The sequence below is a fragment of the Microtus oregoni genome, unplaced genomic scaffold (assembly GCF_018167655.1).
Source record: "Microtus oregoni isolate MIOR12 unplaced genomic scaffold, Mior012 000053F_ref0000044, whole genome shotgun sequence".
NCBI classification, from domain to species: domain Eukaryota; kingdom Metazoa; phylum Chordata; class Mammalia; order Rodentia; family Cricetidae; genus Microtus; species Microtus oregoni.
Genome location: NW_024543829.1, coordinates 9,117,047 through 9,185,028, shown reverse-complemented (window position 1 = coordinate 9,185,028; position 67,982 = coordinate 9,117,047). Strand labels below are relative to the sequence as shown.

Below are 67,982 nucleotides of genomic sequence, written 5' to 3'. Positions count from 1 at the left end.
GACCTTGTTTTCTGGGATGCCACCAGAGGTTCAAGAAAAGGCCTCACAAGTGAGCCCGAGGCTTACCTTTCAACTGCCTCCAGAGCCATTCAAGTTGACAACCAAGATTAGCCGTGACAGTGAGAGACAGCTATCGAAAGGAGGTAAAGTGGAGAACAAAAGAAGACACTATTGTCTTCCTCTGGTTTCTGTACATATACACATAGACACACACCCCTACACTCATGTGCACACACAATACACAACACACTACCCACAGCACACAGTACACACACCTGCACACAGACACATACAACCCTACACTCGTACATACACAATACACAGCACGAGTATACATGCGTGCGTGCACACACACACACATTAAAAATACATGTATGCCAGGATGGGGGAGTAGCTCAGAGGTGGAGTGCTTGCCTCACAAGCTCAGGGCCCAGGGCTCTGTCTTTCTCGCTGAGATTAATCTCTCTGGAGAGTAAAATGTTCATCAACTTGTGTGGCAGCCTGGGCAGCGAGATCTCTAAAAGTCTCCCAGGTGATTCATGTGCGTAGCTTACAGTCAGGAGCCCTGGGTGTTCACAAGGCGCTCCAAGCCTTTCTTTCAAAGCCACCTTCAATTTCCAAGTTTGCGAATACAGAGAGTGACAGCAGACACACCTGGCTTTCGACTGAGGGCTGGAATGGCCCACTAACATAAATGCTGAGCAAAAACACTGAGCCGTTTCCAATGAATTACCTACTACTATCAATTTTAGCGTACCAAACTCTAGCCTCACCCCTTTGTCTTACCAAGTTTTCACTAAATGCTGATATATTCTAGTTCCTAAGTTGTAAACTTTTGAAAATGACTGAACAAATTTCACTCTATCCAGCTTATCCTGTGAGGTGTTACCCCTTTAACACGTGAGGACCTCAGCCCTTGCCAGAGCACCATTCCAGGATACTGGTAGGAATGAGTCGTCTTTCTATTTTCCTTGCTAGTGTAGTAACCCATCCACTTGTCTACCAGCCCACTAGCCAGACACGTGTACCAGAGACGCCAGCATCTGTGCTCCGCAATGGAGAGGAGGATGCTCTTTCACGCGTGGATTAAACTCACAAAGGAGGGCGTATGGGGAAGGGTCCTCAGTGCAGATCGGGGGAGATGCCTAAGACACCAAACACGAAGAGTTGCAAAGGCCAGAGAAGCTCTTCAGACCGGTCCTCAACATTGCTACAGTGAGCATTGTTGACATTACTGCCTTGCACAGTGCCTCAGGGAAGCCAGAGCCTGGCCTCAGGAGAACCAGCTACCTTTGCTGCTCCCCATCAGCCCTGGGGGGTAGGGGGACAAAACAATAAACAAGAGTTGAGTCTGGTAGGATGGTTCAGTGGATGGGGAAATTTGCCACTAAGTTACAACCTGAGTGAGATCCCTGACGCCAACACCAGTTCTCCCCGACATCCACATGTGTGCCGTGGCACGCATGCACACGAGCGCACACACACTAAATGAGCACTAAAAAGACAGTTTTCAAAGACCAGGGTTTGTTGACTGAGTACTTGCCCTGAGCTGAGGCACCGTGCCAGGAGCTACTGGTAATAGATGCCTTTCCGGGGATTTCTGTAGAGGGAGGCAAGACTAGTGCCCACAGTACAGTTTTAAATGCTTGACAGTGTGTTCAGCATGCACTGTCCGTGTACCTCTGTCTACCTCTGACATCAGAGAAGTGGGTGTGGGGTGAAGTCAGTGTGAGCCTCGCCCGGGGCCTCAGGAAAAGGCATGTAATAGGACCTTTTCCATGAACTAGTGGAGACCAGAGAGGAGGTGGATAATAGAGGGGGAAAAAAGCCTTTCCCATTTCCAAAGTCGTGTTTGGATGGTTTCATGGAACCCTGGATTTGGACAGCTCTTCCATAGCCTCGAATGCAGTTTTGCAGGTCAGAGTGCAATTCTTTTTGGTTGATTGATTGAGGCAGGGTTTTTCTGTGTAATAGACCTAACTGTCCTGGAACTAGCTCTTGTAGACCAGGTTGGCCTTGAACTCACAGAGATCCACCTGCCTCTGTCTCCCAGTGCTGGGATTAAAGACATGCGCCGCCACCACCCAGGCAAAGTGCAGTTTTAAAAACCCACTCCATGCAGTCCTGAAGGGAAGATGGGCACAAGGAAGAGTCTTGAAAAGACAGAGGAAGAAAGAAGTTTGGATGGTGTTACTTTCTCTGTGCTGTGATGAGATACTCTAATAGAAGTACCTTGTAGGGAAAGGGGAAAGGGTCCAGTTCATCACAGAAGGAAGGTGAAGGCAACAGGAGCTGAGAGCCTCTGGTCACATGACACCCGCAGTCAGGAAGCAGATGAAAGCCCGCTGCAGCTCAACTCCCTTTCTGCACTTGTACAGTCCAGGACCTGCCGGGGACCAGCCCAGACACAAACCATGTCTGTACCAGAGTGGAGGTGTGGGAATAACTGAGGCACAATTCACATGACTGTATCAGGAGGGAGTCTCAGGGTTCAAATCCAAACAGCTTTTATATCAAAACGTAAACTCAGGGGGAAGTTCAGTAGCATTCTGTCTCCTAGGTAGCGGGGAGAATGGCTTAGGTCACGTCCCTACCTGTGTCTGTTCTGTCACATAGACTGAAAAACACCTCTTCCCTAGGCAACCTCCTAATTACCATAGAAGGAGCAGAACAACATTAGCATATCCTGACCACTTGCTTAGGATGGCATCAGGTTGTCTAACTACCAAAGGCTAGGCGACCACCTTCTGTGTGGGAGGTGCAAACTGTGCCTTGCAGATCACTCAGAATTCTGACTCTCATACAGTGTAGGAATATGGGCCTGTATATCCGGCCCCTACAAGGATCCCAGCCAGGGAATGGGGCCGCCCACAGCAGGCGATCTTCCCACCTCAGTGAACACAATCCCCCGTAGGCATGCCCAGAGGCCCACTTCCAGGTGTTTCAAGAGCCTGTCAAGGTCACTACACTAAGGGACACAGAAAGAACTGAAGATGAGAGACTCTAGCTCACTGTCCATGTGTGTGCAATGAGTGATGTATAAACCAGGTAAATGTGCAGCCTTTGCACTTGGTCACCAAATATTGTCAAGGTTGGAGATGACGGTGCCCGAACGTCTTAGTGTTCATGCAATATATTATAGAGTCAAGGAGTTTTTTTTAAAACTGAATCACGAATAAGAACTTTCACAGGTGTATTACTGAAGGAAGTCTTTCCCCAGGACTGCTTGATTTCTTCCAAAACCTACGTAGTTTTATAAACTTTCTAATAAAGTGATATTAAAGGGGCCAGGGGGAGGGCTTGGTGGTAGAGCACTTGCTGTTCCCACAGAATACCGGGGTTCAGTTCCCAGCACCCACATGGCAGCTCACTGGGGTTCAGTTCCCAGCACCCACATGTAGCTCACAACTGCTGACTCCAGTTGCAGGGCATCCTGGTCTCCAAGAGCATAACACAAATGTTATGTACATACACACATGAGAAAAGGAAACTGGAGACAGGAGAGGATGTTACTAGGTGACCCAGATGGACTCTCGTGATTCTGCAGGGCCTGCAAGGGCTTGGGTGTCACATGACTTATGTTCATGAGAAGTGAGTACCTGAACCTTGAGAGAAATGCATCTCTCCAGTCTGGAAAGGTTTGGTGAATACAAATACCCAGCCTTTAAAGAGCTAAGGTAGCAAATTCAGGGTTCAAGATTAGCCTGAGCTAATTAGGAGACCCGTTCAACAAACAAAACAAGATATAACACTGTCTTAGTTAGGGTTTCTATCGCTGTGAGGAGCCACCATGATCACGGCAACTCTTGTAAAGAAAACATTTGATTGGGGTGGTTTCAGAGGTGCAGTCCATTTATCATCATGATGGGGAGCATGGTGGCATGCAGGCAGACGTGGTGCTGGAGCTGAGACTGCTACATCTTCAGCAACAAGTAGACTGTCACATTGAGGGAAGCTTGAGAAAAAGAAACCTCAAAGCCCGCCCCCACACTGACACACTTCCTCCAAAAAGACCACATCTCCTAATAGTGTCACTCTCTTTGGAGACCATTTTCTTTTAAACCACCACAAACACAAAACCAGAACTCATCCATCAGGTCGGTGTCTAGACAATACTCATAATTTAACTACTCTCTCTCTAAGCTACGTCAACGTCTTCCGGGTTAGGTGCACAAATGTCCACAAACCTGGCCCACATCCCACTACACACTGGAGGCTCGGAAGCCTGGGTGTCAGCAGCCGGGCAAGGCCTGTGATCAGCACCAGACCCGAGTGTGCTTCAGAGCATCTGGAGTCCTGGGGTCGGGAGGCCAGGAAGGGGGTTTGAAATCCATCTGTGCCTGTTCCCGAGGCATGTGACCCACTGGTGGCCCCTCCCCATCAGGTCACAACAGAGAGCAGCACACGTGACGGAACAGGTCCCACTCTTGGTGGACTGAGGACCCCCACGCTCTGAAGAGCCAGGGTTTCCAGCTAAGGTTCTGGGCCGTATCCTCTTTAACTCACACCCCAGTGGAAAGTGCATTTTCATACACCAGACTCAGCAAGGAGAGCCAGGCGGGGCTTCCCTCAGGCTGGTTGCTTTGTTTCTTGCTCCTTTATGGACTATTTAGGCCCCTAGGACCTTCTGCAGATGTTCCTCCTGTCTGGCATCTGTGAGCATCCAGGGTGTACCTGGCTTGTGGTTTTCCGTGAACAGTCTAAAGGTGGTACAAAAACCACACTTTATTATGTGTTAGGTAACTACTTTTTCTGGGTATGGGAGTTCCTGTCTGTCATCCTGACCTGAGGAAGGCCTGAAGCAGGAAAATTCAAGGCCAATCTGATCTACACAGTAAGTCCCTGTCTCAAAACAAAAGGAGAAAAAGAGGAGAGAGAAAGAGAAGAAAAAACATTTTTCTTTAAGATAGAATACAGAAAGAATCACAGCAAACACACAATAAAGCCATTTTCACCAACAATAGTTAATATCTCTTTAGAAGGAATATGGTTACCATGTTTGTGGAAACAATTCCAGCCAGACACACACAAACTTTGTACTTTAAAAAATAGGTTTATAGTTATTAAAACCATTTTCATTGTTTTTGTTTGTTTGTTTTTCAAGACAAGGTTTCTTTGTGTAGTTCTGGCTGTCCTGGAACTTGTTCTGTAGACCAGGCTGGCTTTGAACTCAGATCTCTCTACCTCTGCCTCCCAAGTGCTAGGATTAAAGGTGTATGTATACCACGCCTGGCCGAAATATTTCTGTAGGTACAATGAACATCCCAAATTTTCTGGAACAACCCAGATTTCAGCGCCATAGTGATTAGGGCCAAGAATATGTGGTCCCCATGTGTCCGAGGAAGATGGTCCCTTGTGAAGTCCTGAAGCAACAGGAGAAGGAAGGCAGGAAGGGACAAAAAAGACATTTGGACTAACTGGCAGCCTAAGGAAGACCACATAATAGTCGGAAAGTTTGAGACCAAAATCCTCAAACTACTTGATGATAGGTTAGGCTGTGTCTCGGGGGAGGTTTCCTTTGTTTGCCAGTCGGCATCAGTTACTTGTTGCTACAACAAAATCCCTGAGGAAAGCAAGTGAAGGGAGGGAGTGTTTCATTTCTCTCACAGTTCAAGGATACAGTCTGTCAGGGTGGGGAAGTCTGGTGGCAGGGTCCTGAGGCAGCTGACTACGCTGTGTCTGGTGGCAGGGTCCTGAGACAGCTGACCACAGTGTCCGTCACTGAAGCAGTCAGTGATGAACTCAGGTCATTTTCCCTTTTTTTCTTCAGCTCAGGTCTCCAGCCCATAGAGTGGGGTCACATACAGCTGGGAGGGGGGTTGTCTTTCCACCTTGATGAACCTAGTCTATGCACTCTCTCACAGGGTGCTCAGAGGTCACTCTCCTAGGTGAGTCTAAGTCCTCTCCGGTTGTCAATATTAACCAAAACCGTTTTATTTTTAAAGGGGAGGGGTCACTATATAGCTCAATGTAGCCTTTAACTCAGTGACCTCCTGCCTCAACCTCTCAAGTAACTGGGATTCTAAGTGTATACTGCCACACCCAGTGAAGACGCCTCCTTGAGCCTCCACCTTTCTGTGCCTGTGAGGAGGCTCTACCTCCTCATAAGGATGTGGGTTGGAGGAGGGCAGACTCCAACAACTCACTTGTTGGATAAGGTTTTGTTTCTTCAGGACCCCAAAATGGCAGTGCTTCGGACAGTGTCCTAAACAGAAGGGCCTTGACCAGGTAAACAGAAGCGGGCTGAGTTTCTGTTTGCCAGAAAGGCCATCCCTTCCCTTATCCACCCACAACAGTCACCTACGTTGGGCAAAGGGGGCGAGTTTCTGAACAGCCTGCTACAGACAGAAGCTCCCAAGCTACAGCCCAGGTCATTCTGGCCTGCAGTTCTGCTCGTGAGGTGACCTGTTCCCTTAAGGCTGACAAGACCTTCCCTGCCACCTGCTGTTCTCTGCCCTCTGAGACAAATAAACTTCTTTCTACCCGAGGAGTAGTCCAGGTGGGTGGGGTGGGGTTGCTGCACCTCGCTTGTGCCATGAGCATGAGCGATGACCATGTCCACGGAGAAGAGAGACAGGGTGCAGAAATGACCAAAGTGAAATACTTGCCGATGGGATGTTCCCAACCCAATAAGAATATGGACACGCAGCTGATGAGTGACCATTCTACTGTACTAAAGATTCCAAACACAGACAGATACTAACCACAGGGTCACAGGCGACATTACTGAGTCTTACCAAGTCTCCATGAACAAACTCTAATAATAAATGAGCTTGTTCCTTAGTCCGTTGGGGGTTTGAGTCCTTCTGGATTCCTTTCAGCATTTTTGAGAAGACCCTTACACTCCTTGGTTTTGTTTGCTTATTGCTATAGCTCCTCCCCATTTAGGGATCTGCCAGAGTTAGGGAGAAAGAGCTAGAGTACGATGACTTCTCGGAGGTGTGGGAAAGTTTACACGAGTGACAAAGGGTGTTGGCACAGCAATTACCCACAGACAAGGGCTGTTCTCACCCTTGATCTCAGAGACAGGCGGCAAAACGGTCAGATGCTGAGCAGATACCAGAGCCCTGGACAGGGGAGTCTTGACAAGAGCCAAGCTGTAGAGGAATGTTGAGCCCCCCCAAAGGACCACCCATTGGGAGAGGACAGAGAGAAACAGTCCCACCCCAGTTAGGATGCGAACCGCACACCAACGCCAGGACTGAGGGCTTATGCACAGGAACACAGGTGACTCCAACAGCCCCAACACCTGAAACCACTCAGCATGGGTTCGCTGGAGCCCCACCCAACCTGCAGACAGCTCCCCCAGAGTCTCCTCCTCGTCCTCAGCTCTGTAGGGTCCTGTTAGCTCCCTGTGAGTTTCATGGCTGCCCTTCCCTCCCGGAGGTGCACACTGAATGCTGAAGAAACAGCCACTAACAGGAAAAGTCTATCAAGACACGGCACTGAAGGCCATGATGGTAACCGGGTATGTTCAGTTATATTCCTATATTCCTATATATTGTGAAGCAAAACCCATAAAGTCAACAGAGAAATCTCAAATCAATAACAAAAGTAGCTTAAATTTCAGTCTATACCCTTAGTAGACACTGAAGAGAAAACCTGCAACAGCTCAACATGAACAAGAATGCCCATTGTGTCTTTAGTCTTAATTCTTTATGGCCTTCTGAAACCTCAGAGTCCACCCCCAGAGACAAACCTCCTCTAACGAGGCCACAGCCCCTAATCCTTTCTACACAGCGCACCAACTTGGAACCAGACAATCAAATATGAGCCGGGGGTGGGGGCGTTCTCATTCAAGCTCATGCCTGCAATCCCAGAGGGAAGAGGATCAGAAATTCAAGATCATCCTGGGATTTATGGAACTGTCTTTAAAACTAAAAACAAAAACAGAATGTCCATTAAAGAAATACACACACCCTCTTCTTGTAAGAGGCCTGAGGTGACCTAAGAAAAAGGTTCAACACTCTCCTGGTCCCAAAAGCCTACAAAACTATTCAAATCAAGAGGTTTAAATCTCCATGTCCACTCTGAGAACACAAGTGACATTGCCCAGGCTGTCAATGGTGATGTTTGCATAAAGGGTGGAGCCGGTAGGTGCACCCAGCCTACACAGTGGGCAGGACACAGGGGTTGGTGGCCCAGGCCTGAAAAGACTGCTGGGATTTGCTGCACATGCAGAGAGTAAAGCTGAGCTTAAGGATTCAAGGTACAGATTCTCCAGCCACTCAACACACCCGGGTGAATGAGGCCCCCAAGGTGAGCCTCTGCACTGAGAGCTGGGCTAACCCATGCATGAGCTCCCTACCACACAAGATGATCCTTACCAAGACGGAACAAATTGTTCCAAAGCCAGAGGAGGAAGCTTCAAAGAAGAAAAAGAGCCCAGAAACTGAAGAAACAAACCGTATGGCAGGGAATACACCAAGCATTGTCTTGGGGTTCCCACTGCTGCAATGAAACACCATGAACGCCACTTGGAGAGGAAGGGGTTCGGTCAGCTCATCCTTCCGTCCACAGCTCATCATGAAGTCAGGACAGGAACTCACACAGGACAGGAACCTGGAGGCAGGAGCTGACACAGAGGCCACAGGGGAGTGCTGCTTGCTCAGCCTGCTTTCTTAGAGCAGCCAGGACCATCAGCTCAAGGGAAATGCCCTACAGCCTGATCTCATGGAGGCATTTTCTTACTTGAGGTTTCCTCCTATCTGATTTCTTTAATGTGTCAAGTTGACATAAAACCAGCCAGCACAAGCATCCAATAAATGCAAATAAAAGTTAAAAAATAAACCCAAATACACCCAGATAAGATTATCCATGTGTAAGGATCCTTGAACATATTGGCACAGGGAACCACTTCCTAAATATAATCCCAGCAGCACAGACACTGAGAGAAACAATAAATGGGACCTCCTGAAACTGAAAAGCTTCTGTAAAGCAAAGGACACAGTCAACAAGACAAAACGACAGCCTACATAATGGGAAAAGATCTTCACTAACCCCACATCAGACAGAGGTCTGATCTCCAAAATACACAAAGAACTCAAGAAATTGGACACCAAAAGATCACATAATCCAATTAAAAAAAAATGGAGTACAGACCTAAACAGAGAACTCTCAAGAGAGGAATCTAAAATGGCTGAAAGACACTTAAGAAATGCTCAACATCCTTAGTCATCAGAGAAATGCAAATCAAAACAACTCTGAGATTCCATCTTACACCTGTAAGAATTACCAGGTTCAAAAACACTGATGACAACTTATGCTGGAGAGGTTGTAGGGAAAAGGGAACACTTCTGCATTGCTGGTGGGAATGCAAGCTGGTACAACCCCTTTGGATGTCAGTGTGGCGATTTCTCAGAAAATTAGGAAACAACCTTCCTCAAGACCTAGTAATACCACTTTTGGGTATATTCCCAAAGGATGCTCAATCGTGCCACAAGGACATGCGCTCAACTATGTTCATAGCAGCTTTGTTTGTCATAGCCAGAACCTGGAAACAACCTAAATGCCCCTTGACCGAAGAATGGATTAGAAAAATGTGGTACATTTATACAATGGAGTACTACACAGCAGAAAAAAATAATGACAGCTTGAATTTTGTAGGAAAATGGATGGAGCTAAAAAACATTATTTTGAGTGAGGTAACCCAGACCCAGAAAGACAATTATCACATGTACTCACTCATAGGTGGTTTTTTAAACATAAAGCAAAGAAAGCCAGCCTATAAATCACAATCCCAGAGAATTTAGACAACAATGAGGACTCTAAGAGAGACTTACATAGATCTAATCTATATGGGAAGTAGAAAGTAGAAAACGACAAGATCTCCTGAGTAAACTGGGAGCATGGGGACCTTGGGGGAGGATTAAAGGGGGGAGAGAAGAGACACGGAGGGGAGCAAAGAAAAATGTAGAGCTCAATAAATATCAATTAAAAAAATTATCCATGTATAAGGATCAATGCACACCTCAGACGTGTGTCAAATCCCTGGAGCAACCCACAGCAGGGGGCTAGGAATGAAGATGAGGGCTAGAGAGGTGAAGTGCCTAGCATCACCGGTCAGGAAGTCTGAGCCATGTGGTCTCGCACCAGCCCTACCGCAGGGAAGACAGGTTGCTTTACTCTGTGTTGGGGGCTTGGCCTGCATGTGTGCATGTGTACCCCGTCTGTGCCTGGTGGCTGCAGAGCTCAGAAGAGGGCGTTTGGTTACCTGGAATGGAGTTATGTATGGTTGCGAGACACCACCTGGGTACTAGATTCTGAACCCTGGTCCTCTGCAAGAGCAGCCAGGGCTCTTAACAGTGGAGCCATCGCTCCTGCCCAAAAAATGCATTTCAAAGAAACCACGGCTCAGCTTAGAGCCTCGGCCATCTTTAAATACTTTGGAGGTGACGCTGATGTGCCTCCAAGCCCCAGAGACAATGGCTCAGACCTATCACAGGCAGATCTTACCCAGCCTTCTAAACTGGGGGTGGTGGTACCCATGCCTTTAATCCCAGCAGTTAGGAGGCAGAGGAGGGTGGATCTCTTAGTTAGAGGCCAGCCTGGTCTACAGAGCAAGTTCCAGGACAGCCAGGGCAACACAGAGAAACCCTGTCTCAAAAAAACCTAACCAAACCAAACCAATAAACAGGCAAAAAAAACAAAAAACAAAAAACAAAAACAAAAAAAACAAACCCAAGTCTTCTAGGCAGAATTGGGCAAAGGACAGAGTAAGAAACATGGGGGAGACACTGTCTCTTAAATGGCGGCAGATTCTATATTATTATTGTGGGGGAACCCTTTATCTTGTGAGTTACTGGTGTGTGTGTGTATGTATGGGTTTTCCTTTGCTTTTGAGATTGGGTCTCACCATAAAGGCCAGACTGGTCTAGAAGTCCTCAGGCATCAGAGTGCAGGGATCACAGGCACACAACACCCTGCCCAGTTCTAGTCCCTTTTACTGTCATTATTGCTTTTCATATTTTGTAATATCACGGGTTTCTGTTCTTTTTAAGTTGGTTCAATTTCTAGGGAGGATTAAGAGCTTTGAAAAAACTTAACAGCTGCTTACGATTTTAAGGGCCATACTAAGTAACAGCAGGTGCTAAACTGAGCAAAAATCTACTTTAAATGGCAGCTGAAGAAGAGTCAGTGCTCCAAGGGAGGAAGGAGAGTCAGTGCTCCAAGGGAGGAAGGAGAGTCAGTGCTCCAAGGGAGGAAGGAGAGTCAGTGCTCCAAGGGAGGAAGGAGAGTCAGTGCTCCAAGGGAGAAGAGTCAGTGCTCCAAGGGAGGAAGGAGAGTCAGTGCTTCAAGGGAGAAGAGTCAGTGCTCCAAGGGAGGAAGGAAAGTCAGTGCTCCAAGGGAGAAGAATCAGTGCTCCAAGGGAGGAAGGAGAGTCAGTGCTCCAACGGAGGAAGGAGAGTCAGTGCTCCAAGGGAGAAGAATCAGTGCTCCAAGGGAGGAAGGAAAGTCAGTGCTCCAAGGGAGAAGAATCAGTGCTCCAAGGGAGGAAGGAGAGTCAGTGCTCCAACGGAGGAAGGAGAGTCAGTGCTCCAAGGGAGAAGAATCAGTGCTCCAAGGGAGGAAGGAGAGTCAGTGCTCCAACGGAGGAAGGAGTCAGTGCTCCAAGGGAGAAGAATCAGTGCTCCAGGGGAGGAAGGAGAGTCAGTGCTCCAAGGGAGAAGAGTCAGTGCTCCAAGGGAGAAGAGTCAGTGCCCCAAGGGAGGAAGGAAAGTCAGTGCTCCAAGGGAGAAGAATCAGTGCCCCAAGGGAGGAAGGAGAGGAGACAGTGTTCCAAGGGAGGAAGAAGGACATTTCCAAGGTTTCCTTAAGGGTATCTTCTCTTTTAGATCATATGGACGTGTGTGGATATGTGAGCATGAATGCAAGTGCCCACAGGCCAGAAGAGGGTGTCAGCTACCCAGGAGGCAGAATTACAGTAAGCTGTGTGACATCTGATGTAGGTTCTAGGAACCAAACTCAGGCCCCCCCGCAAGAGCAGTGCAGGCTCCTAACTGCTGAGCCATTTCTCCAGCTGTCCTTCCCTGCTTTTTAGATTTCCTTGCTTTTTTTCTTTTCTTTTTTTTTTTTGGTTTCATTTAATTCATTTTGAATTAAATTTGAATTTTGAATTCATGCCATTTCTTCCTTAGCCTCCTACAATGTTGGGATTACAGATGTGAGCCACTTGGAGAGAGCTGGCATACTTCTGTTTGGATGTGTGTTTTTGTTTTGGCAGGGTCTTACTATATATACCCAGGCTGGCCTTGAACTTACAGAGATTTTCCTGCCCCTGCCTCCAGAGCGCTAGGATCGAATGCTTACACCACCATGCCTTGTTTTGTTTTGAGACAGGGTCTCCCTATGTAGCTCTGGCTGACCTGGAACTCACTGTGTAGACATTCAAACTCACAGAGATCCTCCTGCCTCTGTCTATCCAGAATTAAAAGCGCCTGGCACTCCACTCCACTAAGGATTATTTAATTTCTTAAGACATTCTTATAGCAAGCTTAGAGATGTAGTTTGGTTGGTAGTGCTTGCCTAGCCTGCTCAGAGACCAGAGTTCCGTCTCCAGGACAGCATAAATCTGGTGTGTTAGTTCACGGTAACCCCAGAACTTCAAAAGTGGAGGCAGGAAGATCAGATAATTATTGGTTATATGGTGTGGTTTAAAGCCAGCCAAAATAAGCTGTAAAAAGAGAAAGGAGAAAAGGTACACATTGAACATTTCCTCATGTAGTGGAAATATGGGAAGCAAGTTGAGCATCCATTTGCTTTCTTGCCTTTAAGAAACATGAGAAAATAGAGTGTTTATCAGACCCAGAAGCAGACGTGGCACATAAGTGCAAGAAATTCAGAGAGGAGCCTGGGAGAGGCAGAGTGAGAAGGCATAGGACCCACCCCTGAGCATCTCCAGTCTTCAGTTACCTCCATAACCCTGCCACACCCGTCATTGGCCCGGAAAAACCCTGTGGGGGGGGGGCGTGGTCCCTGTCTAACAGGTTTCAACATCTGGAGGATGTGTAGGTACGGCCGCCACAACTCTCAACTCTGCCAAGTGTCTGGAAACTGGAGCCGTCTCTGATTTGATGAGAGAAAAAGAAGTAGACCGAAATGGGGTGGGTGTAGGAAGTAAACCGGGGAGGATGTTAAGGTTTTTCTAGGACTTGTCAGAAACTTTGACTTAGCTCTCATCTTTTGTGGAATGAGGTCATGGGGTGAGGAAGACAGGACAAACTTCATTGTCTGAAAATATCCACAGATAACAGTGACCAACCGGGCATGCAGGCATGCTGGCCCAGGTGGCTTCCAGTGGTGCGTCCCTGTGCCTTTATAAACAGGTCATTCGAGTTTGCTCTCACTCTTTGCTCCAAGGGAGCTTTATGCTGCCTAAGTAGAAGCTGTTTGCCAAGGGCTGCCTTACCGTAGGCTTTGCTTTTCCAAAAGATGTAGTAGGAGACTCTGGTTCAATGCCCAGCTTCATTCAAAACGTAGGTCCCAGCCAGATTCTTAGCACTGCTGGAGTATAACGCAGGGTACAGACCCTGGTGGCTCCTTTCGGAGGTTCGTTCTGCTCATCCTCAATCAGAAGACAGGCCTGCCCTCGCCTGAGACATGAGAGAGACATGGAGGACAGGAGGCAGCACTCTTAACCCTGGAACTGACCTCCCGCCAACTTGCCAGGGTGGGGAGCTGGAGAACGTGTACTGCTGTTGTCAGTCATTTCAAACCTATTTGTGTGTGACAGGAAGTCCAGTTTCAGCCATTCTCAGGGTTCCCTCTCTCGGGATTGTATGAGGGTCCTGCAGCCACTGAGGCAGCTCTGCCCATCCCTGCTATGGAACTATGAAATGTCACCCTCGTCCAGTGTCCTGACAAGGTCACCGAGAGTCTTCAGTGGGCCCACCGACAGCTGCTCTGTGTCCACTCGCTGTTGCTCAAGTCCACGAGATCGGATTGTTAGGGTAACGCCCCCTGCTGCCATCCTCAGTGGCTTCAGGAATAAAGCCTGCTCCTTGCTCATGTACAAACGCAGAGCGGGTCTTGGTTGGTGCCTTTTTTCCCTTGTGATCCCTCCTTTCTGAAGCCTCCAAATGTTCTGTGCGTAGAAAGAGAAGACGTTTACTTCCTGTCCCCCCTGGCCAGGAAATGTGATAGGTTGCTTCTCCGCCAACCCTATTGACAAAAACTACTCACGTGGGCCCAGGGTGTAGAGGATTCTGGGAAATGTAGTTCCTGTCTTAGGACAGTATAAACTAAAGGGGAACCCCAGGGAATGTGGCTTTTTGTTTCAGTTTGCCATCTTTGTCACACCCTCGATGACTCAATTCTAGCTAGCGACCACATTTCCTACCATGGAGACATCCTGTCATCTTTCCGCTGCCAAATTTGTCAAGATGTGAGTCCACACTCTGCTCTTGCTCGCGCGCTAGAACGGTACAGGCTCCTTGTTAATCCCCTGTACTGATTGAAGACACCAAAATAAAAACACTAGGGGCTGGAGAGATGGCTCAGAGGTTAAGAGCATTGCCTGCTCTTCCAAAGGTCCTGAGTTCAATTCCCAGGAACCACATGGTGGCTCACAACCATCTGGAATGAGGTCTGGTGCCCTCTTCTGGCCTGCAGATATACACACAGACAGAATATTGTATACATAATAAAAAAATTAAATAGATAAATAAATAAATAAATGAAAATAAAATAAAAACACTAACCTTAGCGCTAAGTGAGCCAGGAAGCTACAACGTAGAATGCTAGACTCCACTGCTGGGCAGCCATGCTAGCCAGCACGCAGGGATCTGGGTTGCTTCAAAATGTATGTGTGTGCGCGCGCGCACGGGTGTGTGTGTATGTGTGTGTGTGTGTGTGTGTGTGTGTGTGTACGCTTTCCTCCCCTCAGGTATAGGCTGAGTCTCTTGACTTGCCTGTACTGAGTAGAATACCCCAAATGTCACGACCTTGTGTTAAGAAGATTGTGCTACTATGGTTCTGTAGCTCAGTGGGTAGTGTTTGCCCAGCACCCGTAAGTCCATACTTGGCTCATAAAATAAATAACTAAAAAAAAAAAATTGAAAAGGCTCTGTTCCACTGAGCCCATCAGTTCCTTACTTAACGTCAGGCAAATTGACCACTTCACCCACACCGCCCCATGGAGATAGTCCCTGGCAGAGACCTGACTTCAGCTCTGCTCGCTCATTCGGGAGGCTCAGCAGCCACAGTGTCATCTTGGGAGTAGATCTTCTCCAGTGGCGTCTCTAGATGACCACGGTCCCAGAGGACGTCTTGACATCAGCTTTGGGAGGGAGCCTGGAGCAGAGGCGCGGGCTAATGGCGCCTGGATTGCTTTTCTGTAACTCTAGTCCCAGAGTACCCACCCCATTCCCTCTTCTGGCCTCTAGGGCCTCTGCACACATGTGGTGCACAGAAATCTATGCAGGCAAAACATCCACACAGAAAAATATTTTTTATTTTTTTAAAAAAGGAATCCAAGGCCAGCCTCAGCTACATAGTGAGTTCCAGGACAACCTGGGCTATGTGAGATCTTGTCTTTAAAACAAAACAAAATAAAACAAAAACTTATCTTTAAATACAGTCATATTTTGAAGTATGGGAGTTTGGACTTAAATATGCAAGTTTCCATAACACAGAGAAACTAAGGTGACAGACGTCGGTCAGGAGAGAGCAATTCAGTGGGGAAGTCGAGTGTGAGCACAGGAGAGCTAGAGCTGGAGAGGGCAGGGACAGCACCATCAGGACAGCCCAGCCATGCAATCCCTGAATTCGACCCCCAGAACTTGTGTTTTATTTATCTATGTAAAGCTAGGTGTGGTGGCCCTCACTTGTAATCCCATGATGGGGAATTAGAGAAAGGTGGGTCCTTGGGCATCACTGGCCAGACACACACACACACACACACACACACACACACACACACACACGACTTGGAGAGGCTTCCGGTAGTAGAAGGGCTAGCGGTGATCTGGAAGGACTACCTCCGCAACACATAGCTAGCCAAGAAAGATTCAGAGAAAGCTTGGAGGGGCTGGAGTGTGCTTCCCGCGCTTGAGGAGAATGGCACTGGTATCCAGTCCCATTTTGAGCACTTTGCATAGGAGAAGCTGTGCCTGAGCACACCGGTCTCCACCATAGGCCTGGGGTAGACAACGGACGGAACCTCGGAAGGACAAGGCGGCCCAGCAAGGAGAGACAGCGCTGGAAGTTAAGGAAACCAGGGAGTGTGAAACTTGACTGTACATAGCAGCCCCTGACGAGGGCTTGATGAACTGAAAATTCTGATTTAACTCCTCCCAAGTACTCTCCCAGATGGGCTGGGTGGTGTGTCTGCCAAGCACCCCAGGACTGTAGGATTCAATAGAGGCTTTTTCTCCCCACCGTGGCCTTCTCGGTGTACGAAGAAACCTGTGGTGTGAAACAGAGAGGTGCGAGGGGGAGGGAAGGCAAGGTTCCTCTTGTTTTTCTGGCTGTATAGTCAAGGCAGGCCAGCACAGAAAGAGGGAGGGCTTTTTAAAACGAACTACCATTCCGGGCTCGTTATGAAGGAACACTGGATCTTTTACTTTTTAAAGACGGGATAAACTGAACGTTCACAGTAAGAGTTGAGAGACCCACAGAAAGCTGGGACACTTTCAGTTCTGGTAAAAACTAGATTTGTCTTGCCAAAGGGCTGCCATAACCCAGTCTGCGGCTCCGCCGCTAGGGGGCACCACTGTGCGGGAATGCAAAGGGATTCCGCGGTCCTTCGGATATGGAAGCCAAGCTAATTGCCAAGAATTAAGCCGAGCCAATTATTTCATTTATATTTCTTAACTTAGACCTTAAAGCGCGTGACAAACACAATAAAAGAGATTGCAGAAGGAGAAAAGACTGCATTTTGTATTTTCCTCGTCAAATGCCTCCTGGAAAATAAGAGGCTACGAGGCAAGGTTCCTGGGCAGTGCGGGGCCATTATTAGAGGAGGAGCGTTTTAATGGAGAGCAGACAATAACATAGGCACACGCACTTTCTTACCTATGGGGTGGGGATTCTGGTTGGATTTCCCTTTTTGGTTCACTCTACCTGGAAATGGGTGTAGACCACGCTATCTGCATGGCTTGCATTCCTTTCTGATTTTTTTTTTTTTTTTTTTTTTTTTTTTTTTTACGTTGTGGCGATGGAGCAGGGAGAGTCCTGGGAGCTGTCAGTCGGCCGGCTTTATTTAGAATTCAAAGGAGAGCTCCATCACCCCCTAGCGGCTAGCCTAGGCCTCCTTCGGGCCCTGCACTGGCGAACTGGGGGTGTGAGGCAGACAAGCCTCCTCTCTTCACAGCTTCCACTGAGGGCTTTGTGGTCGTGCAGTTTGCTCCCCAGGAGTGAAGATGAGGCCGAAGGGCCTGCCCTGCTCTCCTTAGTCTGGCCGTAAATCCTTATGGGTCAGAGAGGTTCCCGAGTCATTATTGCATTGGATGAACAGAGCTGGGCCAGGCCAATGAAAAACGTACACAGAAACCACCCCTGGATCTTACTCTCAATGAATGCTGTGGGACCACAGATATTTAGGAAACTAGATGGAGAGGCCTGGAAGAAAGCCCCGTGCTACCAGATACACAGCAGCGTCATTTCAACTCCCTTCTCTTGCCCTCTCTTCAGAGCTCATCCCAAAGATTCCCACAAAACGGTTAAAGTGCTTCAGAGCTTACAAGAGGAGAACCAATGAGGGCTTCCCGGAGTGGAGCTCAGTAAGAAGTCTGAGCAACACAAACAATAGCACACAGCGGGGAGAGTGCGGAGGAACGGGACAACTGGAGAAGGCTTGGGGGCACGGCTCAGAGCTCTGAATTTTAGTTAGGCGTGGTAGCTCCCACTTGTAACCTCAGTATTTTTGAGGCTGGTTTGAGGAAGATTGTAGGGAGTTTGAGGCTAGTCTGGGCTACAGAGTAAGTTCCAGGACAGTCTGGGCTAGAGTGTTCTCCCCCCAAACAACAAGATTTTATGACCAGCAAGGGGAGACATCTTGGCCTGGTCCAGACTGTTACCTAACACTTTCACTGAGAATGGCAGTGGCCAGCAGTAACCTGGAAAGGGTCCTTCCTACTCATTTAAAACAGCGACGAGAGCACAGGGTCTAGGGTCACTGCTCCCATATTCACATTAGCATGTGTGCAGTGATATTTCATTTGTATTTTCATAAATAAAGCTTGCCTGGAGATCAGAGAGTGAAACAGCCCCACTGGTCAGCCTTACAGACCAGGCAGTGGTGACACACACCTTCAATCCCGTCAGCCACACTAGTTGCCATAGAAACCAGGCAGTAGTAGTCCATGCTTTTAATCCTAGAACTAGAGAGGGTTATAAAACGGGAGGTTATAAAACTGTGCTCTCAGGCACAGTCTCATTCTGAGATTTCTAGAGGCAGGATTGCCATTTTGGACTGAGGTGGAGGGAAGAGACAGTGGCTGGCTACTTTGCTTTTCGGACCTTCAGGTTGAACCCCAATATCTGTCTCTGGGCTTTTATTAATCATGCTGTTAGGGTTATAGCCACACAGTACCACACTGACTTTACATCATTTTCTTATTAATTTATAGGAATATTCTTTGTTGATTAAGAAAGATCTATTTGGGATATGGCTGTGGAGATTTTCTACAATTTGCTGTTAATCCCCCACTATGCCCACTGCTTCCCCTCAGGCAAGCGGCTTTCATCTTTATGAAAGTGGGTCTTCTCTACCTCAGGCTTCTGGATGCTCTCATGCTCAGCCAGGAAGGCCTTCCCTGCTCGAAGAAAGCTCTGCTCTCTCTGGTCTGGTCCGAGGGAAGAGAGCAGGGATTCTGTTTGGCACCATTTCTCAGGATTCCTTTACACATCAAGAGCCATGGAGAACTCTTGGTCTCTTGATTACAGGAAGACCATGTATCCTTCTAGAAGTTTCCTGCATTTGGAATGCCATTTTATCAAATCCTCACGATACACGTGAGCTGTTGACATTTTCTTCCTTTTCAGAAGAGGGAAGCAAGACTCAGAGAGATTGAGCGAATGGCTTCTTGCCACACAGCCAGAAGTGTGAACACAGCCTGAGCAGTCTACCGCATGCTATCCTGGGATTCAGCCAAAGTCCCCTATGCACGTCCATGGGTTGGCGGATGTCTGAGCAATGAGGAATAGTTATCAACTGCCCGACAGGCCACCCCACCAGTAGCCAGAGATAGGGCGTGTCCCACAAAACTGTCAATTATCAGGGACTCTGATGATAGCCTGGAAGGATGCTATTTCTCGTGGTCGACATCGTGTGCTTGCTGTGTAGCTGCTGCTAGTCCTAACCTGCATAGTATGACTGTTGGGATGGACCATAATGAGGGCCCCTGAGGAGGGCAGGTGGGCTAGGAGATGGACTCCACCCCCACCTGGGCAGCCCAAGGCTCTCTATCTCTATCTTCTTCTCTATGCCCTAGTCCTAGCAAGTCTTTGAAGTAAGCTTCCATCTGAGTATTTTCTGTCTCATACTCAGCTCAGAGATTGCTTTAAAAAAAAAAATCTTTATGCCTAACTAGGTGTACAAGCATAATCCAGCACTCTGGGCAGAGGCAGGAGGATTGTGAGTTCTGCGCCTGCCTAAACTACATAGTGAGTTCCAGGCCAGTCAGGGATACACAGAGACTCTACCTCAAGAAGGAAAAGAAGGAGGAGAAGGAGGAGGAGGGAGGAGGAGGAAGGAAGAAGGAGGAAGAAGAAGAAGGAAAGAAAGAGGGAGAGAATCTGGGTTTTTATTGCTGTGAGGAGACAGCATGACCACGGCAACTCTTATAAAGAATACATTTAATCGGGGTGGCTCTCTTACAGTCTCAGAAGTCCCATCTGTTAGGAATAGTTCCTAACCGAGCCACTCTGCCAACGCAAAATAATCCCAATCAAGCCAAATCAGACCAGATTAAAAGATATCCAGGTTTAATTAGACACCTGCGCTCCCGGGTGGCCCCAAGGGGAATGGGAAGCCGCCAATGCCAGCACCGGAGAGGAAAAGGGAAAACCACAGGTTTATTTTCTGGGGAGCAGTTTAAATAGCCTGTGGGAGTGGTCATGACCTTTCCTGGGGAGGGGTCAAGGTTCAAGAGGCACAGGGGAGGGGCCTCCAAAGATGGAGGCCGAGGCCAGGATTACACAGTCCATTATTATCATGACAAGGAGATGCACACGCAGGCAGATGCGGTGCTGGAGCTGAGAGTGCCACATCTTACCGGCAACAGGAAGTTGACTAAGACTTTGAGGTATCTCGAGCATAGGAGAGACCTCAAAGTCTGCCCCTACTGAGACACACTTCCTCTAACAAGGGCACACCCACCCAGCAAAGCCACGCCTCCTAATAGAGCCACTCCCTTTGGGGGGGCCATTTTCTTTCAGGCCACCACAGTGGGTAAAATGCCTCTCGTGAGTGGGCCTGGACTTGATCCCGGCATTGTGTATAAAGCCCGAAGACTGGCGAGACGATGCATACCGCAGTCAGTGTGGCTGCAACAGAGAGCTGCAGTTCCGTGAGAGACCCTGCTCCTAGCAAAGTGGAGAGCGACAGAGGAGATACTTGGAAGACTTGGTGGGACGTCTGCTCTCAGCACTGCCACACGCACGTGTGTGTCACACGCACTCAGACACGGGACAATACATATGCCTACTTTGGAGTGGACTGGAGGAAGAAGATGCCAGAGGGGCAGTAAGAGGGCCGGATGTCAGGGGATTCTCAGAATGCTCCAAAGTGTCTCCCGGGGCCACCGTGGTTTCGCGGGTTGAACATGACTAATTCCCTCTTCGGCCTTTGGAGCAGGACACAGAATCAGCAGCTCACAGTGGCTTCAGTCTGGCCCTGAGGTCCAGGAAAGGGCTGTGGCTTCGGGAGAGGATCCACAGACCGGTGCCTGTAGCTAGCTAGTCTGCAGCATTCTGCCTCAGGGCTACCAAGAGAAAAAGGTTCAGCCACCCTGGAAATGGTGGGAAGGCAGTGGTGGCAATAGAGAGAAATGAGGGCTGTCTCTAGGGGAAGCCCCCATGGGTCACCGGGAAAAAGAAAAGGCCTCATAGGAAGACTAAGGAACAGTGGTTGGAATTGTTTTTTCCTGCTCCTCCAAACACTGAGGGCAAACATAGTGCGCCCCCGTAACTCGGAGCTGAGCACCCTGACCTTGCAGTAAGCACTAGCGGGTCCCAGGGCTGGATTCCAGACTGTCTTTTAAAAGCTGCTTCCCCTCCTCCCTTGGCACTGCCCAGCTGTTTTGAGAACAGACACCCTGCCTACTTCTGGCTCTGGCATTCATCTTTCCGACAGCTCTGCCAAGGCACCCTTCCCAGGGTGCACGGCACTTTACCAAGTTCTCTAGCCTAGTCCAGAGCTGGGCTCAAGTGAGCATCTTCTCACCTCAGCCTCTTGAGTAGGCAGGACTAATGGGGGCGGGGGAGGGCACTGTGCCTGCAGGCTGCATGTGGTCTCTGTTGTGTTTTTTACTTTAAATTCAAAAAAAATTTTTTTGATATTATAATTACAACATTTCTCCCTCCTCTTTTCTCCTTCCAAAATGCCTCATGTACCCCCACTTTCAAATTCATGGTCTCATTTTTAACTGTTGTTACATTACACACACACACACACACACACACACATATACACACACATATCATATTATATATTTTGCAGTCAGTCCAGACTATATACTCACACCCTGAGATCTGGAGCAGGAGCCACAGGTGAGAGAACATGTGGCATGTGGCTTTTCGGGTCTGGGTCATCCCACTCAGTAGGATCTTTTCTAGTTCCATCCCTTACCTGGAGCGTTCATGACTTCATCTTCTTCACGACTGCGTATCACCCCATAATGCATGCACACTACATTCTGCATCATCCGTCAGCTGAGGACATCAGGCTCTATCCCTGGCTACTGAATAGAGCGAGGATGAATGTGGCTGACCGAATCTCTGCAGAGTCCTCAGGCATACACCAAGGACCACCACAATCAGGCCATATGGTAGATTTATTTTTAGCTTGTAAAACACTCTCCACACTGATTTCCAGAGTATCTCTGCCAGTTAAGTCCCTCTTTCTCTCAGAGTGGCATGAACTGTGCGTCCAGGAGGATACGTGCATAGTAGATAAAGTAACAAACAAAAATAACCATGCTGGGAGGACGACTGCTTCAGATCTCGAGATTTATTACAGAGCCACAGAAATGAAAACAGTATGGTACTGGCACAAAAGTAGACATGTTAGCCCAGAGGAAATGAGGTCCCCTTCTCCCCATCCCTCCAGCACGGGCTGTCAGTTGCTGTGTTGGTCTTTACCGTGTGACTGGGATAAGATGAAGTCTCAGTTTTTCAATTGCCTTTCCCTCCTTGCTAGGGACAATGAGCATTTTTTTTAATTTTTTTTAAATATTTATTTATTTCTTTATTATGTATACAATATTCTGTCTGTGTGTTTGTCTGTAGGCCAGAAGAGGGCACCAGACATTAAAGATGGTTGTGAGCCACCATGTGGTTGCTGGGAATTGAACTCAGAACCTTTGGAAGAGCAGGCAATGCTCTTAACCACTGAGCCATCTCTCCAGCCCGACAATGAGCATTTTTAAAGATAATCCTTAGCCATGGTTTTCTTCTTTGAGAACTCTCTGTTCTTCTTTTGAAAACTCCTCAGATTCCGGGTTGTTTTTTTTTTTTTGAATGGGTCCTTTGGTTTGTTTGGTTTTTGAGTTCTTTGTATATTCTAGATCTTAGTTCTCTGTCAGATGCATAGCTGGCAAAGACGCTCTCTGTGAGCTTCCTCTTCACACGGGAGAGGGTTTTTAGCTGTGCAGAAGCTAATGTCCTTTTGTAAAGTTTTATCAAGTCCCACTTGTCAATTGTTGGCCTTGATTCTTCAAGAATGGAGTCAGAAAGTCTCCCCCACCGGTGTCGCACAGGGAACTGCCCGTGCTTTCTCACAGAAGATTCGGTCAGCTGCTCATCTGGAGTCAGTCTCTGTGCAAAGGTGATAGAGATGTGGACCAGATTCCCTGCGATATTGTTGAAGATGCACACGCGGCGTCTTTGTTCCCGTTCATCGAGTGCCATTTTGTTTCCAGGCCTGGGATCTGGATCCTCAGAGTTGGACTAGACGCCTGTTTTTGTATTAAAGCCAAGGATCCACTCTCAGCTGTGTGCCAGGAGCACTCGTGCCCAGCACAGTCAGAGCACAGTGTCTGCCCTGAGGAGAGGAGGGGTCCCCGGCTTGTTTGCCCCCCCAAGGGTCCTCTAACTCACACAGCTTTTTGTTTTGTTTTCCTGTTTGCTGACATAACCTTTTTCCTGAAAGGCTTTCTTGTCAACAGTTGTCAGCATTGGGGTGAGGAGAGCTGAGGACACAAGCTGAGCCGTGATAAAACCCCCGTTCTTCTCAAATTAACAGCAGCCGCCTCAAGAGGGACATTCGCCCTCTTTGCTAGTCGGAAGCCAGGGAGACAGTACCGGCTCTGGGCTCACGGATCTCTCAGGAGCCCAGTGTTTTCTGCCTTGCTCTCACCCTTCTCAAAACTTCTTTCTCAAGTGCAAAACTGGCTCCTCCCCCACAGTACCACCCTGCCGGTAGGGAAAGGGAATGTGGAGAGAGCATAAAACATAGGTTCCCCTAGAAGGATGTGACCTATGAGCTGTGAGCCTCATCCTTCCACTCACCTCCTATTGGCAAGAGCCTGACCACGTGATTGAGCTCAACCACGTGAGCAGAACAAGCCTGCTAGAGAAGGCCCGAAGCAATCTGAAGCTGGGTGAGCCGGCGCGTGTGCCTATTTCACATGAGGGACTCCTGTGCATACAAGCCGCGTGTGGACAGTGGGAAGCCCTTCCCTAGGTCTTCTCCCCTCCCCCACACTGGTTCTGTTTCCGTAAGCCCCATCCTCCACACATAACTACCAAGTCTGCAGCCTAACCACATCCTGGACGCTCTCCCGCAGGTTCCATCGCCTGCCCTGCCCTTCAGGGGGCCACATCTATCCTTCCAGACATTCAACCCCCAAGTTCTGCATCATCACCAATTCTCGCTTTAACTCTTGTGCCCCAGTATGGAATGAACTCTACCTTCCCAGGGGCTGCTGTTGAACGCCTTGCTCTGCTCCTAGCGCTCCGCCTTTACAGCTAAACAGTTAAAAAGCTGTAAGTAGTTCACATGGCTTTTGGTTGACTTGATGCAGATTAGAATTTCAACTTGAGGAGACACGGGGGGGGGGGGGGGGGGGGGGGCAGCATGGAGAGGTTTCTCCTGGCCCAGCCTCCACTAGGCCTACATTTCAGTTTTGGTTTCTGTACCTGTTACGTTTCAGTTTCTCTTTCCCTGTACCCTGTTAAAGCAGGAAAAGGAGCCCCAGCCAATCACATTCCGGATGATCTCATTCCTCCCCCCCCCCACTTCCTGTCTGATTATAAAAGGAGCCTGCTAGCTCCATTCCTGCTCACAACTGTTGTCTGGCTAGCTGACCCCTGCCCGCTGGAATAAGCAAGGTTCTTGCTGATAACAGGTGTGAGCAGTGGTCTTTGTTTTGTGTGATGGTCTGCGGACCCTAAAAAAACTCAGAGCTGCCGGGCGATGGTGGAGCACGCCTTTAATCCCAGCACTCGGGAGGCAGAGGCAGGCGGATCTCTGGGAGTTCGAGACCAGCCTGGTCTACAGAGCTAGTTCCAGGACAGGCTCCAAAGCCACAGAGAAACCCTGTCTCGAAAAACCAAACCAAAACAAAAACAAAACAAAAAAAAAAAACAACAAAAAAACCCAAAAAACTCAGAGCCTGCGCTCACAATTTGGGATACCTGGATGTGCACTGATCTCTCCATATTTGGGTCAGGCCCCATCTTCTCTGCTGTTCTTCCCCCTTCTCATCTGCCTCACAAATCCTACACATCCTCCAGTGCGCGGCGCAGTCTCTTTCAGGACTCACACAAGGAGATGCCCAGGCTCCCTGCTTCTCAAAAACTCTCTGGCTCTTAATTCCAGGCCCCAGCTCTGGACCTTTGCTCTATGTACCCAGATGCTTTCTCCCTGAGGGACTAGCCTGTGCCAAGCTCCCTAGCATCACTCACATTGCAGGGTCCGGCACTGAGTGTTCCCCCAAGACATTCCCTACCTCTTGTGTTGTGACCACTCTAGTCTATGTAGCATTTCCTCCTCCAACTTCCAGAGGATAAGGGGATCTCCGGGAGGAGGTGGCACCCAGGCAGCTGCTAAAGTTCATGACCTGTGTTATTTTGTACTTTAGCCCCCAGATTGGCTGTGTTCCCTGCCAGCATGACCCAGGGGCATCTTCGCACACCGTTTCCTGCTGCACAGAGCGCCACCTTCCTGTACTATTCAATGTCTGCACCCTGACCCAGGCTTTAAAAATAACCCAGAGGACTGACCCGCTAAGAACAGTCCCAGGATCTTCCAGATGGGCAAACTCTTCCTGACACAACCTGTGTGTATTTAAAAACCTCCAGGGAGCCGGGCGGTGGTGGCGCACGCTTTTAATCTCAGCACTTGGGAGGCAGAGGCAGGCAGATCTCTGCGAGTTTGAGGCCAGCCTGGTCTACGAGAGCTAGTTCCAGGACAGGAACCAAAGCTACAGAGAAACCCTGTCTTGAAAAATAAAAAAAAAATAAAAAAAATAAAAACCTCCAGGGAAGTAGCCCCTCCTGCTCCTCCTGCCACCAGAGCTGTTTGAGGACTTTCCTCTTTCAAAATTGAGCCTTTTTTGGCCAGCCTTGGGGAAGGCCTGGGTTTCTGCCCCTTTGCAGGGCTGATTAGTGTGAAGAATTCCATACATCCCTCTGCTTCTTAAGTAGGCATTGAACAGAAATCTGACGTTACAGCCAGGAGCAGCTGGAAGATGCAGGGCAGAGTCCCTGCCAGCTTTCTCGCTGAGCACCCCTTCACCCTGCCTGCCAACCGCAGCCCTCAGGATGGGACCCCCAGCCCGCAGCCACACCAGGGTGAGGTAAGGCCACCGTGGGTCTCATCGTCAGCCAAAGAGGGCTTCTGTTCAGTGTTCGGAACTAAGGCCAGAGACAGCATGGGGCTGGGTAGAGAATAGGGAGTGAGGACAGAGAAGGGGCTAGGAGTGGAGCTCAGTGGTAAAGCCGTGTCAGGGTGTGGGGTGAGATAGGAAAGCATAGCTCTGTCGGTAGAGTGCTGCCCTAGAACACACAGAGTCCTGGGTTCAAGCCCCAGCATGGCATATAGCCAGTTGTGACATGCTGGAAGCATGCCTGTATCCCCAGCATTTGGGAGATGAACACAGGAGGATCAGAAGGGAGCTACACGAATCACAAAGAAGAAGGACAGAGGCAGGAAGGTGGGTGGGCTGGCTCCTTTGGATGCTTTGGTACCATTGTCTTCCCTGGTAGAATTCTGAAGAATTCCTGTGCTTCCTTGGGTTGACATAGTTCCACCCTCGGGCAGCCCTGTATAAAAACATCACCATCATCACCACTATCAAAAAGCAGAAAGAAGGGTGGGACATAGCTCAGTGACAGCAAACACGTCCTCTGTGCAGTAATGACCTGGATCCCAGCCCCAGTTGTGGGGGGAGGGATCCAGAAGCAGTAGCTAACCTGTGGGTGGGATCAGAATTTATCCCAGAGAAGAACCTAAGGAGGTGTGGGGACCCACAGGAGTGGATGCACCTCACCTTGTCTGAAGGTCAGACAGCTTAAGCCGACTCTTGTTCTTCCAAGGTTGTTGACAAGAGGTCTGACCTATGGAGTGGCTACAAGCAAAATGTCCTGACCTAGGGTGTGGTTACTTGGTGTTTTGGATATTCGGATGACCCACAAAGGTGGATCCTCTCCTCTTGACCAAAGCTCAGAGAATCTAAGCCTATTCCTGTCTTTCAAGGCTCTGACAGGAGGTTTGACCCAGGGCATGGCTGCCCACAGAGTAGTTAGTCTAAGGTCTCTGCGGGTCCTGCATAAACAACAGAGGATCTAGTTGTATGATGTTTCAGGCATTGAAGTAAGTAGCTGTTCTGGTTGTCCTTTGTGTCATGTTAGAGCTGTCTTTTGTCTCTTCCCCCCTTTCTGGATTGGAGTATATAAGCATATGGAAAATGAACACAGGCATATTCAGTATTCACCGGATTTCCTACCGGTTCTATCCTTTGTCTCTGTATTTCTTTTGTATCTCTGTTCCTCCTAATTTTTCTAATCCACGTGCCCCTACCCTGGAGTGTGTGAACCCTGTTGAGGCTGGACCCCAGCAGGTGTCGCCCCAGTGTGTGGCTACAGCAAGGAGGTAGAGTTTGTATGTCTGCTTCCGCCTCTCACTAAGCCATCATCGAGAGCAGGGTTCCAGGAGCTCGTGAGCCCAGCAGAGCCTCTGCCTGCCTGTGCTAAGGTGACCCAAACAGTCCACTTCTCATTGTTGAGTTGTGTGCTAACTGTAGTCAAAGGAGCTGATAAATCTACCTTCTAGTTGGCTCCCCACCTCCAACGGCCCTCCAAATAGCTTCCAGCTTAATCTCTTGCTCTTTGCTTATTTATTTAGCATACAAATAATGTCACTATTTTGTCTTTCTTTCTTTTCCTTTTTCTTTTTGAGACAGTCTGATTCTTATATCCCAAGTTAGTCTAGAACTCACTATATAAGTAGGGTGGTCTCATACTCAAGGCAATCCTCCTGCCTCCACCTCTTGAGTGTTGTATAAGTGTGAACCCCACACCCATCTTCACTGTGACACGTTCTACTCGCTATGGAGCTTTCTAAGCCACTGCTCCAGAAGTCAAACACAGTCAGGAGCACACCTGCAACCCCAGCACTCTAGAGGCCGAGATGAGAGCACTTGGCTGGTTCAAGGCTTGCCAGCTTGGGCTCCATAGAGACTCAGCCAAAGAAAGACAAACAAGGAAGACGGGAAAGAATGAGGAGCTGGAAGTTACCTTTGAGTGTCGCGTACAGGTTATGGGCAGCAGACTGAGCTCCCTCTTCTGAGAAACAGACTCTTTAGCTCCTGGAAGTCCAGACTGGTGACCTGCAGCCTCCACCCAGTAGTGGTGTGGAATTCAGTGGGTTTTTTTTTTTTCATATTCAGAGTTGGGCAGCTATCATCACAATGGGGTTCAGGACATCATTCCCCCGAGAAAATCACTCCCACACCCATCAGCAATTGTTTCTCGTTTCTTTACCCCACTCACCAGTACTGCTTCAGATGTAACAACCATTTCACCTCGTATTCCTCAACAAGCTTTTTAAAAGCGCATTTATTTTAGATGTATTTATTTTATTTTATGCATAGGAGTCTTTTGCCTGTTTGTGTTTATGTGCACTGTGTGTGTGCCTGACGCCTGTGGAGGTCAGAAGAAGGAATAAATAAAACTCTTTCCTTTAAGTTGTTTCTCTCGGGTATTTGATCACGCTGATAATGGAGCATATACACATGGAGCCCTGGGTTCGAACCCCAGCCCTGCAATTTGAAAAGGTTGTTTTTTTAAAAGAGAGGTGCTCACTCTGACGGAGTTCCTGTAAGCACGGTCGGCATTTCTAAAAGAGCCAGGTTCTGTGCGTGGCCAGGAAAGCTTGCTCACAGCAGGAAGTGGAATGGCTGTGCTTCGTAGACTAAGCCCCGCTTCTGGAAACAGGCTAAATTACAAAGAGGCTTGTGTGCTGGCTTGAGTTAAACCCAGCTGCAGAGTCAAAGGGATCCTTGTGCACGCTGGGCTTGGTGGCCACACCTTTAATCCCAGTATTTAGGAGGCTGAGGCAGGCGGATCTATGTGAGTTCAAGGCTAGTTTTGTCTGCATAGCAAATCCCAGGTAGGTAAAGAGAGAGGGAGAGGGAGAGGGAGAGGGAGAGGAGGAACACAAGCACCTTGCCTGGATAAGTGTAGCTACCACCCCTCATCCAAGAAGCTTCTCTCTACAGTAAATGGACACCAACAGAGACAACCACAAGTGGACACAATGTAAAGATCAACAGAACATGGAGAGCCCAGCCCCACCAGATCTCCTGCATCTCTGGTTCAGGGGACATTGCAGAAGAGGGGAAAAGTGATGTCTATTTCAATTAAAAGCGTATTTAAATTTTTGTTTTGTTTCTCGAGACAAGGTTTCTCTGTGAAGCTTTGGAGCCTGTCCTGGCACTGGCACAGGCTGACTGAGCTCCATCTGCCTCTGCCTCCCGAGTGCTGGGATTAAAGGTGTGCACCACGACACCCGGTGATATTTTAAAAATTCTTATGAGACAGAAAAGAGAGGGGGTAAGCATTTTGAACTGGGAGGCAATCAGGAAAGGCCAGAGACCCAGTTCTAAGATGTTTTTGCTATGAAGAGGATAAAATCATGAAGTTGTATTCACTTAAAAATAAGAGGGAAGAGGAGGCTAAGAGCAGTTAAAACTTGATTAGCACATGTTGTATTCACGCACTGAAATATCACAGGGAACTTGTTAATCCGTGCAAGGAATACCTACTAGCCAAAAATAAACTAGCCACAACAACAAGAAACCAAACCAGACAAACAAACAAAGCTAGGCACAGCAATAGAATGCCAGTACTTGGTAAGAGAGGCAGGAGGATGGGGAGTTCAGGGACGCCCAGGCTGAATAGCAAGAAGGGGTGGGCAAGCTCAATGTAGAGTGTGTGCCCAGCGAAAGTGGACAACGGGAGACACAGAAAAGGTGATGACAGAGGAGATTGATGTGTCTGCGAGCCAGGAAATGCCACGATGGCTGCCAGCTACCGGAGACCAGGAGTCAGCTCTGCGAAGGATTCTCCCGCAGAGACTCCTGCTGGCGCCTAGAGCTCAGACTTCTGACCTTTTGGAAGGGTGAGAAAAGCCGTCAAGCTTGGGACCGGCTATCTTTCTGTGTCTTAGTCATAGCCGTGTTACCTTAATGCTGCCACATAGTCTGTCGAGACCACCCTGCAGTGATAGATGCCTCTCTCTCCCAGACGAACACACCAGTGCAACTGGGCACGTGGGACTGGAATCTGCCTGGACTGTAGATCTGTCTGTAGACAGCCGTTTCTTCTCTCAGGAGGATGGAGCTGGGGAACAGCCCCAGGGAGGCCATTGAGCTTTGCCAGTTCAACTCCACCACCACCACCACAGGAGGCCATGATGGTAACCTCACCAGAAGCAACATGGCCCACCCAGGACTGGCTCAAGTATGTCATTAGAGTATCTCCCTGTCCCTGGTCTCTTCGTCTGATCTGCCTTCCTGAGTCTCCATTAAACTCTTGACCAGTCTCTCAGAATGCTGAGCTGGGAATCTTCCCAGATAATCTGAACAATCCCACTGTCTCAAAAATGAAGGCACGGGTTAATTTTCAACTTGCTTTCATCTCTCTTATTTCTATTATCTCATTTCAAACACCTTGCACAGACATACGAGGTATACAACAGTCCAGATGGAGAGAAGGAGGTTCAAGGTTACAAGCCTGGGTGGCAGAGCCTATGCCAGGACCACAGTCTAAACTGATGTCTTTGCCCAGACCTTGCAAGGACCTGGAAGAAGGCTCCAGGTCCTCAGATGTGGCGAGGCTTAAGCTCCCTCCTTAAAGCATTTCCAAAGCAGACCCGTCCCAGAGCAACCCATGGATTGGGTGTGCTGTACATGTTAACTAGCACTTCCTACTGACCAAACAAAGCGTGTTTGCACACTCCTGAAGACCTCATCAGCTTCTGTGGGCTGCAAAAAATGAGTGCTGTTCAGGCGAGAAAGTGGGAGCTGTCAGGAAAATTACACCTGAAAGCATCAGGCCTGTCACCAGACTATTCTGGAGGCCCTCTCAGGAGTGACGGACACGGCAGAATAAAAGGCACCTACCCAAGCCCTGAGCCCTCTGTCTGGCAGGTTGCTGGTACCCTCTCATCTCACACCCACGTCCAGCTTTCTTCTCTTCAATGTGTCTGCTCTAGCTCGGGGTTCCTGGTGGAACCCAGGGCCTCATGGTGAGCAGGCAAGGATGAAAGCCACATCCTTACTCTGACCACACTAATTTCGAAATTTGCCTTTTAGTTTTTAGAGGTTTTATTTGATTTTCAGAGTTGGGGAATCAAACCCCAGGCCCAGGGGACATACTGGGTAAACAATCTTCCCCTGAGCAACATTCCGCAGGCCTTAGCATCTTTGAAAAAACACTTTTAAAAGCTGGAGACCGGTAGCTCAGTTGGTAGACTGCTTTGCTAACATGCAGGAAGCCCTGGTTTCGATCCCCAGCACCCCATAACACTGGGTGTGGTGTCACCCACCTGCAATCCCGGGGCTTGGGAGAGGCAGGCAGAGCTCAAACCACCCTCGGCTACAGAATGAGACTAGCCTGGGCTGCGTGAGATCTTGTCACAAAATCAACAGACCCTGCTATTCACCACAGTCCTCAAAATGTCACCTTCCCTTTCTCACACCCAAGATGCCTTGGCTGAAGACTATCTCAGGCCTCAGAGCAAAGCAATCTCTTTATTCCTCCACTGTCTGGGTCGGATGGTAGCACCACACCATTGCTAAAACTCATGATCCCCATCACCCTGCCTCTTACCACACCCAGGCCATGTGGGTCAATTGTGTTTCCTGTGCTCCCTTCCTTTGAGGAGGAGACAGAACAAGGTCTCCAAGCCCACACTGATCCTCACTGAGGCTCTTTCTGGCTGTCCTGAAATGGACACTGACAGTGAACAAGATTAATGCTGGATGGTGGAGAGGAGAGATTTCTAGAAGGAATGTGAGCTCCTACATGCTGGCAGGACGTCGCCGTGATGCGGAGGCTGGTGAGTGTCACGATGACACTGGGTAGGCACATGACTCAGCAGGTGAAGGTATTTGCCACCTAACTGTGCAAGCCTGGCAGCCTGAGCCCCAACCCCAGAACTTGTGCCAAGGTGACTGGAGAGAACTGGCTCCACAGGGGTGTCCTCTGACCCCCACATGTGTGCGATGGCACACACGCTCACACATACATCACACACAATGACGACAACAATAAATTGATACTATTTTATCAACCGTATTAGTTATGCTTCGATTTAGTTGTGAACGAGTGTTTTGTCTGCATGTCTGTCAGAAGAAGCATCAGATCCCCTGGGACTGGAGTCACAGACGATTGAGAGCCACTATGTGGGTGCTGGGGTCCTCTGCAGGACCCAAACTCAGGTCCTCTGCAGGAGCAGTGTGTGCCCTTAGCCAGCTGAGATATCGCTCCAACCCCACTAAATATAATTTTTTAGGAAGTAACATGAACTAACATCTAATTATTTGTTTGTCTGTCTATGTTTTTGAAGATAAGTTCTCATTTTTGTGGACCTGAGCCTGCTATAGGTCGAGTCGGCCTCAGACTTGAGACCTTTTGTGCTCCCTGCCCAGCGTGATCACAGGTGGGCACTGCCACGCCTACTCGTAGCTGCCGTTTATCAAGCCCCCCATATTGCAGGATAAGTCAAACGCAATAGGGCGCCCAGCCATCCCTTAAATGAATTTGTCTAAGTAAATATTTGTGTAGTATCCTCTTCATATCTGGAAAACAAACAAAAACAGAACAATGTGGCATTTCCTCCAGGAACTGAAGGAGTTTGTTCAAGATGAGGGAAGAGAAAGAAGCCTGGGCTGACAATCTTCAGAGCAGTGGAGCGTTTCCCCTTCCCTTTCCCTGGGGTTTAGCGGGGCTAGGATGAGCCCAGACACAAAGCCATTCTTGCCAGAAAACGCTAATCCCAGATGTAGCCACTGGGCATGGTCAGGGCTAACGCAGTGTCCAGCTTTCTCCCACGGTGGCTGTTGGCCACCACAGATACAACTGCAAAGGCCACCCAGGGTGCCTGCACACTGGCTAAGCCATGCGGAGCAGTTTGGGTGAGGCCACAGCATTTGTTACACAGCTGCTGAAGACAGCCTAACTCAGGAAAACCAAACAACAACATCAACGACGAAACGGTCACCGCCTCTTCCCTGGCGCCAGGATGCCTGGAAGAACTCCGGCATCAGTGGCCAGGGACTTCGGTCACTCCAAACACTGCCTGTGATTTCTCCATGAGTTTCTACCATTTATCCCTAAAGGCAGAGATCTCAGAGAGGTAAATCCGAGCGATACCCAGGCGTGGCTGAGGAAATGCAGCCATCTGTATTCTCCTCCACACTTCCCGTGGCTCTCGCCGTGTGCCAGGAGCTCCTGAAGCCTTAGAAAACAGGGCCTTTCCTCCTCATCCTCCGCGCCAGAGGCAGACGGTGAATAAATAGCACAGTTAGGATTTGAAACCCGGAGTCCAGCGCTTGTGCGTGTGACCACAGTCCACCTTTCTTCAATGTATGGGAGAGGCTAAGGCATAGGGCAGTCGGTAGAGTGTTTGCTTTGCAGGCATAAACGCCTGAGTTTGAGCCTTAGAGGCGCCAGGGTAGGTTATAAGCCCAGACAAACGGTGTGCCTATTTAACATATCGAAACGTATCTCATGGCCAGGTTCTCCAGGCATCCCTCAGTTCCTACCTGTGACGGGGTCCTCCTGGCTGACACACTCTGCCCCCTACCCTAAACTCTGCCCTCCCCGCAGCTGCCCTTCCCTATGTAACCCAACAATTTTGGTTACCTGGTCCTTTTGTCCACTCCCTTCAAACCTCCTGTGTTGGGACCATTTGGAGTCCTGGCCTGATGTGGGAGTGATTTCTTATTAATAAAGAAACTGCCTAGACCCATTTGATAGGCCAACCCTTAGGTAGGCGGAGTAAACAGAACGGAATGCTGGGAGAAAGAAGCTGAGTCAGGGAGTTGCCATGATTGTCCCACTCCAGACAGACGCAGGTTAAGATCATTCCTGGTAAGCCAGCTTGTGGGCTACACAGATTAATAGAAATGGGTTAGATCAATATGTAAAAGCTAGCCAATAAGAAACTGAAACTAATGGGTCAGGCAGTGTTTAAAAGAATACAGTTTCCGTGTAATTATTTCGGGTAAAGCTAGCCGGGTGGCGGGACACAGCCCGCCGCTCTGTATTTCAACACTGGCCTCCAGCTGCTCTTCCCTGCTAGAGATCTTTACTTTCCTTCTGATTTGAGTTACTGAAAGCTGTGTCAAAGTTGTTGACCAGCTCTGCTTCACGAGCCCGTGTTGCCTTGCCTTGAGGATCAGAGGATAAGGTTTTCACCTGTTGGCCCACCTGACTGTGTTGGGTATATAAGCCTCCGTGGTGCTTTTGAAGAAAGGGCTTCTTACCAGTGACTAGAGGTCCGTGTCTCTGTCTCTCTGTGTGTGATTGTGTGTTTCAACCTCCAGCCCCTTGCCCGAAGCTCGGGAACTGTATGGTAGCGCATAGAGCACAGACAGGCATTGAGCGCTGTACTCCTGGTTGCTGCATCCGGTTTCCCTCTCTCCCTTGTCCCTTCCCCTCCCCACCTCCCCACACGGCCCAGCCCAGTCTGGTCCTGTCCACTCTCTCCCAGATGTCCCTGCCTCTGGCTATGCTCTCCCACATAGCTATAATAAACTTTCTCCTCCCCCATACCTGGGACCAGGCATGTCCTTTGCTTTCCTTTTTCTTTTTCTTTTTTTCTTTTTTATGCAGAGGCCACATAAAACCAGGTGTGGGGGCCAGCGAGATGGCTCAAGGGGTAAAGGTCCTTGCCACTGAGACTGAAGACCTAAGTTTGACCCCTGGAAACCACATGGTGGAAGGAGAGAATCGACTCCCACAAGTTGTCCTCTGACCCCCACACAGGCACCATGGCATGCATGTACCCCATAAATAGATAATAGATAAATACATACAACTCTTAAGTTACAAAGAAGCCACACATGGTGGCACGCGCTTGTAATCCCAGACCTGGGGAGGCAGACTCCCTGAGGCTCACTGGCCACCTGGTCTAACCTAATTGTTGAGCCTGGGGCTGGTGAGAGATCTGGTCTCAAAAAACAAAGTAGATAGCGACATCCAAGCTTGACCTCTGGCCTTCACATGTATGCGCACACACACACACACACAGAGGCACGTACATTCAATTGCAAACACCTGCACACACATACACACATACCTACGCAAAGTACATATATGGGGGAAAGATCGCTATTTTACCCACTTAGCATTTATAAAATTCTCATCATCAAAACCAATCACATGAATCTCGCTGTGTGGCCCAGGCTAGCCATGAGCTGTGGAATCCACACACCGACTTTGAACTATCAATTCTTCTGCCTCCACCTAAGGCAGAAGTGCTTAGGTGCTGGGCTGGGTTTTTCTTTATGAGAATGGTGGGGTACCACATTCCAGGAGCTGTGGACTCATCTTTGCTTGCTGTCTGAGGCACCTGCCAAGGTCTCCCCCTCTACTCATTAGATGTTTTGGTGAATGGAATTCTTAGGGGTTCCGGAATGCAGACATCCATCCCAGAAGTTTCTATGGCTTAAACCGGTCACGACCCTGCACCTGTTCAAACGCTGACCTACAACCTTCCCTGTGTGTCCGGCTCTGGCAGTGTGTGAACAGGAAGGGGAGGCTATTCACCTCTTTTTCTGGATAGACAAGGTGGGCACCATGGCTTGCAGGAAGCTTCTCTGCTAAGGAGCCAATGAGATCTTGGTTCCTCTTAATGATGCAGACATTAGGTGTGTTGTTGCAAGAGAAGTGTTTAATGGGTTTTTGTTGTTTGGCTGGTTTGGGGGGAGGAGGGCTGTGGCTTGTTGTTTTTTGAGGCTGTGTCTCAGGTAGGCAAGGCTGACCACAAACTTGGTGTGCAGCTGAAGATGACCTTGAACTCCTGCTCCTAAGTCCTATAATCAATCACCCACCTGTACCACCAGCCCACTGACGAATCCTTTCATGCTCCAGAGCACCCTTCACCACCTCTTGACAGACGAGTACTCCTCTGGAGGAGGGACTGAGCTCATTGAGAGCAAAACAGACACTGGACAAAGGATTTCAGTCAGTGTTCATCATACAACGCCGGGTTATGCTGCATTAACAAATGATTTCAGTGCCTTTAAATGATAAAGGTTTAGTCCTCGGAGATTCCTTGCTAGTCTAGGTCTAAAGCTAAGGCTGATCAGCCAAGACATTGTCTTTCGGGACGGTGGCAAGAGAGCTCTGGAGGCCTTGAAAAGAGGCATCCCAACCCACCGCTGATCTGGAACCATGACTCTGTCCAGCCACAAGAGGTCAGTGCAATGCTGCCTTGAGTCAGAAAAGCAGCCGCACATGCTCCTGGAACTCAACCTTCCTACCTCCACGAAGATCAATCAGAACCGCAGCGACCCAGGATGGATGTGAGGCAGAGTCAGAAAACATCCCGGCCAGGCTGCTCCTCCAGCCTCCAAGGCTGACCAGAGCCTTCACTTGTAGGTTTTTTCCTTTGGGCTACCAACCAGCTCCCAAATCATGACACGGAGACTTACTGTTAAGAATGCTTGGCCTTAGCTCTTATTGTAACCTGTCTCTCGTTATCTATGTTTTGCATCAGGGCTTTTTACCTTTCCTTCTGTGTGTCTCACTGTCCTGCTGTCTCTATGCCTGCCTGGCGGCGATCTGGCTTCTATCCCCTGGCGTCTCCCCTTTCTCCTCTTCTGAGCCTAGATTTCTTCTCCTATTTATTTCTTTTGCCTGCCATTCCTGCCTATCCTCTTGCCCAGCTATTGGCCGTCCAGTTTTTAATTAGATCGATCAGGTGCCTTAGGCAGGCAAGTGAAACAGCAACACATCTTTACATAATTAAACAAATGCAACACATCTCTACACGGCTGAATAATATTAATTCAGAATTAATCAGAAGTAATGCATCTTTACATAGTTAAATATTCCACAGAACTCACTGAGTATTCCTACTGAGTCAAATTTAAAGTTTAGAAAACACGCAGTCCTCTGGAAAAATCAAGTTGAAGGCCGGCAAAGATGGCTCAGAGGATAAAAACATTTGCCACACAAGCCTGGTAAACTGAGTTCCTGGTGAGAGTGAATCAATTCTCCAAAGTTGCCCTCTGACCTTGACGCGTGTGTCATGGCCCACAAATGCCCACACTCTTCTAAAGGCATTAGGCTTTATATACACACATGTACTTATACATTAATAATGAACATTTAGAAGGTAGAGGCAGGCTGATCTCTATGAGTTCGAGGCCTGCCTGGTCTACAGAGCAAGTTCCAGGACAGGCTCCAAAGCTACAAAGAAACCCTGTCTCGGAAAAACAAAACAAACAAACAAACAAACAACAACAAAAACAACAACAACCAAGAGTTGTCTTTTGGAAACTAATATTCAAGGCTCTGAAAACCTAATTAGATAAGTAAGAACTTCTCTCAAAGCCTCCCACAAGGTCAAGGCTCCTTCGTTTCCCCTTATTTCTGGTTTTGTTTGACTGTCTCGCTGTGATCTTTCCGCCTCCCCCTCCAGCTGCTAGGAGGACAGGCCCGTGTCCCTGCACTGAGCCCTGTCTTCCTTCGCTTCCGTTTCTTTGCAGAATCCCATATGTAGGCTTTGCCTCTACTCACAGTAGCTAAACTTAGAATAGGAAAGTAAATTCATTCAAGAAAATCAAAGCGAGGCGAAGCATCACCTTTTATATACTGTAAAGTCCCTTCCCATTTCATTGTCCCACGGCACAGTAGCAGAACACTGAAGTTCTAACTCCTGGTAAAGAGCGGGGTGCCATTCAGTAAAGAGGGTTTGGAACCGACCGTCCCATTTCAAGTGACTCCTTCTGCTAGAATGAAACAAAGATGAGAGAGTTATGATTCTCTGGGGTTCTGTCACTTGAAGCCACAATATTGGGGTAGAACCTGCCAGATGTGTCTTCATAGTTCTTTGTCCCCGGCTGACCCACATTCCCTTGGGGTTGTGACGTAGACTTCAGGGCACAATTTTCTGCCATTTGTAGCTCTTTCAAGGACTGTCTGGGCAGTGGTCATGTGTTAGCCAAGCTTACTCGCAGAATTTACTGACGCTTGGGGTCACTCTGAGCAGGGCAAAGGGGACTGGGTAAACTGATGAACTTGGTTGATGAACTGGCTGTGTCTGGGGTGACTGTCCAAACTTGTGCTTTCTAATCAAATGACGAATGACCAGGCTTTTGCTCAACTCAGCAAATGTCTATGCTTTCGTTAGACTGGCCTCATTACAATGAGTTTACTGTAAATGGGTCGCCCAAATAATTAGGTATAAGGTAGAACAGTGGGGACACTGAGTATCAAAATCCTGTGAGCGTCTAATTCCAGGTAGATCTTTTTTACAGAACGAACGGCCACCCTTGGTGGAGATCCTAACGCAGTCACCGCCAATGCGTGTTCCCAGACACCGACCCTGGAATAGCAATGGACAGCGTGTGCTGTCAAGGGCTCTGCGTACGTCACCTCGTCTGAGCTTGCTGTGGCACTAAGAATGGAACAGGCGGGTACGTCACGTCTAGTTCCATCATTAAAGGTGGACACCTAGACTCAGAATAAGGAAGCACATTTTCCAGCAGTGAGCTTCTTGTCCGTGTAACCAGCACTGCCATCTACAGATGACGCTGGTTAATTCTGTGCGTCAACTGGTTGGGCCAGAGAAGGCCCATCTATGGCCATATATCCTGGATGGATCGTTAAAGGCATGCCTGGATAAACAGAGTAAAGCTGATTTACTGTCTCTAAGATGGGTGGGGTCTCACTGGCTCAGGAGAAGACCCGAGTAGAACAAAAGGCGGAGTCAGGGTGAACTCCGCTGCTGGGAGAGCATTCTGCCTCTTGCACCTGAATTGAAGCTGGGAGTCCCGGGCTAACCTGAGCTAACCAAATAAAACAGAGCCTGGGTTACAGCTCAGCTGGTAAGGGGCTCGCTTGGGATTCAGTCCTCAGTTCACACTGTGCACACCATACATGGCTGCTCACACCTGCAACCCCAGCCTGTAAGGTGTAAGGATCAGAAGTTCATGGTCATCCTCAGCTACATTGGGAGTTCAAGGCCAGCCTGGGCTACATACGACCCTCTCTGCGCTAGTGAGTCAACTCAACATCATGCTTCGGCCTGGTCTTCACCCCAGAACTGGATTTAGGGACTCACGCATCAGCAGTACAGCTGGAGAAAGAGGACTTCCTCTCGTCTTTGCAAAGACCGTGCTCCGCCGCCAGGGCACAGCGCATGCCCAGTGCTTCTGATGAAAGACCTCGTTGCTCTGCCCATACTGAGAGCAGTGAGAACCATTAGAGGGGATACTGAGGTGTGATTGGGATGTCCTTCTGTATATGTGTTGTTCTTATTGGTTAATAAATAAAGCTGCTTTGGCCTATGGCAGGGCAGAATATAGCCAGACTGGAAGAGATACAGAGAGAATGTAGGTGGAGTCAAGGAGATGCCATGTAGCTGCAGGAGGAAGATGCCAGAACTTGTACTGGTGGCCACAGCCTCGTGGTAATACACAGAATAATAGAAAAGGGTTAATTTAAGATGTAACAGCTAACTAGGAATATACTTAAGCTATTGGCCAAGCAGTGTTGTAATTAATATAGTTTCTGTGATTATTCAGGTCTGGGTGGCTGGGAAACGAACAAGCAATCTCAGTTTAATAAGGTGATGTTCCTCAGCCGTTCCAGGCAAGGAATCTGACTCTCCTGAAGGGCCCATGCAAGTCCTGTGTGTCTTCATCTGTTAGATTTTATCCCTGTCCTGTTTAAAACAAAAACAAAACCCACAATGGGAAGAATCTACATGCCACAACTGTTTTTGACTTGTGACGTTGGGTACGTGCTAGACAGGTACCCCAAATAATGCTGGCCTTCTTTAGGTTTAGAATGTGAGGTAAGTGGCCCTTCCCACACTAGCAAAGAACGGCAGGGGCAGCCGGCAGCATTTCAGGGCTGTTGTCTGTATCCTGCAGAGGCTGCCTTTTGATTCAATTTTCGGTTTAGCAAATTGAGCCCCTGCTATGTGCAAGAGGCTGTGCTAGACGCTTGGGCAAGACACAGAGACTCCTAGTCCTCGTGGAGTTTCACAGTCAAGGAAAAAAACAGAGATATTAAGCAATTTCAGTAAAGGGCAGTGATTATGATGATAGCAGAAATGTCAAGGGAAAAGGGCAGGGAAAACATTGCCCACATGAAATAATATAGGATGTAAGGCTCAGTGCATGAACACAGGGCAAGATAGACCTGGGAGGAGGGGACTGGTAGGAACCTAGTGGTGCTAGGTATTGGGGACCTTAGCAGGGCCCCAAGCCTGTGACTACCAAGCACCTGCAATGTGGCTGGTCCCAGGTAGGATGTGCTGTAAGCATTAAGAATGCATTTCTAAGCTTAGCTCCAGAAAAGATGGACTATAGATGGGTAGCAATTATATGGGTTCAATGAAGAAGTATTTTAGATATTCAGGGTTAATGTTAAATTAGTTCTCATTTTTTTGCTTCTTTGATGCAGCTACTAGAAAATAATTTGAGACAGGGTCTCACTCTGTAGCACTGGCCAGCCTGGCACTTGGGTCAAGCAGGCTGGCCTTGCATTAGCACCCACCCTCACCAGTGCTGGAGTCGGAAGGGGGCCCAATGGGGCTGAAAATTTGAATTGCACGATTGGGACTTCTCAGGGAGTGCTGTTGCAGGCAGTGGCTCACACCTGGAGGTCCATGCAGGAGGGCGGCTCAGGCAACATAGCAACAGCATAAAACCAGCTTGGGCTCCAAGACCACCTGCATGTCTGTGGTCTCTGCACGTGGGGGTGGAGGCCAGGGGGTCAGGAACTCCAGGACAGCCTGGGTTACCTGTCTTAAAGTTAAGTAAGAAGGGAAGTCAGTATCCAGACTTCATCCTTTGTGCACAGCAAGTGTTTAAAATGTTTTAAACAGAGGTGATGCGATCCGGTTTTCCTTTTCCAAAGGGAAAGACTAGTTCGCAGGAAGAGACTAGGGACAGAAAATCAGGGAGGGGCTGTGAGGTGACAGACAAGATGTGAGTTAGCAGGGTGGGGCTGGCAGAGAAAACTCTCCAGCTTTGGCCACAAGCCTGCCTCAAAACAAAACAAAACAGAAAGTAAAACCCTACCACTTAGAAAGCTGAGGCCAGGCTGCCACAGTGAGCCTGTTTCCCACCCCTCAAAACAGTCACAAATGTCACTCCCAGGCGGGGAGGATGGGTTGAATCCCCATCACAGACTCCCCAACCCTTTCAAACAAAATGGTAAGTGCTCAGAGATAACAAAGGATCACTCACAAATTCCTTGATAACATAGGGAATAGCCACAAATCCCTAAGTTAGGGAATAGCGTGCATAGCCACAAATCCATACTGACAGGAGTAACCAAGTAGATGAACATACAATGAAGGAATTAGCATACCACAATAACTTATCTTAGGGAAGATTCATACAGGGAAGGCAGAAACCAACCAACCAACCAGTGGGGGAAGTCTGAGCAAAAACAGGTTGTCTGGACTTGGAATAGTGATGCACACCCAACCCTAGCATTCCAGAGGCAGAATGACTGCACGTTTGAGGAAAGCCTGGGCTATCTAGTGAGTTCCAGGCCAGCCTGGGCTACAGTGGGACTTAGTCTCAAAAAGTGAGTCAGATGTTAGATCAGGGGTTATGTTTGTAATGTTCTCACGAGCACAGTGAGATTTTTTTTGGTCAACTAAAATAGTGACCTTATAAAAATCACACCCTATTTACAACTCTCTCCGCTTAAGTACCCAGTGGTATGCCCACTGAGGCTAAGGAAGCACTTCTTGGTCTGAGTGACTTTAACTCGAGACTAGGTCAGCGTCTTTCTCGTCACTTGCAGTGCATGTAAACTCACTGTGGTGTTCTAGCTAACTCCAGTGTACTTAACAAGGTTTCGCTGAGCTACATCTGAACTTCAAATTATCAAAATGTACAAGAATATACAAAACTAAAAGGTGAACCATGTGGTGGCTTACACTTCAAACCCTAGCACGTGGGAGGCAGAGGCCGGAGGGCCATCTCAAAAACAACCAAATGCCCGGAAATCATTTCTTTAACTGTCTGGCTTACCTATCATTTCAGCAAAGAACCTTGGCCTCAAGTTCCAATGTGAAGAAGGTCCATGTCGAGATGAGACAGAGAGTAGAGTTTAACACATCAACAAACCACCGTTTATACCAAAGGAAGCTCTTTATTGTAAACAAGGTATAAAGTACAACAAAAAATATTGTGCAAATTGGAACTCATGATTCATCATTTTTTTTAAGAAATTTTTTTTTTCAAGGGTTCAAGTTTGCATGTCAGAAACCTACACCCAAGATACAGAAACAGTTTAAATGGGAGGTATAGTGACAGTTTTTCACTATAGATTTTGGACAATTTACCTTTACTACCAAGTGAATTATCCATTTTACACCAGAACAGAAATACTGTTAGCAGAACTCACTGTTCTAGGCTGGGGACGCAGCTCGGCGGGCGAGCACCTGTAGAACACATGCGAGGCCCTGGGTCTCGGTGAATTCCGAAGGTGCCCAAACACTGTGGTGGTTGAGAACGCAACTGCATCGTGAACGTCGTTTCAAGTTGGAAGTGAATGTTCTAATGACGGATTTTCTACCTATCTATTCCCACAGCCTGAAAAACTCCCATAAATAAAGAGGAAAACTGTCCATCTGTAACGGCCATTAACTTCCTAATTTGAAAAAGCACACAGTGTATCTTTGACGTGAGCATCCTTTATGACGACGTAAAGCCATCTTTCTCAGGAGTTATCTCAGATTCGACATCCCTCCTCATCAATACATACTTTCATCTTCAGGTTTTTTTCCTAAACAAAGTGCAGCGTTATCTTACTTAAGTCTACAGAAAACACATTGGTACACAATTTCCAAATCTACACGAGAAACTGCAGGCAAACTAAAACCTAAAGAAGAGTAAAATGCCTAAATGTTATTAACACTAAACTAAAAAAATGCACGAAAAAAATTGTTTTAGCTGTGCTTCCAAGCAATTAAATTAATGAGGGGTCCACCTCTGGCTCCCCCTTAACAATGTACAGCTGTTCAACTTTAAATACCAACAATAGTGGGGAAATGACAGTTTTAGGTATACTCAATAATAACTACACCCACGGAGGTGACTGGAAGGATGAGGAACAATAACCAAGATAACTCTAGGAGAAGATGGCGTCTCTGTGGGACACAAGCTCATTCCCCAGCTCCATCTCTGTACCGGAACTTCCAGCCTCTAGATTCTTGAATCCAATGCTTTAGAAGAGCCACGCGGCCAAGCTGGCCTCAAGTATAAACTGTAGAAACTAAGTACCAATGTGGACATGATTCAAGATCTGTGCTGACCTCATCCGAAACCTTCAACGCTATTCAAAGGAGAAAAAGCTTTCTCATCTCTTGTGTGGTAAGAAATGAAACCTGCCCTTCTGTGACCTGCCTGCGGCTGAAGCACTGGCCATCTAACCCAGGCTGGCCTTTCCTCAGGCGAGGGGCTTCTGCTTTGGCCCCTGCTGGAGGACCACAGACTCGCAGAAGCATCTTGACACCATCGCTGGCTCCTGACTGACCAAAGTTAGTTCTGGTTCTTCATCCTTCGGCCTGTCACTGTGCAGAGGCGGAGGTTGGAGGTAGAGCGACGTCACTTAACTTGCTCACCTCCATCTGCCAGTTTGGGAGCTTCTTGGCGGACAGGTGGCGCCGGGCGTGCTTGGTCAAATGGTCACTCCTCATGAACCGGCGATCGCACATAGGACAGGCAAATTTCTTCTCGCCCGTGTGTGTCCGCCGGTGTCTGGACAGTTCATCAGAGCGAGCAAACCTCCTCTCACACCCTTTCCAGCTGCAGCTGAAAGGCTTCTCCCCTGAAACAAAGACAGCCAGACGGTTACTACCCCGAGGAACCTCCGGACTGAATCTACCACATCTAGAGCTGTACGAGGAGACATCATTTAGAACTAAAAGCTGGTCACTTTGCAGATCACCGAAGTATATGCTAGACGTGCGTGGCGTGGGGGACACATGCCTTAAGTCCCAGCACTTGGCAGCCAGAGATGATCACACACCCCCAGATGTGTGCTGCTGCTTCTGCCTCCACTCCCCAAGTGTGCCACGGGGCCCAGGGACAAATTTAACAATTTAAAAAATACTTTATCACACGCAAAGCAAACCCTTAGATGCACTCGTTTGTACTTGTGATTGTGGACAAACCCCACGTGCATACTCATCTCTAAGACAACACACACGTGCGCCGTACCTGTGTGTGTCCTCACATGGGCCTTCAGGTGGGAACTTTTAAAGTAGGTCTTGCCACAGCCGGGATGGCTGCAGACGTGACTCCTCACTCTGGAGGAATCCATCTGTGGAGTGACTCTCGCTGCCGAAGGAGAGAATCCGGGCGCAGGGGCGATGGGAGACAGTCTGGTGCCATTGGGGCTTACCACCGTAGGTTTCGGGCTCTGCACAACAGGCTGGGGAACGACGAACATGACGGTGCCCTTGGGCACCTGGGTGCCCATGAACAACACAGGGGGGCAGACAGCTGGTGGCTGGCTGGCTGGAGTGCTGGGGACAACTGTGGTCACCAGAGAGTTGTTTGCAGGAAGGGGAACCATCTGGCAGATGACAGGCAGAGGTGGCACGCCCGCAGTGGGCACTGTGGGTGAGGGGACCAAGACGGACTTCTGCAATGGGGACGCAGGAGCCGGCTGAGACGGACAAATGACCGTCTCTGAGGACGGCACAGCCAAGTCACAGGGCGCGGCACCTGCCTTCTCGTCACCCTCTGCCGGTGCGTCTGGCTCACATTTGGATCTGTTTGGTGGCACGGCCGCGCAGGGTATGTTCTTTCGTGAAGCCTCGGTATTTAGGTGGGTTCTTCTCCGGAAAGAACTGTCCTGATGGCTGAGGATGCTAGCTGCTTTCACAGGGCAGGAGCGGTGGGTACAGAGCTGGGCATCAGCTGTGTGACGGATGACACTGGTTGCCTGAGCCTTAGGGAGGGGAGGGGCCGCCACAGGACTCTTTCCTTCCTCTTTGGGAGGAGCAGCAAGGGGAGCTTTGGGGGCATCGGAGAATGATTTGAAGTGGCCAGTAGATGGCGCTGGTGCCATCAGAGTTGACACTTGAGAGGGTTCAAAGTCAGAGGGGCTGTAAGGCGGAGTCAGACACTACAAAGAGAAACACCAGCAACACCGTGAGAAATAATTCGTTTATGTGAAAACTAAAAAATGCTGCAGTTTACACCCACTTAAGAACACTCACAAACGCCGGGATCGTGTGAAGGTCGGGTGTCCCTGGCAGCAAGCTCTCCTCCTCTGATGTGTCAGACACTGGAGTGACAGGCCTGGCCTCAAGGAATTTCTTGAAACCATGCTTCCAGTCGCAGCTCATAGACACCAGCGCCTCCACAGCCTCGAAGTCACTCTTCTCCGTCTTGTTCCAGGGGTACACACTGTCTCTCAGCTTTTCAGACATCAGCTCCATCTTCTCCTCCTGTAGGAACCAACGTTAAGCTTCATCAGCATTCCAGTTGCTCAGGTGACAGGGGTGCACAAACTTTTTGTTTTTAAAACACGCTTCGACGTTAAAGGATGCCACCTTACCGTAGCAAGGGAACGGAGACCAGGGTTGGTGGGTCCTAAAGTGCAATTTGACTTAAAGCAAACTACTCCCAAGTTAAAAACGTTACATCCAGTTATCTGCAACTGGTAACTTCATTACAAACGGTAAAATAAAATAAATGGGGGGGGGGGGGTCTAGCCAGGCATGGTAAACTATCTATATGTGTAATCTCAGGATGGTGGAGGCGGAGCGGTGGGAAGCTGCACTTCAAAAACAGAACACAAACAATCCAAGCGGGAAAACCCCAGGTTTATTTTGGGCAAGTTTCAATCTCTCCATCTCTATTACTTTACTGGATCTATCCAACACAACGGGACCAGGTAGGCATAAAATCTATGCGCTTAGAATTTGCAAAACAAACAAACAAACAAACCAAAAAACAAACTCCTCAGAGTGCACAAGTTGGCTTTAACTTATTTAAAACACGCCTTGGTAAGAGTTTATGTTTGTGCAACTCCACTAAGAGTTCCTTGAGGTGCGTTTCAAAAGAAACACCTATCATCTCTATTTTCCTTTTAAAAAGAACTTCCAAATCCTTCTGATCAATGCAGAGGCTGCAAAAATTATGAAAAGTCTTCTAAACTGGGGGAGGGGGGCAGAACAAGAGTTCAAGGCCAACTTGGGCCATATAGCAAGTCACTCAAAAAGACAGAGCAAAACTAATAAATACATAAAATTTAATTGTAAAGATAGTCTTAAATCTTAAAAAAAAAACAAAAAACAACAAAAAAACACCCAGAAGTCTATCTTCCTATTGAGGGTGTGGGGGAAACAGACATTATTCTTGGACTTTTACTAACAATGTCATTGCATAATCGTTCGCGCCTTTATGTAAGCTGCCATGCGAAGCCTAAGTGTAAAAAGCCTCTAGGCACCGACGCAAAGAAAGGGGTGGAAAAAAGGCAGGCACGCAGGCAGGGGTGAAGAATGTGCGCCGGGAAGGGAAGCTGGGAGGGGGGCAAAGAGCCGGTGCGAGGCAGGAAAGGGAAGCCTGGCGGGGGCGGGGCGCGGGAGGCCGGCGGGGGAGATCCTTGCTGGCGGGGACCAACGGATGGGGCCGCCCTAACCTCTAGGAGGCTGGCGAGTGAGTCACCGGGAAGCCTGCCCGCCGCGCGCACGTCCCCGCGCCCCGCCCCTGCCATTGGCCAGCCGGCCTGCGGCCCGTGCCAGGATTGGCTGGGCGACCCGGGTGGGCGGGGGCGCGGGGAGGAGGAGGGGGCCGAGGCATGTGAACAAAGCGTGATCAGCGGCTGCTCCGGCCGGCGCAGGAAACGTGAACTGGGAATTGCCGCGCCGTCACCTTTCCCCTACTTCCTGAGCTCGGCCCCCGCCCCCGCTCGCCCGCCCGGGGAGGGGCCGCGGGCGCCGCCGCCAACCGCTCGCCAGTGCGCACCGGGCGGCGCGAGGGCTGGGCGGTGTCGGCTCCGGAGGCGCCCGCCCCTTCCCACTGCCCCCTCCCCGAGCCGCGGTTCCCTTAGGAACCGACAGCAGGGCCGGGCCTCGCTCCCGCCCCTGGCGGAGGCCGGGGCTGGGTCACTCGGGGACGAGGAGCTCCCCGGGTGCACCCTTTCGCCGCCCATGCCCGGGCCTCCGCCTCGGCTGCGGGAGGAGGAGCCGGGTCCCCGCGGAAGCACGACCGCCGCCCTCCTCCCGGGAACGACCGCTCCGAGCCCGGGGCGCTCCGCCCACTCGGCTCGCGGGACCTCGACCCACCCGCGTCTCCCGCAGGCGCCAAGCGCCCCCTCGCTGCTGCTTTCAGCAGCCCCGGACCCCTCGCATTCCGCCTCTCTGCAGGCTCCCAGACGTGCGGGCGCCCACGGGTACGGGCTCCCCGCCTCGACACGCGGCCCCCGCGTCTCGCGGTCCCCGCTCCCCCGCCCAGCTGTCGGGCTCCAAGGCAGGGCCCTGCGCCCCCTTCCCCGCCGAGAGTAATCCATCGGCGGCCACCTGCCTCCCGGGAAGGGAGTCCCCTCCCGACGTCTGCGGGGGTGCGCGCCTCCCCCGGCGCCCGGAGAGCCCGCGTCCCATCCATCCCCCCAGCTCCGGGCGACCCCAGCCGTGTGGTCCCCACCTGGCAGCACCCCTTCTCCCTCCCCGACGAGCAGGCGCCCGCCTCTCGGGCAAACAGCTCCTGAGCAGTCTTTGCCACCGCGGGTCGCGCTCCTGGTGCAGACAGGGGCATCTCCCGCCAGTGCCAGGTGCAGGGCGCCCCCTCCAGCTTAACCGCGCTTCCAGGGAGGCAGCCCCCCTCCTTTCCTGTTCACTCTCCTCGGGTCTCCCCGAGTCGCGCTCCCCGTTGTCTGCTGGACACCCAGGGAAAAGATCGCTGTCTCCTGGTGCGGGTCCCAGGTTTCCTCTTAGGGCAGACCCCTCCTCTGCACACGCCCTCGATGATAGCCCCAGCCTGCAGGCAAGGAATCCCTGCAGGACCCCCGCTGCAGCCTGGGTCCTCGTCAGGCGTGGCTGCTGGAGGGGACTCGGGCTTCGCGCCCCGGCTGGGAAGGACCAGCATCCCCAGGTGACTTACCGAAGCCTGCTGGAGAGAAGCACCGAAGTTGAGCATGGTCGGGCTGCCCGGGTGGCCGCAGGGTGCGAGCTGTGCTTCTCGCTGAGCCTGGCTGTGCTGGCTGAGGAGCCACAGACGGGCGCACTGGAGACACTAGACGTCGACGCCGCCGCGCTCCGCGCCGTCTGCCCCCCTCCCCATTCAGGTAGCCGCTCTGCCTGCCCCGCGCCGCGGGGCGGGGGAGGGGGCGGGGCCTGGCGCCGGCCAATCAGCGGCAAAGGTGTGTGAGGCTTCGTCCAATGGGCTGGCGGGGCCACGCGTGATCAGCGGCTGCCCGACTGCAAGAAGCTCTGTCAGTGGAGCGTGTACACAAGCCGAGGCGCCGTGTTCCCTCGGTCCTGCCCCGGGGAAACTCCGGGGACCACCTGACTCCGGGACGCCCCGCGCCCACCCCTCGTCTCCCAGTCCTCCCGTCCCCGCCCATGCGTGCCTGGGGGCGGTGCCGCCGGCGGGGGCAGAGCCGACAGCGGGCGCGGTGGCGGGCGGCGTCCAGGCTTTGCGGAGAGCCGGCCCCACGTGGGGGGTGGGGTAGGAAGAGGGGGGTCAGGAGAGGGGAGGGAAGCCCGCTCCACCCCGTCCCCCTTGGCGCCCGCCGCGTCCGGGCCCCGCCAGGGAGTGGGCGGGACCCCGAGCTAGCGAGCAGGGGAGGGAGGCGGAGGCCGCGAGCACGGGGCCGAGCCTGGAGGTTTTCTCTGCCAGCGCGGTCCTCGTGGGTCTGTCGTGGAGGCAAGAGCCGGGTGGACCACCGAGCCGGCGGCATCTCGAGCCTTGGCCGGGCTTGGTCGCTCTGAGCCGCGAGGACGGGAGGACCAGGCGCGGCGGCGGCGGGGAGCCTTGTCACTGAGCAGACACCTGCTCGCACTCGCCGCCCACGCCCCGGCGGCGGGCGCTGGCTCGCCCTCCCATCTGCAGCACAGACAACCGGCAGCAGGGCCCGCCTCTGCGCGTCCCTCCCGTCCTTCCTCCTGGGCGCCGGTGTGGGGACTGCGGGAAGCCGTGACCGTACACAGGGCCGGTGGCTTGGCCCGGAGCCCTAGACCCGAGCGCTCGGTGGTAGAACCGAGTTTGAGCTTGGTGCAGTCACAGTTTAAAATACAGTGCCCGTGCGAGCTGTCTCCCAGGTGGACCTCCGCCCTGCCAGGAAACCGCTTGCGGGGATGCGAGGGGAAGGAGAGAGGGCCGGAAGGTGGGATTCATTCCCGGGTCCCTGCCCGCTCCACCACTCCCGGGTTTGGAAGCCGCCCGCGTGCAGCGCAGCAGCCGGGGCGGGGGCTGTGGCCTCCTGGTCCCAGAGCTCTCGCTCCTCTTTGGCACCCCGTTGCCCCGCCCCCCTTGACCGTTTGTGCGGGTTCACAGCAGCTGCTGGAGCCGGAGGCAGTGATAACGGGGCTTGAAGCAAGCTGGAGATTTCTATCTTCTCCCTTGGACAGGCGGGTCGAGAGACAAAAGTCACTGCCCCCCTGCGGGCTTTCTCAGCCCGCACGACTGAAAGGGCTCATGCTGTCCCTGTCACCCCAGGATGGGTAAGGGAGGGAATTGTTTTAGAGACCGCCAACTCTACCACCATCCCATGGTTTTTTCTGGTATACCTAAATTCAGCCATCAACAAGAGTAATGATAATACCGTGGGCCAGAGAGGCCCTGGGTGGGGGTGGGGGAAGATGACTGAATGGCCTCCTGTCACTGCCTGCTCTGAATCCGCTGGAGGAGCGCCAGCTCAGCAACCCAGGCAGCTCTTCCTGCCTCCCTCCACCCGGTGCCCCTGCTTCTGTCTGCAGGAGTGTCCCTCCCTGCAGGCTTCCTTCCGCTTGGGCTGGCCCATCCTGTTGATCTGAGCCTGAAGGGTTGGAGCAGCTGGCCTGGGCACCTGCTGCAGCGCAGGAAGCTTCTGTGTGTGCCCAGCCGGCAGGCCTGCCCGCCCGCCTTCCTGTCAGGGAGCCGCCCCCTGGAGTGGCCACAGCCAGACCCACCAAGGCTGAACCCTGTGACTTCCAGAATGTGGTGCCTGCTGGCGTGGTGCCCCCACTCCCGCTGAGTTGTAGGGAGCATTCCGGACTTGGGGTGACCACTACAGGAAAGATGAGAGAAGGGGTAGGAGGAGCGGGTCGTGGAGGCACAATTCCTGGGGATTCAGAGAAAGCTGTTCCCCAGGCACTTCAGACCCGACATCACCAAATCTAAAACGGTTTCTGTGCGTTTAGAGTTAGTTCCTCATTGTGCATCCAGCCTCTGCCACCTCACTCAAAAACTTAAGTGGGATCCGGTTCATCCCCAGCTCCGTGCAGCTTTGGCGCAGAAACACCTACTTACTGTCTGCTTGGCAGTGTTGTTCTGTCTGCCTGTCTTCACCCTCCTCCCCTTTTGTCTTAGAATCCTGGCTGGCCTGACGCTTGCCATGTAGATCACAGTGCTGGTTAGTTCAGCCCAACCCTCCTGCCACAGCCTCCCAGGTGTTGGGATAATGGGCACCAGGTAGACACCTGGCTAAGGTTTTCACCTCTTGCTTGGATGAAGCGATTCCTATCCGTAATCCCAGGACATCCACCCACGCCCCAGCTTGTTTTCCAGTTCCCAGATTCAATGCTGATAGCTAAGGTCCAATCACAACCCTCCCTACTGAAATAGATGACTGACCTTTGCCTATTACAGGAAATCAAAGGCCAGCCCTTTATGAACTAGGAGTCCCAGGTACTTTCTCAACCTTTCCAACCGTCTGCCAAATTCTCCCCTTGCCCAGAGCCCCCATCCAATAAACACGGTTACTCATGCCTCGGATCATTTATCCACTATTTCCAACGAATGTTCCTGAGAATCTGTGTGTTCTAGGCTGGCCAGTAGATGGGCCTTGAACTCTCGATTCTCCTGCCTCTACCCTCCAAATACTGGGATTACAGAGGTGTATCACCACATTCGGCTTCCCATTAAGGCTTAAAGTTTAATCCCTGCCTTTTATCCCATCATTCAGGAATCAGGTGCAGGTGGATCTCTGAGTTTGGGGTCAGCCTGGGCTACACAGCGAGTTTCAGGTGGAGACCAACTCCTGAGGAATTTGCAGGCTATGGAATGAAATAGGAGTTTTCTGTATGGTATAAAGAGGCTAGACTGTCTTTGGAGAACATAATTTTTTACCCGAAGGGCCTTTTTTTTCCTTTCTGGATTCAGGGGTCTTGCTCCCCTGTCATGCTAGTGAAACCTTCCTTGATAACTGCAGGCTGAAGTATTTGCCTCCGCTCCAAAGCACCTTGTGCTAGAGATAAAGTACTTGTTATGTCATATTGCAAAGCCTATTTTATAATACTGAATCCAGCCCATGGTCCACCCAGATCTAAGCTCCTATAAGATGGTGGCCTCTTCATAATCTCTCCACACATGTACATTCAGGCTGGCCTGGAACTCTCAGCAAGCCTCCTGCCTCAGTGCCCCAAGTGCTAGGATCACCCATGTGAGCGGCTATGCCCAGCCCCAAAATTATCTTTCTTATTTGATATTTGTTCTATAATAGACACTTCTTATGTTTTTTTCTAATGAAGCAAATAAAATTATAGATTGTTTCTGAAGACCTGGGATTACAGACAGAATGTGGGCCAATATAAGAGTGGGCCTGTGTCTTAATCTGTGTTGTTACCAGACTGGTCCTTTATAGAATATAGTCATTTTAGGCATGAGTAAGAAGGGAGCCTTGGGCAGTCATAAGTGGTACCTCAGGTGCTGACCCTTGTTGCTGATGGTGCTTCATTCCCTTCAGTCAGAATAGTGAAGGAAGGTAGCGTTCCCCACTTGAGCTACCTTAGAACACACTGTACCTACTGGGCAGCTTCTCCTTGCTGCTTACAGCCACCGAGTCCCATCCCTGTCATTCCTTCATCTCCCCACCGTATTAGCTGAACACTGAAGAACCATCGTAACAAAAGAAGTCCCTGTGTTGAAGGGACCTCTAGGATCGTGGGAGAAGCAAGTAACTGTAGCCATTGCTACATTCTGGAAGATGCTAAGAGAGGCAATGCACAGGTTTGGGGGTGTCTAGGGAAGTGTCAGAAAAGGCTCCCTGAGTTCCTCATCAAAGCCTAGAGTGGAGAGCACCAGCAGCTCAGTATACTCTAGAAACCTGAGTCACACACCCGAGAAGCAGAATGAGGAGCCTAGTCCTGTGCATGCCATTGAGGGATGTAATAGAACTCACCAGGGATGGTGAGGATGAGTGTTAGTGTGGAGAATGGAGTGTGTGTGTGTGTGAAAGAGAGAGAGAGAGAGAGAGAGAGAGAGAGAGAGAGAGAGAGAGAGAGAGAAACACCAGAGTCAAGGTGTAGGTGGCAAAGATGAAGCCTAAAAAAAGGAAGTAGAGGCAGGTCTAGAGAGGCGAAGACAGAGCTGTAACTTAACTGGATATAGGGATGAGGAAGGAGAGGGTATTGGAAAAGATTGCTAGGTTTTTCTGGCTTATTCACCGGATCTAATGCCACATCATCGCCTAAAGAAGGGACCACAGAAAAGTCATAGGTTGTGGAGGACAGGAAGTCATTGTCAAGTTGGTTTAATTTTTTTAAAAAGATTTATTTTTTTAAAAAATTATGTATACAGGAGGGGGCAGTGGCCACAAGAGGGCATTGGATCCCCTGGAGCTCGAGTGAGGGACAGTTGTCAGCTGCCTGTCTCTGGTGCTGGGAAATGAACTCAGATCCTCTGCAAAAGCAGTCCATGTTCTCAGGCGTAAGTGGCTCTCCAGTCCTGACAAGCTGGTTTAGGGCATGCAGAAATGAGGCTCTGTGTGACACATCAGACAGAGATGTCTAGAAGTAGCGTTGTCTTAGAGCTGGGGTTTAGGAGAGGGCAAAGTGTGGGCTGGTGTAGTAGGAAGACCACTTGCTTGTTCCCGGCTGCTCAACCCCGGAATAACACACAGAAACCATATTATTTACAATATTGTTTCTGGCTAACTCATATCTTAAGTTAACCCATCTATGTATTAATCTATGTATTGCCACGAGGCTGTGGCTTACAGGGTAAAGTTCTGGCGTCTGTCTCGGGGAGGGGGAGGGCTACATGGCTTCTCTCTGACTCTGCCTCCTTTCTCCCAGCATTTAGTTTAGTTTTCCCAGCCTAGCTCTACTCTGCCCTATCAGGCCAAGCAAGTTTCTTTATTAACCAGTGGTATTCACAGCATACAGAGGGGAATCCCACATCAGGCTGGAGATAAAAAGTCAAGAATCCTCAGGGTATAGTGGCATCCGAAGTTAGGAATAGATGAGGTTCCAAAGGAAAAGGGAGAACTAGAGAGAAGCAAACACATGCACACAGGGATGTGCTGGCTGAGGGTGCTGTTCTGTCCTCGTGGGACAAAGTAGAGATGGGAGGCAAAGAAGGGCAGGTGGAGAAGCTGCGGGTGTTGGAAGGAGTAGAGGGAATGTCGGTTTCGTCGCCATGGTATAGTAATTGCTTTTCTCATCCCTGACCAATAATATGACAATAATATGACAAATAACTGACCAATCCAAGGGATCATTTATTTCAGCTTACAGTTTAAAGGGATACAGTCCATCATAGGGACTGCATGGCCCTAGGAACGTGTGATAACTGGGCACACTGTGTTCAAAGACAGGATACAGGGAAAGGAATATGGTGTTCAGTTCCCTTCCTCCTTTTCCTCATCTTGGACCCAGCCGGTGCCACAGCGCTGCCCACATCACAGCACCGCCCACATCACAGCGGGTCATCTCTCTAAGGTTTACTGCAGGGGAACACCCTTAGAGAAACACTCAAAGGCACGTTTCCAAGACAATTGTAGATCTATTGACATTAACAATGAAGATTAATTATCACACTTGAATGTGGTGGCACACACTTTTGATCCCTGCCTTGGAGTGATGGAGGAAGGTCATTGGTTAAATAAAAAGAAACTGCTTGGCCCTCATTGGTTAGAAGATAGGTGGGAGGAGTAAACAGAACAGAACACTGGGAGGAAGAGGAAGTGAGCTCAGACTCCACAGCTCTCCTCTCGGGAGCAGACGCCTCAGAGAGACGCCATGCTCCCAGCTCCCAGGCAGACGCACGCGATGAAGCTCCAACCCAGGATGGACTTAGGCTAGAATCTTCCCGGTAAGCGCACCTAGGGGCGCTACACAGATGATTAGAAATGGGCTAAATTAATATGTGAGAATTAGCCTAGAAGAGGCTAGATAGAAATGGGCCAAGCAGTGATTAAATGAATACAGTTTGTGTGTTGTTATTTCGGGTATAAGCTAGCCAGGCAGCCGGGGTGCTGGGGACGCAGCCCTGCCACCCATATTACTACATTGGAGAGTTCTGAGTTCATGGCCAGCCTAGTCTTCATGGGGAGCTCTAGGACATCCTGGGCTAGTGAGACCCTGTCTCAACAAAAACAAAAAGATAAGCTGTCATACGTGATTTTAAACTTATTTGGTAATATTTTTTATTCTTTGAAAATGTCATAATCAAAATATAGTCTATTTTGTTCCAATCCACCTACCATTTCCTCCCACTCCCTCCAGTGTCCCTTTCCCTCATCTCCCTTCCAGTTTCATGGACTCTTTTGTTGCTATTGTCACTGTCATTTACCTAGAGTCCAGTCAGTGCTGGCTGTATGCACGTGGCTGTGAAGCTATTCACTAGGGCATGAGCAGCCTACCGCAGCCAAGTCCCCAAAGGACAGGGGCTCTCTCTTCTTCATCTCACAACTCCCCTCCTCCTTGGCCAGCTCCTATAGTCCTTTTTTGTTTGTTTTTTTTTTTTGTTTTGTTTTTCAAGACAGGGTTTCTCTGTGTAGCTTTGGAACCTGTCTTGGATGGAACTCATTCTGTAGATCAGGCTGGCCTCAAACTCACAGAGATTCACCTGCCTCTGCCTCCCACGTGCTGGGATTAAAGGCTTGTGCCACCACCACCTGGCAAGCTCCTATATTCTTCATGAAAAGAGTTACTCAGCAGCTCAGCAGATAAAGGCACCAGCCATGCAAGCCGATGACCTGAGTTCTATCCCAGAACCTGCTGTGGAAGAAGAAAACCGACTCCTGAAACTTGTCCTTCGACTTCCAGAGGACAGCCTGAGTTGAGCCCTGATTGTTATTTAGAACAGAAAGGGGGAGATGATGTGGGAGTCCCCTCTGTATGCTGTGAATGTTTTATTATCATTGGTTAATAAAGAAGCTGTTTTGGCCAGTGGCTTAGCAGAGTAAAGCCAGGTGGGAAATCTGAACAGAGATGGAGAGAGTAGGTGGATTCAAAGAGACACCATGTAGTTGCTGAAGAAGTCATCCGCCTGAAATTTTACCCAGTAAGTCACAGCATTGAGGCGATACACAGATTAATTGAAATGGTTTAATTTAAAATATAAGACCTAGCTAGAAATATGCTTGAGCCATTGGCCAAAGAGTGTTGTAATTAGTATAGTTTCTGTGTGATTATTCCAGGTCTAGGCTGCCGGGAAACAAAGGAGCAGTCTCCTTCTGCACACACACACTTTCTATAATTATTATTATTTATCATCATTATTATTATTATCTTTAATTGAAGTCTTTCAAATGCTGATGTGCTGGATCAGGGAAAGACGGTCACCGCTGCTCTCCCTTGGCGTTGTTAGCTCCTACACCAAGATGTCAGGGTATTCTGCAGAGTCCAGTCTTCCAGGAAATCACCCCTGAATGCACGCACAGGAGTCTTCATGGCTGTAAGTGCTAGCTAGCCCTTACAACTGCCGATGCCAGGCATACAATGAGGAGAGGGGAGGCTCACACCAATCCCAAACAACCACCAAAGACAAATGGAACCTGAGAGACGGCAAAGGAAACCATTCTGCCAGTTGGCAAATCATCCAATCACAAAGTGGTCATTTAGCACTGCAGGGCTCCTGTCTAGCGTGGCTCTAACAAGCACAGCTGGGCAGAGCACAAATGAGACCCTGATGGGCAGTGACTGTGGTGCCCTGTGGATGTCTGGGGTTTCTGTTAGGAGCAGAGTCACAGGTCCCACTGACGCTCCTGTGGTTTGTTTCCTATCATTACAGGGAAGAAAATGCTGGGGTCTGGGTAAAGTTCAATAAAAATAAAGATACTAAAACCTTCCTGTCGGCTTCACAGAACCCCTAAATTCTACCCACAAATGCCTGGCATCTAAGACCCTTAATTATCACTCCTGCTTGTCCTTAAAAATTATACTCAAAAATAACAAAAATGTTAAGGATTTTTTTTTTCATTTTGTATATAGGGTTTTTTTTCTTTGTCTACATTCGTGTCTGTGCACCATGTATGCAGTACCTGTGAAGGCCAATGAGAATGTTAGATCCCCTGGGACTGGAGTTACAGATGGTTGTGAGCCACTGTGTAGGACCTGGGAGTCTAGTCTGGCTTTCTAGAAGAGCAGCCAGTGCTCTTAACCATTGAGCCATTCTCCCCACGCAATACCACCCAACACCCTTTAAAGAACAAAAACGGCAAACCCCACTGCAAGGAAGAACTCACTTATTTCTATTCATGCTCCCCCCTCCCCCAAATCCAGCTGTCCTTGGTTCTTAGCCCCTTTGGATTGTCATAACAAACTGCTAAGCTAAGCAGTTTAGAAACAGCAAATATTTCTCGGGTTTCTGAAGGCTGATGATGCTCATTGGCCAGGTCCCACAGGCTCTGGTGAGGACCTTGCATGGACTGTGCCTTCTCATCTTCCAGTGCTACTGTAACCATCCCTCATGACCTACAATGACCTTCCCAAAGGCCCACTTCCTAGTGCCAGCCCTTCAGAGGTTAGGATTTCAACATAAATTTGGGGGTTCACAAGCATACCAACATGGTGCCCCTACCTCAAAGTTGCTTTGAAGGTGGAGAGGGGTTAAGGCTCAAGTGGCAGTGTCCTTGGTCTCAAGCAGACAGCTTGAACCCCTGAGAACCCCAAGACTGGAGACCCCACTTTCAATGGGTCTTTGATCAATCCAAGGATGACCTCTTGGGACTGGGGATGAATGAACTCTCCCTGGGTGTTTAGAGTCTGGTGTGAAGAAGATGGGAGGAGGAGACACACAGTGTGATGTCCGAGCCTGCTGCATAGTCTGCAAACCGATCTGAGGGTCCTTCTGGTTTCCTGTGGACTGTGTAGTTCCCTCAGCAACAAGCCAGGAACGAGCAGCTATCCACGAGGAAATCAGGGGTGCCGAGAAGAGCGTTTGGTAACCACAGAAGCATGGCTCCTCAAGCCTCTGTGTGCTCTGACTGTCTTGGGGCTCCTGCTGAAAGCAGACCTTCTCCCCTCCTCTGCTCATGCTTTTCTTCTCTGTGCTAGAAATGAACCCCAGAGCTTGTGCTTGCTAGGCAAGGGCTGTACCCCGAGCGATAGGCCCTGGGAGTTCTTGAGATAGTTTCTCACGACATTCAGGCTGGCCTGGAACTTGAGATTCTCCTGCCTCTCCTGGGATTACAGGTGTGTTTACACTCAGCTTCGAAGCAGATTCTCATTTAATGGATCCAGATCAGGTCCCAGAATTCTGCATTTACGTCACATTGTGTCCTTGGCGATACCTGAGCTGCTGTAGCAGAGGTCCAAACTTCTCTACAATTATCGTTGCTGTCAGCGTAGTATTCCACCCGATCCTCTGGGCTGAGAATGGTACCGAGTAGGAGGAGGCAGAGTTTATCCAGTGTGGCTGGATTCTGCTCAGCAAGACACTCTGGTCTCTACGTCTCTCCCTCCCTGCCGACCATGGCCAGGCCATGCTGAAGTCAAGCCAAACAATGCTTCTGACCAAGTCAGTACAAGCCAGTGAAGCACAAAGAGTGGGAGCAAAGACTGAATGAGATATTGGCGGCGGGGGGGGGGGGGATAGCTAAATAATCGTATGCAGGAAAAAACAGTTTGGAGTCTTGTCTATCTTGTGTCCGAGTCTTCTGATGTAGCTAGCATTGCTGGTCTGGTATTCACTTTGCAGGCCCAGGCTCAAACCTGTGCTTATCCACCCTGTCCCAGTCTCCCGGGTGCTGGGACTCAGACCTGCACTGGAGTTACAGACAATTGATGACACCTGGAACTGTTTGTGTTTGTAATTATGTCACTCCTCTTGGCCTTGCACGTCAGCTAGTGCTTTCCAGCACGGGTCTTTTATTTTATTTTATTTCTCCTGAATTTTTTTTGCCATTTTAAAATGTTAATTTTATTTTATTTTTATTTATTTATTAAGATTTTCCACCTCCTCCCCTCCCCCCATTTCCTGTCCACTCCTCCTCCCTCTCCCCCCTCCCTCTCCAGTCCTAAGAGAAGTCGGGGTACCCTGCCCTGTGGGAAGTCCAAGGCCCTCCCCACTCCATCCAGGTCTAGGAAGGTGAGCATGCAAACAGACTAGGCTCCCACAAAGCCAGTACATGCAGCAGGATCAAAACCCAGTGCCATTATCATTGGCTTCTCAGTCAGCCCCCATTGTCAGTTACATTCAGAGAGTCCTGTTTGATCACATGCTCATTCAGTCCCAGTCCAGCTGGCCTTGGTGAGCTCCCATTCTCCAAAATATATAAAGAACTCAAGAAACTAGTCATTAAAATTCTGAATAACCCAATTGAAAAATGGGGTACTGAACTGAACAGAGAATTCTCAACAGAACAAGTTCAAATGGCCAAAAGATACTTAAGGTCATGTTCAACTTCTTTAGCAATCAGGGAAATGCAAATCAAAACAACTTTAAGATACCATCTTACACCTGTCAGAATGGCTAAAATCAAAAACACCAATGATAGCCTATGCTGGAGAGGATGTGGAGTAAGGAGAACACATATCCATTGCTGGTGGGAATGCAAACTTGTGCAACCACTTTGGAAATCAGTGTGGTAGTTTCTCAGGAAACTGGGAGTCAATCTACCTCAGGATTCAGCAATTCCACTCCAGCACAGGTCTTTAAAGCAGCCCCTTGCTGGTGGCTCTGTGAGGTGGCTTCCCCCTTTGATTGATTCACTCCAACTAGTCTCCCCTTCTGTCTAGGATTGGCTCGCATCAGTGAGGAGCCAAGAGAGTGGAACTCACAACACGGCTGGGAAGGGCATCGACTGAGCCACTTCTTAGGGAAGCAGTTTGACTCTTTCAACACCTCCCTCCCCCCGAACCTACCGCAGAGTGGTTGAGAACAGAGTCTAACAGCATTCAGCTCTCAGGCTCTCAGGACTTGGGTCAGCAAGCATGATCATGTGAGACTTTAGTAATAACTGTGCAGGGGAGAGAATGGTGGGCGTCCATCCTCAGAGCCTTGTGGCCTTCAGAAAACCCGATTCTAAATTGAATCTGGCGTGTACATTGTCAGGTGGGCCAGGCACCTGCTCCATATAATGTCTATGACAAAGTCTCTTCTGATTTAGAGGCAAGAAACAGTTCCTGCCCATCTGACCAAGGAACTGACCCAGTGACATTATGATATTTCTTATCTCAAATTAGACTGTAATTGGCATTGCTAATTCTAAGTTCTCTAGGAGGTTTTGGTCACGGCCTCTCGCGAGATTTAAGGAAAGCTAGCCTGGGAAGGGGGAAGGGCAACAGACTCTTGGTATATACCTGGTGATCCCAGCTGCTGGGGAGGCTGGGGCAAACGGATCAACAGTTCACGGCCTGCATGGCTACAATACGAGTTAAGGCCAACCTGGGAAATTTTCTAAGACTGACTCAAAATGAAATTTTAATAATTTATTTGTTTTATAGGCATTGGTGTTTTGTCTTCATGTATGTTTCTCTGTGTGTGTTAGATCCCTCAGAACTGGAGTTATAGACATGAGCTGCCATGTGGATGCTGGGAATTGAACCTGGGCCCTCTGGAAGAGCAGTCAGTGTTTTTAACTGCTGAGCCATCTCTCCAGTCCCCTCCAAATAAAATTTATAAAGAAAGGACTGGAGGGCCAGTGAGATGGCTCAGTGGTCCTTGCCACCAAGCCTGACAACATGACTTAAGTCAAGGTATTTGTGATTACAGGTACATAGGAGGAGAACCAATTCTTGAAAGTTGTCCTTGACTTCCACAGTGTGTGGGGGCATCTGTGTTCTCACACACAGTGTAAATAAATAAGCAGTAATAAAGTTATTTTAAAGAAAGAAAAAGAGACAAAGAAAGGGCTGAGGATGCAACTCAGTGGTAGAGTGTCACAGCATTGCAGCGTGGTCGTGCCATCGTGGGTTCGGAAGCCAACACAGCGTGGTCATGCCATCGTGGGTTCGGAAGCCAAAACAGTGTGGTCGTGTCATGGGCTCAGAAGCTAGCACGATAGCATAAAATAGGCCTTGAATTTTCTGCAAGAGGCTATTCTCATTGTCTCTGTTGTTATTGTTTAAGATTTATTTATTTATTATGTATACAATGTTCTGTCTACATGTGTCCCTGCAGGCCAGAAGTTCGCACCAGATCTTATTACAGATGGTTGTGAGTCACCGTGTGATTGCTGGGAATTGAACTCAGGACCTCTGGTAAAACAATCAATGCTCTTAACCGTTGAACCATCTCTCCAGCCCCCTCTCATTGTCTCTGTAATAGTCTGTACTGTCCCTTTAAGAGACAAACCAGCCACCACCCCCCCCCCACCCCTCAGCCCCCTCCCATGTCCACAGAGTCAAGCAGATCTTCCATCCACTTCCAGTCTGAGCTCCTTCCTGGAGAGGCAGCATCTGCCTCTCTCCCTTCTCCTCCCCATAGGGTTCTCTCTCAATCTCTTTGTGCCTCTCCTCCTCATCCCCCTTTCCCCCCCTCTCCCCTTTCCCCTTCCCTTCCATAACCCACAAAATAAATACCTAACCTCTCTCTGCCTGGAGTGCCTATCCGTCTCTGTCTCTCACCTGCCACAGCTCCTCATGGGACTGGCTGACCCGCTGAGGTTTCTCACCCACTGTGCCACTCCCTGTCTGGGACCCTCTGCCCTTCATGGCCTGCTGCCGTCACTCGCGGACAGGCAGTGTTTTATTTTTGCCTTTACAGTCTCAATCACTTTTAACAAAAGTTTGTCTATTTTGTGTTTCTGTGTGGGTCTCTCTTACAGCCCTGGTCTGCCTGGAACTCAGTATGTAGACTAGGCTGGCCCTGAATTCATGAAAGAGCTTCCTGCCTCCCCCTCCCGAGTGTTGGGATTACTAACATGAACCGCCAAGACCCCTAAAAAAGAAAAACATTGCTCCTTCCCCACCACTGGGTAGGGGTCCACCACTCCTATCCAAGTGGAATGAAGACTCCCACAGCTGAGGGGAGAGCAAGGATCCATTCCAATGGTGGTTGAAAATCAAGTTGAGCTCCCTGTGTATGACTGGAGAATTGCTCACAGGTCAGCAGCCCCACAAACTGCTCCAGGGAGATTCTGGTTAAAGTGCTCTAGGAACTCCCCAGGGCTTTCTCTCAAGAAGACACAGCTCAGTGCTGGAGGGGTAGTGCCGTGGTTAAGACAGCTTGCTGTTCTTTCAGAGGACCAGAGTTCAGGAACCGGCACCCACTTCTGGTGGTTCACGCGACCTGTAACTCAGAGTCGAGGGGATCTGAAGTTTCTGGACTCCTTAGGCACCTGCATACAGAGGCGCGTACCTCCAATAGATGCACAATTAAAAGTAAGACTTTCAGCCAGGTGGTTGGGGCAGCGGCGGTGGCACACATCTTTAATCCCACCACTCGGGAGGCAGAGGCAGGCGGATCTCTGCGAGTTCGAGGAAACCCAGTCTCAACCTTCCTCCTCCCACCAGAAAAAAAAAAAAGACCTTTCAAAAGGGTAAAAGAATACCCTTCTCCCTCGGTTTCACAGGACTGAGGGAGGCAATGGGGCCCCTTTCTCTCCCTTCTGCTGAGTGGCTAAGGAGGATCTTTGGTTCCTGCTCACACATCTCCCCCTCCACACACTAAGATAATGGCTACCAAGCAGGGGCACTGAATATGAATTACTTTAAAAAAATGTTTTTTTTAATGAGTGGGGGGAAAGTTTGATTAAAACTTCCTGCTGAAAAGTGAAACTCAAAAATCTTAACATCTATTTTCTGCGGTTTAGTAAATCTATGTGCTAATTCCTAAAGAATGAGTATATTAGGTTTTTAGTATACATTTTAGTTTTCAGCTCTCGGTATTGGCCTTTATGTGTGCTATGTAGTTATTTATCAAGCTACGTCTCCAGCATCAGTCTGTATTTCTGACAAAATTGTAACATTGCTTAGGCTTGTGAAACTGTCACCAAAGAGGCAAACTTCTGCCAGGCATCTCAGCCCTCAGGAGACTGAACCAGGAGAATTGTGAGTGTGTATCTCGCGGTGAGTTCCGGGATAGCCTGGGCTACAGTAAGCTCCTGCCTCCGAAAACAAAGTTGTTCGTGGATCCGTTTTACCAAATGCTTAAGATTTTACTAATTTTAAGCCTCTTTATGGTTGGATATTTCCTTCATTTCCCTTCGTAAGCGTGGTCGTCTTTTCCAATGCCCTGCTTGTTCGTCATCAGAGTTCATATGATATTTATGATATTTATTAACTGAGTTGTTAGGACAGCAAGTGACCCGTCTGTAGAGACCCAGTTCCAGGAGGAGGGGGTGGAGTGATGGCAGCCGAGGGCTGATGGCTTTTGGTGTTGTTGTTTTGGTTTTGAATTTTTATTATTTTAATTTTTAATTGTTTTTCTTTCTTTTAAAAAATATTTACTTATTTATTTTACAATCAAACCATCGTTTCCCCTCCTTCTTCTCCTTCCAGCCACTTCTCTCTGCTAATGTTTTAATAGGGAAATATTTTATAAGTAATTTGTTCATAAACAAATGCTTTTGTTTTATTTGTTTGTTTGCATATTTTCTGAGACAGGGTCTGGTACAACCCAGGCTGGTCTCCAACTCACTATGCAGCTAGAACTGTCAAACTCTTGATCCTCCCAAGTCCTGGGATTACAGGTCAGGCACCATTATCCATGGATATATTCAACTTCCTTCCTTCAAGGAGTTGGGTAGTAAACGCTTGAATAACTATGAATATACATATGTTTATGCCATGTGTCCTCATAGACACACCCTGAAAAGCTAAGTGTACACTATAAAGTGTACACTACTAATACAAATTACTGTACCTGGGGAACTGTCTTGCACCTGAAGCAGGCACATGAACCAAGTTTTAGTTTCCAAGCTCCAGCACCAGGCAGTTTCGTGGCCATTTCAGCATTTCAGCCTGTGTCCCCAGACGAGGACTCTACTCTTTTTAGGTACAGTCATGCTAATGACATCCACTCAGCCAGGGCTCCGGTCCAGGCCCGTCTCAGCACCGCAGCAGCCCTACCGTGTGTCACACAAGATACCATCTCTGTTTTGTAACTCGGTTCATGTGTGCAGGCAGCATTGCCAAGTACCTGTTGCAATCCCTGGCAGCGCTCCGTGACAGGTCTCCACACGCAGAGAGTTCAGCCTGAGCGAGCATTCCTGTGCCTCTGGAGAGAAGGGGGGTGAGATTTCCAGCCCGAACATTCAGAGGCCCAGAGCCGGCGGGGACTCCTCTTCTGACTGGGAAACAAAAAGAGAGATACATCTTACCTACACCAGCCTGGCTCTAGCTAGCTCTCTGTCCCAACCTCTCTACACTTGAATGCCCAGCACCTCCAGGGTCACTCAGTTTTCAGTGTTAGAGACCAAATCCATGACTCCTCTGGTTTGGAAGGCTCCTGGTCTCCAAGCTTATGTCTTCGATCCTGTCTTTATTTTATTTTGATTAAAACTATTCTAGAGTTTTTTGTGTTTGTTTGTTTGTTTTTGCCTCAAGAGGAAGTCTCCCTTTCTGAAGCTCCAACCAGCTGATGTCAGTTTGGTCACTGTGGGACAACTTACTAAGCAGGCAGCGTCCCTCTCTTTCTAGAGCCCGGGTCCTCCCCCAGTCTGTGTGAGAGAGAAGTCACCTGCAAAATGTTGGCTCATCTTAATCACTTCTCAGCAGGCTGGAACCCTAGCAGGGAAGGTTTTCCTGGACCTGAGCATCAATTAGCAAAGTAAATCAGGGCCAATTAAATAAAGGTTAAACACAGGCCAAGAAAGAAATCACTTGGAAAAAGTACTTACATAATCCTCCCCGAGGGAGGCTGTTCCCCCAGATACCTGTGTACACTGAGGTCCCTAAACCTACAAGAAGAGCCCCCTACTATGGGGTGTCACCAGTTGGTGGTCCCATTCTCTGCAGGGCCCATCTGCCTCCTGGCAGAGTGTCTGACAGCTGTCCCATTGGGGAAGCAAGGTTCCTTAACCCTGGCGACTGAGTCTGCAGTCCCCGTAGATCACAGCCTCTCTCTAGGAAATAGAAGTCAGATGTGGTAGGAGAGGCCGCTCCTCAGCAACACAGGAGGACAGTGCCCAAAGGGAGGAGGCAATCTGTCTTTCCTGTCTGTCCATCTGCCTTCCTTCCTTCCTTCTTTTCTTCCTTCTTTCCTTCTTTCCTTCCTTCTTTCCTTCCTTCCTTCCTTCCTTCCTCTCTTCTTTCCTTCTTTCTTTTTTATTGAAAGGGGCATCTGAGCTTGGGCCATTCAGGTCCTTTCTTTTTTGGCTGTTTTTGTCCTCATTTATTGGAGGAAAAAAATCAGCTTAAGACAGCAACATGAAGGAAGGCATAGCCAGGCATGGCAGCTCACTCCTGTGATCTCAGCATCAGAGAGGCTATAGCAGGAGGATTGCCACAAGCCTGAGGCCAACCTCGGCTTCAGAGTGAGACCCCATCTCAGATGGCATGCCCCTTTCTTGCGAGGGGATGGAGTCCTGCTGGGATGCTCCTGTGGGTCCACAGTGTCAGTCACTGGTCCATCCTCTGAGCCTGTTTAAACTCCCCAGACTCCTCAGGTGCTGGGGAGGGACCAGAAGATCTTAGAGTAAGAAAACTGGCGATCCACAGAGGGTTCTCCGCAAAGGTCAGGGGTAGACTACTTTCCTGGTGCGGCCTAAGTCCTGGGTTCTAACCCAGCACCAGTTGGTGAGGAGGAACAGAGATGACGGTGTTCAGAGGGTCTATGTTTGTAACAATAAGATAGGGTGCTGCCTTCCCCTCCTCTCCCTCTACCCCTTCCTTTTCCTCTTATCTTGAAATACTTGGTATGGAACCCATGGCTCAAGCGTGCTAAGCAAATATTCTGCCATTGAGTTACATCCTAGCCCCCAAATAACAGATGAAGGCTTGGTTTGTCTGTTTTGAAGTCCTACTATAATAGCACATGGTAGCCTTGAACTTGCAACCCTCCTGCCTTGGTCTCCCAAATGCTGGGATTACAGATACGCAACACCGTACCTGGCTCCAAAATCAAGTTGCTAAACCTCACTGTTGGGTCCCAGAAGGAAGCTTTTGCTCTGGGGTTCACAACTACCCCTAAAACCTCCTAAGACTCAGTGAGAGTTGTTGAGCCCAGGTGACATTAAACTTGAGGAGTCCAGATATAGACAGGCCTTTCGTACAGATGCGAAGGTCTTTGATCTGGGGTGGGCCCTGGAGGATCTGTATTGTCCTTGTCCTCCTCAGGGGTCTTGACAGCGGACCACACGTGGAACCCCTGGGTTAGATGGTTAGCAGGCCTTTTATGTTGGGTCTCTACAGACTATTACAGACTATTCTCAACTTAGACTCAGTTTTCAAACTGCTTACATCCTGAGCTGACATTCAGTCATTTGGCAAGTAACCGTGAAGGGTGCTATGTTAGACTCCGCCCCCCCCCCCCCCCCCCACTCCACCCAGCCCTGTCCTTCCCACCATCCTCTCCTCCACTGGGTTTTAGAGTGTCAAGACAGCCAAGCTCAAGGCTGCTCGTCTCTTCCACACAAGTTCCCCCATCTGGGCTAGGCAGGGTCTCTGTCAACTTGACACAGGCTAGAGTAATTTTGGAAGAAGGGATCTCAGCTGGGGGAAATGCCCTCACCAGGCTGACCTGTGGGTAAGCCTTTGGCCCATTTTCTTGGTTGATGATTGATGTGGGTGGGTTGATGATTGATGTAGGTGGGACCCCTCCCACAAGGGGTGGGGCCACCTCTGGGCTGGTGGTCCCAGATGATACAAGAAAACAGGCTGAATAAGCCATAAAGAGGAAGCCAGTAAGCAGCCTTCATTCTTCCACGACCTCTCTGCCAGTTTCTGCCCCACTCGAGTTCCTGCCCTGACTTCCTTCGATGATGGACTGGGATGTGGAGGTGGAAATGAAACAACCGTTTCTTCCCCAGGCTGCTTATGGTCACAGTGTTTATCACAGCAATGGGGAAGCCTCACTGAGACACCAATCTGTCCGTTCCCGGACACACGTTCTGCCTGACTTGCCGTTACACCCAGTTCTTTGCCCAAACCTCTTGCCAACAGCACTCAGGGTGGGTTTGGCTGTTAAATATTCACTCATCAAACATTTTCACAGTGCTTTCTACTTGCCAGGCTTTGGCTGTTGACCCCAGGGCTTTGAAGAAAGCAAGGCAAGTGAGGGGTCCAAGGTACAAAATTTAAAGAGACTTATGCTCACAATGCCAGTGCGGGGCCAGCCCGCGGGGCCTCCCCGACTTCAGCACCCCAGGCATTTGTAGGATGTATGCATCATCGATTCGCGCATGATCTTCCTTCCCATCTAGGCTGCGCAGTCTTACTTGATTCTGTTTCTTCCTCCTCTTCCAGCCTCACATCTGCACGCATTCTGCCTAGTCCAAGGTTTTCCAAAACTTGCCCCTGCCCAGCTGCCTGGGAATCCCTGGGGGCACCTGTTTTAAATGCAGCTTCCCTAGTCCCCTCAGTGAGTCTGCTTCTCTCAAGATGGAACTCGACGAAACTTGGGGAGAGGGGTGCAGCAGGACCACCAGCTCACAGCTGATCCTGACCAATGCTAGAAGGAGGTGGGTGGGGCAAGAAAGGCCTTCCTGTGCGTATTCACGGTTCTTTTTATGAGGACAGAACTAGAAGGCACAGGCGGGGCTGCCCGCGGAGGCGCATGCTCCCCTCTGTAGAAAACTGTCCATCAGCATGGCCTTGAATCTTAGCTGAGCCTCTCGCTGTGCCTTCTGGGCTCTTCCTCAACCTCCTCGAACTCTTCCCACGGCTCCCGCACTGTTTGCCCAAGGAGCTGAGGGCGCCACCACCCGTCAACAGCCTTGCAGCAGGGTGCAGCTCTCTGTGGAGTGAGTGGGCAGGTGGGTGTGTCTGCGAGCAGCGGGGGAGGGGGGCAAATGAGGCCGGTGGGAGAGTCATCTTGACCTCCAAGGCAGGTACCTGTCATTTTCACTTGCTCCACATGGTATCCCACATAGATGCCCACATACTTTGGGGTGTCAGACACAAGCTGCTTAATGGTGATCTCTGGAATGGGACCAGTCGATTGTGTGAGTCACCTGCAAGCCTGGCTTGCAGGGTGGGGCATACCTCTGATTTCCCAACTTGTCATTCCCTTGGCTGTATGGGCGTGAGAGCCTGCTGGCTGGCCATCCACACCCAGCAGTTCACTCACCAGAGGGCTTGCGAACTGGGTGCACGTCGACTTCCTTAACTTGCTCTGAGAATCTGGAAAGGGCTGTGACAGCAAGACAGGACAGAAGAGGACATCTGGCTCAGAAGGCAATGTGGGGTAACCTCAGCAGCTGGGTCCTTGTCTTAGTGTACACACACACACACACACACACACACACCATACCCAAGTCTGTGAGTTCCCGGTTCATGGGCCTAGGACTGTCTGTGAGTTTGTTTGTTTGTTTCTCTGTCAAGTCAGGGTTCTCTGCCCCCACCAATGACTACTTTAAATGTAAGGGTTGAGCCCTTCAGCTTGGCACAGTTGGAGCTGCCCCAGAGTGAAGAGGGGCCAGAAGGTGAACTCACACACCATGTGGAAATAAAGAGAAACTGGTGCTCGCCCTCTCTGAAGCTGATCCAGGTCAGCTAGGGGACAGACCCAGAGGGTCATCAGGCTGCAACTTGTCCATCTCTTATTACTGGTGCCTCCAGCTCTTCCTAAGTGCTCATTTGAGGGTTCTTGAGCCTCAGGCCCACTCCCAGATGGTATCTCCACCTA

The 67,982-nt window shown here is 49.6% G+C and overlaps 1 protein-coding gene across 1 annotated transcript; it reads right to left on the bottom strand.

The window, feature by feature from the left end:
* Positions 1-42,001: 42,001 nt before the first annotated feature.
* Positions 42,002-48,346, bottom strand: Klf10 (Kruppel like factor 10). The gene is made up of 4 exons (XM_041637751.1): positions 47,988-48,346; positions 45,101-45,331; positions 44,094-45,006; positions 42,002-43,701 (listed from the first exon to the last, which is right to left on the bottom strand). Exons 1-4 carry the CDS (start codon positions 48,021-48,023, stop codon positions 43,442-43,444), a joined length of 1,440 nt encoding a protein of 479 aa, XP_041493685.1. The 5' UTR covers positions 48,024-48,346; the 3' UTR covers positions 42,002-43,441.
* Between the last annotated feature and the right edge of the window lie 19,636 nt (positions 48,347-67,982).

Coding starts and splice junctions, on each gene's coding strand:
- Klf10 (XM_041637751.1), bottom strand. CDS start 48,023: ATGCTCAACTTCGGTGCTTCTCTCCAGCAGGCTTCG. Junction 45,332..47,987: donor CTTCTCTCCAGCAGGCTTCG/GTAAGTCACCTG, acceptor TGGTTCCTACAG/GAGGAGAAGATGGAGCTGAT. Junction 45,007..45,100: donor TTCACACGATCCCGGCGTTT/GTGAGTGTTCTT, acceptor TTCTCTTTGTAG/TGTCTGACTCCGCCTTACAG.